This window comes from Oreochromis aureus, linkage group 17, assembly GCF_013358895.1.
Source record: "Oreochromis aureus strain Israel breed Guangdong linkage group 17, ZZ_aureus, whole genome shotgun sequence".
Taxonomy (NCBI): Eukaryota; Metazoa; Chordata; class Actinopteri; order Cichliformes; family Cichlidae; genus Oreochromis; species Oreochromis aureus.
Window position 1 is genome coordinate 38,646,425 of NC_052958.1, and position 69,524 is coordinate 38,715,948.

General features: G+C 42.3%; 5 protein-coding genes, 1 long non-coding RNA gene and 1 other non-coding gene across 12 annotated transcripts; 2 read left to right on the top strand and 5 right to left on the bottom strand.

Annotated features, from left to right (window-relative positions):
• Positions 1–10,472: 10,472 nt before the first annotated feature.
• Positions 10,473–18,781, bottom strand: LOC116334892 (ankyrin repeat and SOCS box protein 13-like). The gene is made up of 6 exons (XM_031758432.2): positions 18,630–18,781; positions 15,775–15,962; positions 15,523–15,679; positions 15,311–15,445; positions 14,368–14,559; positions 10,473–14,103 (listed from the first exon to the last, which is right to left on the bottom strand). The coding sequence occupies exons 1-6, from the start codon at positions 18,670–18,672 to the stop codon at positions 13,976–13,978; spliced, it is 843 nt and encodes a 280-aa protein (XP_031614292.1). The 5' UTR covers positions 18,673–18,781; the 3' UTR covers positions 10,473–13,975.
• Positions 18,782–20,548: 1,767 nt separating this feature from the next.
• On the bottom strand, positions 20,549–22,869 carry asb13a.1 (ankyrin repeat and SOCS box containing 13a, tandem duplicate 1). Of its 3 annotated transcripts, none has more exons than XM_031758428.2 (6): positions 22,760–22,869; positions 22,033–22,220; positions 21,611–21,767; positions 21,401–21,523; positions 20,964–21,155; positions 20,549–20,850 (listed from the first exon to the last, which is right to left on the bottom strand). In XM_031758428.2, exons 1-6 carry the CDS (start codon positions 22,800–22,802, stop codon positions 20,705–20,707), a joined length of 849 nt encoding a protein of 282 aa, XP_031614288.1. In that variant the 5' UTR covers positions 22,803–22,869; the 3' UTR covers positions 20,549–20,704. The 3 variants fall into 3 exon arrangements, with proteins under 3 accessions (XP_031614288.1, XP_031614287.1, XP_031614289.1); XM_031758427.2 differs by having other exon boundaries at positions 21,401–21,535; XM_031758429.2 differs by having other exon boundaries at positions 20,710–20,850; positions 20,975–21,155; positions 21,401–21,535.
• A 591-nt stretch (positions 22,870–23,460) lies between these two features.
• gdi2 (GDP dissociation inhibitor 2) lies at positions 23,461–35,248 on the bottom strand. Its single transcript, XM_031758423.2, has 10 exons — positions 35,090–35,248; positions 29,015–29,122; positions 28,633–28,732; positions 28,374–28,508; positions 28,070–28,268; positions 27,822–27,953; positions 26,833–26,932; positions 26,387–26,558; positions 25,835–26,034; positions 23,461–24,599 (listed from the first exon to the last, which is right to left on the bottom strand). Exons 1-10 carry the CDS (start codon positions 35,132–35,134, stop codon positions 24,447–24,449), a joined length of 1,344 nt encoding a protein of 447 aa, XP_031614283.1. The 5' UTR covers positions 35,135–35,248; the 3' UTR covers positions 23,461–24,446.
• A 1,012-nt stretch (positions 35,249–36,260) lies between these two features.
• On the bottom strand, positions 36,261–41,605 carry ankrd16 (ankyrin repeat domain 16). The gene is made up of 7 exons (XM_031758435.2): positions 41,022–41,605; positions 39,951–40,171; positions 39,835–39,877; positions 39,396–39,504; positions 39,119–39,280; positions 37,712–37,790; positions 36,261–36,482 (listed from the first exon to the last, which is right to left on the bottom strand). Exons 1-7 carry the CDS (start codon positions 41,357–41,359, stop codon positions 36,319–36,321), a joined length of 1,116 nt encoding a protein of 371 aa, XP_031614295.1. The 5' UTR covers positions 41,360–41,605; the 3' UTR covers positions 36,261–36,318.
• On the bottom strand, positions 40,806–40,893 carry trnay-gua. The gene is given in 2 exon segments: positions 40,806–40,841; positions 40,857–40,893. It is a non-coding gene; the product is annotated as a tRNA-Tyr (tRNA).
• A 128-nt stretch (positions 41,606–41,733) lies between the features above and the next one.
• glt8d2 (glycosyltransferase 8 domain containing 2) lies at positions 41,734–55,942 on the top strand. Of its 4 annotated transcripts, none has more exons than XR_005608890.1 (11): positions 41,734–42,220; positions 44,473–44,516; positions 46,048–46,140; positions 46,281–46,482; positions 46,620–46,737; positions 46,824–46,908; positions 47,320–47,432; positions 47,570–47,736; positions 48,870–48,982; positions 49,064–49,395; positions 54,909–55,942. XR_005608890.1 is itself a non-coding variant. In XM_039601383.1 (11 exons), the coding sequence occupies exons 3-11, from the start codon at positions 44,498–44,500 to the stop codon at positions 49,240–49,242; spliced, it is 1,089 nt and encodes a 362-aa protein (XP_039457317.1). In that variant the 5' UTR covers positions 41,734–41,970; positions 42,053–42,220; positions 44,473–44,497; the 3' UTR covers positions 49,243–49,583. The 4 variants fall into 4 exon arrangements, 3 of the variants coding, with proteins under 3 accessions (XP_039457317.1, XP_031614297.1, XP_039457318.1); XM_039601383.1 differs by lacking the exon at positions 54,909–55,942 and having other exon boundaries at positions 41,734–41,970; positions 42,053–42,220; positions 49,064–49,583; XM_031758437.2 differs by lacking the exon at positions 54,909–55,942 and having other exon boundaries at positions 49,064–49,583.
• Positions 55,943–62,865: 6,923 nt separating this feature from the next.
• On the top strand, positions 62,866–68,729 carry LOC120433815. The gene is made up of 3 exons (XR_005608783.1): positions 62,866–62,980; positions 64,768–64,800; positions 68,704–68,729. It is a non-coding gene; the product is annotated as an uncharacterized LOC120433815 (long non-coding RNA).
• Positions 68,730–69,524: the final 795 nt, after the last annotated feature.

Genomic DNA, 69,524 nt, shown 5'->3' on the forward strand with positions numbered 1-69,524 from the left:
ATCAGGCTTTGGACCCATGAGAAAGTGTAGAAGAGTGGAAATGTGAAGAGAAAAGAAAAATGCTGCATGAGAGGTGACAGATCCACATCAGTGTTCACAGATAAGGGAGGGATGGAGGGGCAGTGGCAGGTCAGAGGTCAGAGACACTGCACAAGGCCTGCTCTATGAAGGAGATATTCACCTGAGAACTACAGAAATACACCAGTAAAAATGTGAAAACAACCAATATGCTTCCCAGATGTGCACATCTGGATATCAGACATACCTGAAACTCCAGATCAATCATTGTGGAGAAATAATTCTCCTTTTCATTTCGACGTGGGCTGCATAATAACTGCCTGCTTCACCACGGCTGCTGAGCTGTGACATGTTCCTACACCTTTGTGTTTGTATGACAGTGGAGCGCACACACCTCCACAGCACTGCGCTCTGCGGCTACGTCCACACTAATCCGGAGAAATTTGAAAATGGAGTTTTCGTCTGAAAAAGCTCCGCGTCCACTCTATCGTTTTCAGTCGTTCCCGAACAGTTGTTCATCCACACTGAAACGACTGAAACGCTTACGTTCCAGTCCTGCGCACGCGTGAAACGCAAGAAGATTCGACCTGCCTCATTTCTGTCTGTCGTTTATTTACTTTCCGGCTCGTTGAAACGTTGCAGCAAAATGTTGAGGAAAAGCACCGAGTTTTTGAAATGGACTAACAATGAGGTGGAGTTGTTGCTGCGAGTAACACAAAAGTACAAAGTTGCAAAAGCGAGTGAGAATTAAAGAATTTGAGGAAAAGCTATCTGGAGCATGTACAGACTGATATTAATCTTTAATAGGGCTGTTAAATCAACTGCTGTATAATGTACTCCACTATCTTAGTTTGTCATATGACTAACATGTGTCATCGTTTTCAAAAAGGCTCCGGGTTCGCTGTTCACACTGCGATGCGAACGCACCGTTTTCAAGTGTATTTGTTTTCGAGAGCGTTTTCAAAACGCTGCGTTTGGCGTGTCAGTGTGGACGGGAGGCCAAAACGGAGAGAAAACGATGCGTTTTCAGTGTGGAAATGGCCGCAGGCTGTGCCGTGTTGACTCTCGCTGTGGAGTTCTGTATTGTGTGAATCCAGTGAAGTTAAAGTCATGATCGCTGATCTTTCTTTGCCAAGTCTCTGTAAAAGAAATAATCCCTCCACCCGACACATCAACAGCTATTCACCTTTCTAAAAACTGTTTTGCTTTAGTCCAAACTGTTGGGTTAGAGCGGCTCTGGTGTTATCAACTGACAGCAAAGTGTGAGAAAGCAATAAAAAAGGAATCTACTTGCTGGCATCATGGACACAAACATGTTTTTCCACTGATTCCTCACAGGAAGAATGTCCTGGGTTCAAATCCATCGGAGCCTTTATGTGTAGAGTTTGCATCTGACTAACTGGCAGGAACAAATGAGCTACAGGTATGAATGTGAGTGTCGATGCTCCGCTGTGACGGACAGCTGATCCGTCCACCATCTCTCACAGCCAGGGGGGATCGCAGCAGTCTGAACAGGACAAGCAGAAGAAAACAGATACTGGTATTTCTACAGGAAGCACTTAGTTTCCTTACAAAGTATTTTATAATACTAATGTGTTAAAAAAAGAAGTGAAAACTTTGTAGAGTGAAGTTTGGAGGTCTGATGTGAGTGTCGAGTCTGTGTCTGCTTGGACACAGGAAACCAGAAAAGCATGAAGAATGCAGCTCATGTCCAGAAACAGGAATCAGTAGATTACAGGTTGTGAGGATTGCACAAACTGCCGTGAGGCTGCATTGGATGAATGTCACTGAGCTGTGAGAGTTTAGCTTCAATACTTTGGCTTCTCTTTCACATCAGCAGGAGATAAACACTCGAGACAATGACAGAAGCCATCAGTCTCACCAGCTAGCACCAAAGAAGCATGTGAGCTTTGAAAGCAGGGCAGGTTCAAACTGTTCTCCTCTCAGGCGCCAGGCTGATTTGTTCAGACTAATCTGATCTTTCAATAAACTATTATTAGAGTTTAGAGAGAAGCAGCGATTTGATGCTGCAGGGGAATGTTTTGTTGAGTCAAGTTTAAGTCTTTGTTTTATTGCTGAAGGCACACAGTGTCTGCAGACACACAGACGCACCTACAGCAAACACAGCGAGGGTTAGGCAAAGATTCATGCACATACTTACCTGCCATTAAACTGACTGTCATGTATGCAACGCATGTTCACTCAGACTCAGATACTCTAACTACTCTGCTGTTGTTCACATGCAGCTTTGGAGCAGGCTGCAAAACAAAACTGAATCACAGCAGTGCAGCGGTAATCATTTAGGCTTTATCAAAGTTGATCATTTCAGCCAAAGTTCATGAGCTTTGGAGTCTGACGTTCCTCACAGACGTGCACACTCTGCTGTAAAGAGGCCCAAATGTTTGTTCCTGTTTTAAACAGTCAACAGGCTGGGCAGCAACATGCTACACAAAGTGTGTGTGCAGTTATTCATCTACATGCGTTCTTTGACCCTGATGTTAGAAACATCACTAAACTGAAGGGCAGAACATTTTACTCTGTTTCCTGCAGATCACACTGGTAACGACACACATTTGACTCGATCATAATTCGTTCTGTGTTTAAAACAAAAAGAGTCTTTTTTAAATCTGTGTGTTTGTTGGCAGAGATGAATTTTAACGGTGGTGACACAGCTGTGTCTGCAGCAGTGATGACAGCTGCAGAACTGCGTCCATCGCTCAGTCACCTACCACCATGTCTCTGACCGACCTGTGCTTTTAGTTTTCTGCCCTTGCAGTCTTTCCTGCATTTTTACCACGACTGACCTTTAACATTTGGTTTGTCCTTGTTCAGTTAAACACGGGGATTAGGGATTACAGGACTTTGCTGATAATTTTATTCAGATTTATATTTAATAGTTTCATGTCATCTTAATCATCAAGTGTATGAACTGAGCATATAATACTGGTCCAGCATGGTGGGGTGGGCCCAGTCTGTATGTAGTTCACTATGTGGGGAAGGTTTCCCACCACACTCACAGGGTCAGAGTGAGACTCGTGTTGGAACTTCACACGCATCACATTCTCACACACTTCATGACATTTCGGTGATTTGCTTCGGGAGCCAACGAGTTAGGTAACTTGACTTGTACCTGCCAAAATTGCTTCACCGCTGTGTTATTACAGAAGAATGGGGTGACGTTCATCATATATTTAGCATATTTATGTGGCATTCAGTACATAACAAGCACAGGTTTCAAGAATCTCAGCATACAAAGCAACGGCACAACACACACATTGTGCCAAGGTATTTACAACCTGACGGCTCCTCCTTCACCCCCAGCACTGACATCTTCTCTGCTGGTATGTAGAGCAGTGTGAGCTCTGCTGCGCTCTCAGCGTGCACACACTGAGGTGACAACCATCTAATTAGCAGCTGTCAGGGAGAGAAACACAATCTGAAAACCAAACAGCAGCTTCAGCACATTCTGTACTCCACATTTGTTTTTCAGGCGACATAATGACCTTACATCACCGCGCTCACAGACAGGACAAAGCCACTCTTATGTGAACATTTATCACTCGTCAGACGACAATTAGGGCAAAATCATTTCAGTCCGACTTTAATTCAGTTGTTTATGAAAAATGTCGAAACCTCCACAGTGTGAACTCGATCGGGCTCAAATCCAGCTGCAAATAGTATAGTGGTGTAATATTGATGAATAAGATGTCCAAATAGTTGTTATGATAATGATTTTAATTGCTAAACACAACAGAAACATGCTTTAATTCACAGTATTAACAATAACGGGACCGTTGCTAAAACAATGAGTAAAGGCTTCAGTGTAAGTTTAAAGTAGCAATTAAAATTGCTTCCATCTTTAGCTAATTAATAAACTGCTTGAAACAGCTGGGTAACATTCTTTAAAGAAATGTTCACATACGTAAAGTCGTTACCCAAAATAATGGAAATGTGCATGAAACAGAAATGTGCTCATGTGTCGCTTCAAAGTGAACAAAAAAAGAATAACCTCTGAACAGAAAAGTAAAAGTGATAAATGAGCATTTGCTTATATGAAAACATCTGTGTTTAATGTGCAACACTGTATCTGTGCGGCAGAAAGAACAGCCTCAAGCTTTCATCCACAGGTAAAAAAACTGCTTCATACAAGCATTTTTTCTTTACTCTTTCGATGTGTTTTCTCTCTAGGAGTCACACACGTCCACAGTGGATGCATCAGAGAGCAACTCGTGGTTAGCATCCTGCATGCCAAGCAGGGGAGCAGACGGGGATCGAACAGCAGAAACCCGCCTGCACACAGCTCACGCTGAGCTCTAAGCTCATATAAGAAACAATAAAACTGAAACTTTGCATTTGTGAAGTTTCGACTGGCAGCCATGTGTCTCAGCATTCTTCAAATGATTTAACAGTTTTTCAGGTTACAACCTCACCTTGAGCTGGTATGTGAATATTTGCTTTTGATGGGAGCTGCCCAGTTGAACATGAAGCGTAAGTAGGCAGGTGTTACGTAGTCTGATCAGACGCCCTGCCTGTGGCTTCCCAGGGAAGGCAGCTATGTTCTTTCTCTGTGTGTGACGCTGTAAGACTGGCAGTAAACTCACCCACACCTGTTTAGTATTGAAAGATGTTTTGGATTGGTCTCCAGCTTAGTCAGCCTTTGGTCAGGACACACATGAAGAATCTGTTCAGCAGCAGCTCTGTGGTCATAACTCAGTTTAAATCTGGGGTGAGAATGAACAGTCAGTGAGAAACGACTGTGTCCCATTACTGGACCTGTCATGTGTTATGATGCTGAATGGTAATGGTAAGGCCGACTATTCAACCAGCCATATTTTTGTTATCCTTCACTTACTGGCTCAGAATTGGTTGGTGTTGTTTCTCACCATGAGGTGACATTTTTAGAAACATAATATCAGTGTTTCTTCACTCTGTCTGTGCTGCATCCATCTGGAGTAAGAAAACATTTTCCACAGAACATTTGACCCTCTGAGGCCAAACTGATTGGTGACAGTCCCAGACTCTTCTGTCAAACAGCTGGTTAGGGTTACCACCTACTGTATGATGACTAGACCTCTGCTGTGTTTGGGCCGGTGGATCTTTTATACGTCCGGGGCATCAGCAGCTAAGGAAGGCAAGTCATTCAGCTTTCCCATGAAGACTACCTGTGAAGAAAAGGAACTCTTCCCAGAACAGCAGGTCAGCCAGTCATCGTGGCGGTCCAAGGCCTCTCACACTTCACTGGATCTGCATCAGCCGCTGAAAAACAAAGACTGAGAGGGAAAGCGTCTGGGAAGGAAATTCTGTTGACTTCATTCGCACCAAGGCAGCTTTATTTGAGATTGGAAAACTCTGTGACGGGGGACTCCCTTCAGAAACTACTACCAGATGTCTCCACCATCGCGTTGCTTTTGAAGTGTCCCTGTGAGCTCGCGTGAGCGAGAGTGCATATAACCCCGGGCGCTGTGATCCAGACACACGTGAATATGATTTTCTCAGACCAAAGCAGACTGTAAGTGTGGGAGCAGACGTGAGGGTGGAGGCCAGACTGTGGAGCTGAAAACAATTAAGCAGTCTTTAATCTACTGTTGTAATCAATAAATGATTATAATTAAAGCGTAAATCTTCTATATCTGTTTCCAGCATCGCTGCTGGTTTTATCTCATGTTATAATTTAGAAGATGTATGTTTGCTTGATTTATGTCATTGTTATGTTTTTCTTGTTGCTTGCTGGGTGGTGTCTGTGGAATTTCTCAGTGTCCACCCTCAGACCGAGACTCGGTGTGCTCCTGATAGAGGACAGGAAGTATCTGATTGCCTCACAGAGTGAGTCAGCTGTAGTTCCCTTTAGCAACACTTCAGTGTACAGAATGCTGAAAGCAGACTGGATGTCTCTGACATTTGAACTTTTTTAAAAGTAGATGTTTGCCCTTTAGAAGATTCATGTTGATGAGAACTGGAAATAAAACCCCATCATGTAGGTTTACTGACACACTGCTGGTGATACTTAGTGCACCAGTGATGATGCTGGATACGTTTGCCTGAAATACACCAGCTCTTTTTCTCTGTGAAAACTAAAACACTGCTATGTACTCTATAGTGCTTGGATCATGCTTACACACACACACACGTATATATATATACATATATATATATATATATGTGTGTATATATATATATATATATATATATATATATATATATATATATATATATATATATATATATATATATATATATATATATATATATATATATATATATATATATATATATATATATATATATATATATATATATATATATATATATATATATATATATATAGATATAGATATATATATATGCCACTTCAATGAAAAACAAGGACATGAACGTTCCCAGTATTTAACAATTTATACACCCAGTCTATGCCTGTTTATAAAAGGGGGCATTTTGTGTTTTGGCAGGATGATCTGATATCTCTGTGTTGGTGTCACATCATCGTAACAGTGCAGATAATGTGATTAGGCAGTATTGATCCAGGACTAACATCATTATGATATATCAGCTCCTTTTAGCATCTTTTCCCCGACTCTGTGGGTTAAAGCCTCAGTGAGAGGCATCATTAGTCAGTGAGCCAAGCTGCTGTTACGAAGTGTGTTTTAACCCAAACCACAACATCCTAACACTAACCGAGTGGTTTTCAGTGACTAAACTTTACCAGCACGTGATGAAAAAAAGAAAAGTCAAAAAGCAAAACACCAAAATCCAAAGAGACACAAACCAGAGTGTGTTGTCTAACAAGCCTAAGATGTATGCCAGGCCACCCCTCCGGTCTGTGCAGATACTGTGCTGCATCAGAGTGGGCCTCAGCACTCAAAGAGGATTTGAATCATGTAAGTAGTTACAGTGTTTCAGCTTCGTGTGACTGAGTAGAAACAACATATTTAGAAATTACAGTCTGGGCTCTCTGAGCAACACACATGTTAGTGTCCCAGCATGCTGTGTGTGCCTGTACAATGGAAAATGGAAACATGAATATCAGTCACATCATGTATGTCATATTACAGAAACAGCCGTGTTTAGTTCAACACAGAGAACACAGGGTTTTAGACTACAGTGCATATATATCCTCATTTTTTAGGAACACACTGTTCATTACTGCAGTTGTGAAAGCACCATCGTTATACATGCACGTGTATGAGTGTGTTAATCATTCGACTCTCAGCCACAATACTGACGTTCCTGTGAAATAGCTATAAATCTTTTAAAAGGTGGATGTTGCACCTTCATTATAAAAGCACTGAAGGACAAGGCAGCAGCTGCCAGTAAGACCGTTGTTGACTCTTCTTTTAAATGTATTTATGTGTGAATCTGTAACAACATAACAACAACGTTACACCACACAATAAGAGTATAATTTTCTTTCGTTCTATGAAGCTTTTATTCTCACATGAATGCATGAAAGAACTCCAACAGCTGCTCCGTCACCGACATGGCCTTTCTGCAAAAAAACAAAAAAACTCTGATCCCGCAGCACAGTCGTCCATCTCAGCCCAGGCACAAAACATCAATACGGGAGAAAGAAAAGTGAGCGTGAGGCCACGGACGGTGCAACAAAAGAAGAGAAACAAGCTGCACATTCAGGCATGCTGCATGTCTGATACAGAAACATCCAGAGGAAGCTCGGGGATAAGTTTGTATTTCACACCAGTGTTCCTGCTCTCATTCTAAGGGAATCTCAAGTACATCAATGTTACACATCCAAGAGTTCAGCCCTGCTTGGTAAAAACCAAATGTCCAATATTGCTCGATAACAAAAGGCCTCATCTGACCCCCGACTCTGCAGCCCAGCTCAGAGTGTTGAAACAGTTAGTTGGAGATCCAAACCTGTGACAGTCTACCTGACATCCTGCTCTACAGCTGGATTCATCATGTCCCCTGTCGGTCACTCCAAGTCCTGAACTCGAGCTTCCAGTTGCCCAGCTCGTTCTAGACATTACCCACCTTAATGAACATCTGGATATAAACTTTTTGTGCACAAATCTTACGCTAGCCTTCAGCGCAGTGACCACATCTGCTGCTCATTTGAGGGTGGTGATTTCCAGGCTGCAGTGTCTGTTGAAGGAGCGAAGCACTGGACCATCACAGCATCCAGCTCTGTGTTTATCTCTGACTCTCAAACAAAACCTCCCAGTTCCTGTCTGCTTAGCAGCTCAGATCCACAATCTACTCTCCCAATCTGCTTGGCTCCATTTTATTTTCCCCTGCTCCTCTTTTACCGCCAAGATGCTTTCCCCCATCTGTTTATGGCCTAATGACAGATCTGCTCCTCAGGAGGCAGAGAGAGGGAGGGACGAAATCAGCTGGGCCAAATTATTTAGCCACAAGCTGGAGAGTGGCCACAGTTACAGAAGCTCATCTTCTCTTTTCCCTCAGGGTCTGAACACATGCTGACACAGCCTGTTTCATGCTCACCAACATTATACAGTATCCGTTTGCATGACAAAGGATTTCTTTGTCCATGGCGCGACCTAGCGGCAAATTAGGGGAACTGAGTTGACTGCTGCATGAGCTAAAATCACGTTGGCAGCAACCAGAGCTTATAAACAGCGTTCATTCTGACAGCAAATTTAGATTTATCACAAGATTACAGTCGATTACATCTAAAGCTGACTGAAATATAAAGTGTAAAAGTTACAAAGCGTCTTATTTTCCTTGACTTTGAACAGGAAATGCATGTCCTGTTCTCTTCCTCCCAAGCATCCACATTTTGTGCATCACTCCAGTCATATCCGCTCACCTGCTGCTGCCATAGATACCCCGCTAGGTTGTTCCTTAATACAAGTATCTAATAAGCCAATCACATGGCAGGATTAAGATATACTGACTTAACATGAAGAGATGCTAAAGTTCAAACTAGGAGAGAGTGATTAAGGTGGCTTTGAACATGACGTGGTTATCGTTGGTACATGGGCTGGTTCAGTAACTGGTGATCTACTGGGATCTTTCCATCCCAAAGTCATGTTGGTTTACAGAGAATGGTTTGAACATGAGGAGATATCCAGTAAGTAGCAGCTCTCTGATGCCAGAGGGTAGAGAAGGATGGCCAGACTCCTTTGAGCTGACAGGAAGGCAGCAGTAGCTCGCGTACTGTAAACTACTTACAGCCAAGGTATGCACAAGAACACACATCATAGCCTGAATACAGCCGAGACCAGAGGAGGAGCTACTGTGGCAGCTAAGGACAGGAAAACTGAGTTAATAACATTGTTAGTATCTGTGAATGGCAGCTGCTTAAAATCAACACATTAGATAACCATGAGCTTTCCTCTGACCCACACGGCTTCATGTAAACCTGAGTTTGAGCTTTGTATTTGTGCACACACAACCCTGAACCAATCATTTTATATATATAGAAATATATCTCCAAGTTGGGGTGGTGTGGTGGTTAGCACTGTTGTCTCACAGCAGCAAGGTGCTGTGTTTGACTCCTCCACCTGCCTGTCTGTGGAGTTTGCATGTTTGCCCGTGTCTGGTACTCTGGCTTCCTCCCACAGTCTTAGGACATGCAGGGTTAGGTTTGTTGGGAACGCCTGTAGGTTTAAATCCAAGTGGTGTTTCTCTCTGTGTTAGTCCTGTGGTAGCTGGGATAGTTTCATATTGTAAAGACTCTAGAATAATACAGAGGAATCCCCAATAATCAAACAGCCTCCTGTGAGCAAGCACTTGGCGACAGTGGGAAGGAAAACCTCCCTTTTAACCAGGCTCAGGGAGAAGCAGCCAGTGTGCTTTATTATATGTGATACATTTACCATCAGCTTGTCGTGTGTATTCGATCATAATGAGCTGCTCTGTAGAAAATCAACTGTTTGTTATGTCAAGACAGGCAACATATTTGTATATACAGGCATTTTCATGTTTCATCTTTAAACAGCTTTTTGTGGTTTAGTGCATCATGTTTGGTTGTTTGGGACTTTTGGACTCAATTATTGGTTACCGTGGGGCGGCTGTAGAGCAGGTCACCTACTAATTGGAAGGTTGGTGGTTCGATCCCTGCCAAGCATCCTTGGGCAAGATACTAACACCAAGTTGCTCTCTGATCCATCCTTGGGAGTGTGAATGTGTGTGAATGCTTAAATAAGAAGAAAGTGCTTGTGTGAATGCGGCATGTTGTACACAGCACGATACAAGAATCGGTGCATCGACCATCTTTAAGAGTCGTCAATGATGGAACGACACTGGAGAAATCAAAAGCCATGCTACAGTGCTGTCATCAGCCATATACTGCTCATCAATGGTGTTTTCTAGAATAAGCTGACACGTTCAGCACCCGTTGTTGTGATCTGACACAGACCGAGGCCTCCATGATGGCCCAGGCCAGCACGCAGGTCCTGTTGTCAGGACAAACTGTCCTAAATGTTTCTCAGAATTCTCAGTTCATGGGAAAACAAAAAAAGGTCAGCAAACACATCATTAGTGCACTTTATTAAGTTTATTCATCATATGCAGAGCAGTTTAATAACATCGACACTGAGGACACATTGTGTGTTATTGATCAGGCTCCAAACTTGGCACATGAGAGAGAACTGCAATCTGTGCAATCCAAGAAATACAGTCTGAAAAACTGTTGCACAGATAGGAAGCTTTGATTTCAAAGCTCTGTTATGGACTGAGAGCCACTTCTTATCTTCAATAACTGGACGCTGCCCTCGTGTCAGGTCTTCTCAGCCCCTGCTGCAGCCCAGTGCTTTGAAACCAGGTGCATATCATAGTAGTAACTTTCAGCCTTAAGCAGAGGATTTGATTTGTTCTTAAAGGCAGCGCTCCACAACAGCTGTGCTTCCAAACCATTTACAGGCTAACATTATAATGACCCCGGCAACATTTGTTTCAAATGAATAACAGCCTAACATGGAAGGTAAGTTTTTAGGAATCTAGATTTTGATTAACTTTTTACAGCTTGGCGTATTTATGACAACAGGCCAGCATCGTGAAGCCCGCTCACGTTTGGGGTGAGAGCCAAACGAGGGAGTGAACTGAGAGATTTGGATGAAGGCATGAACTATGAAATATTGGTTCTGAATTCTTGCTGAAGATCTGTCAGACCAACAGTCAACACAGCAGGTGCTGACCTCCATGAGTGCTGACAGACGGCCCCGTGCTCTTTAAAGCTATGCAAGGTAACTGTGCCCGCTGGCAGCTGAAGATGGAAGCGAGGAGAAGTTAAAACACTGAAGGGTGATGTCAGCAGGCTGCACGTGCACAGAGTTTATCCTTCATATCATCAGACGTGAGAGAAAAAAAGCAGGAGAGTTCTTGTGGTTCACTTTCAGGCTATAACATGAAGCACTGTGACATGGAAATGTATTACTACAATAATTCTGCTTATTTTGTGTCTAATAAATTCTTAATGTTAGTGAAAGGGGGCTTTACAGGAGCCAATCTGATGTATATGGTGGAGTTGCTCCTTACACACAGCATAAACTAAAGTGGCCTCAGTATGAAAGCTCTGATCACAATCACATCCAGAGAATTTGCCACATAAGGACAGCTTCAGTACCTGTGGGCAGTCATTAGGTCATCTGGTCAGAGACTGTCTGGTTATTTCTGCTCAATAAAAGATGTGAATTCTCCAACCAGCTCACGGGTGGTTGTTGGGTTTGTGATGGAGGCTCCACCAAGAACCTCCTTGTAGTTTGGGTGGAAAATACCAACATTTGCTAACTAACACTAGCGACTACTCGCCAGCTGGGTGTGATCCACATTTTCCTGGTAAACGGGAGTTTGCAGAGCGACCTGTGTGACTCAGGCTTACTGCTGCTGTTATTTTCAAATGGAACAGTTGCAAGTGTAGAAGATATAAAGGATGAAGCCACCATTGTTACCCAGTCATGAAGGCGCCGTTTGCTAGTGAATGTGACAGAGAGGAGTGTAGCTGCCTGTGAAACTGAGAGACGTCCCTGAGCCCATACAGTCATCATGACAGGTTTTACTAAGATCAGAGAGCAAAGAGTGTGAGACGACACTCGTCACCACCCAGTGGTCATTCAATAGAATCCAGCTTTAAAGCACTTCTGCAGCAGTTTGAGTTCACAGATGTGCGTCTACTCTCTGTGTAAGTGATGTCACCTGAACACAAGTCAGTAAAAGTTGTGTTTGTGAATATAATTTCTTTCTCAGATACTTCAAATCATTTTTCATCAGTGGTGTTAAAAACAACAAGGACAACTTCATCATAAACCACATGTCTGCACTGTTTAATAACTACACTCTGCTATAAACAGCTATTAGATCCATCTCAAACAAAGCCAGAAGTATTGTTAAACAAGGTTCCTGAGACCTTTGCCTGATTATTAAGACAAATGTGGGCCAATTTGGGAAAAATACATTAAAATGAATAAAAATGGGAGATGCTGTAAAACAGGTCAGATGCTGGTGTTGTTATATAAAGAATGTGCTGCAGGTATTTACAGACCATAATCCAGTAACACTGATAAAGAGAGGAGTCTGTACGTGGACGAGTTTCCCCCGCCTGTGGCCTGACTCCCTTTCCACGGATAAATCACAGTTATTAACCGCCAAAAATAGAAGACAGGGGGAAAAGAAACAATATAAAGGACTTTAAGGAATTCATAACACCATACCAACATAAGACCTGACAGGGCTCCCTGCATCGCCTCTTGAAGCAGATTTAATGGAATAAATGCCACAAGGCTATAAATAGGTGACTAGGATCAGCGTCTCCTTAAAACTGCACCAACAGGGAGCATCTGCAGAGTTTCAGGCTGCAGCTCTGACAGCAGACTTGTTTGGTATTCCTCTTATAAGAAACTTTCTTTCATTTGCACACCATGCCCCACTTCATCATTTCATACTCTGACAGCGAGAGTTTAAGTCTGCGCTGCGCTGTCCCATCAAATCCAGCGTTTGATCCAGAAACCATTAGCTGCTGACGATGCCTCTGCTTCCAAAAGCAACATCTCGTCCTCGTCTTCCTGAGCTTCGTTTCCAGTTAAAAACAAACAGCCTTACACAGTCATGCCCAGGATTAGAAGCACACTCTTCTCTGGTGGTAGACAGTCTGTTTAGGACTAGTCGCTGGCAAACAAGTCACCCACACATAATCTAACTAACAAAGTCAAACAGAGTCTAAAGGGAAGCAAAGGTGTGAGAGCCGCTGTCTCTAATAACAGAACCTACTGCAGAGGAGACGAGCCTGTCAACGGTTATGTTAACATGAGCAGATATAAAAGTTGCTGTCATGTTTCCACTCGCTGTTCAGACTCCCCGTTATCACTGCGAGTTCTTTAAGTCGACTAAACGTATCAAATGCAGAGAGTGAAGCGCTGAGCTTATTTTAAAGTTGCCTTTGTCACTTTCTCCTGCGCTCGTCCTCAGAGTAGCTGCAGGATCAACATCACCCTCGTTCCTCCTGACTCGAGGTCATACCCAAAGATGTGCAGTGCAGCAGTGTCTTCATGCTTTGTGCTTCCTCTCAGAGAGCCTCACACTCACCAGAGTCAACATCCACATATTTTGTCCACATTCAACACACATCTTAGTCTTTAAACTAGCAAACGAGACAGAAACAAAGAACATGTGTTCAGTGTGTGTGTGTGTGTGTGTGTGTGTGTGTGTGTGTGTTACAGAGCATGCCAAGTGAAAATCAGTGTTACTCTGCTTTCTTTAAAAAGTTAAAAACTGTGCATCTTATCTTACAGCAGCACTAATGCAATCACACAGACTGACAAGGGTCCAAGCCTGAAAACGCTGACTGCAATAGCTGCTGCAGTGTTTGCATGGCGGCGTTCTTAAACTAAATGCGTCTCAGGCAGCAGCTCCAGTCTCCACTCTGCACTCGTTACTTTCAAGCTGATTTAAATAAGAAAAGACGACATTGTGCTCGTGCCAGCTGTTCTCATATTTAACACAGTCCGTCTTCGAGCACTGGTCGGGCTCCTCCTCCAGGTGGCACTCACTGATAGCAGAGGTAGCTGATGATGAGTTTAGGGATTTCCAGCTGGCCTATGACATTTAGAGCCCTGGTGCCGAGCTTCCTCCTCACTGCCAACCTGCTGAGCTGCTGCAGACTCAGAGGAGAAGCTGAACACGGGGAAAACATGTCAAATCTCTGTTCATAACACATGCAAACGATAACATGACATTTCTCACATGAACAAAATGACATGTGTTAGCCTCTAGAATACTGATTCACTGTCAGAGTAAAGCTCGAGAAGTGAAAGACAGCTGAGCAGCTGTGCATCAGAATATTATGGCACATGTCAGGTGTCGTCTTTCTGACGCTTCCTGGAAGTGAAAATGATCCTCTCTCGCCTCCTGCTGGTGCTGCGCACTCATTAAACTTACTCTCATAAGACTGTAGGCAGGCTGCAGAGGGAGAGCCCGGCGTGGTGTAGTCCACGGGTCTCCTCTCGTGTTGATCTCTAGCGTAGATGTTGGCTCCAAACTCCACCAGCATCTCGATCGTCTCCACCCGCATGCTTTTAGCAGCGTGGTGCAGCGGAGTCTCGTGCAGCCTGGTGGCGTTCACTTTAGCGCCTACGCAGAACAGAAACATTGAAGGCTGAAGGAAGACGTCGGTGTGGTTATTTAACACATCACCGCAGCGGTTTGTGCTGCGCCTCAATACAAAGCTCAGTTTCTCAGGGGGGCAACAATACTGACAGTGAGGCTTTTTGTTCTTTCTGAGGCATTTCTGTTATTGTGTGCCAATAATGTCTGAAGAACACTCGTGTTTGTACAAACGGAGTGTTGGAAACCTCTCTCTGTGCCACCCCTCAGACACCTGTGGCATCAATATGAAGATCCTCTGTTGCCTCATTCTCAGTTTATCATGTTCCCAAAGTTCACACTCCCAGCGTGACCAACAACAGTACCCATCATCCTTTTACGGCTCAGGGGTAAAAAGCACAAAATTGAAATTCCATAAAGGGGCTAAAAATGTGTTCTCATCTGCTCCTTATACACCGACCGTCTACAGTTAGCACGCTGACTGTAAATGGTAAATGGCCTGTATTTGTATAGCGCTTTACACATCCAGTCATCCACCCATTCACACACTGCTGACGGCAAGCTACATTGTAGCCACAGCCGCCCTGGGGCGCACTGACAGAGGCGGGGCTGCCGGACACTGGCGCCATCGGGCCCTCTGACCACCACCAGTAGGCAACGGGTCTTGCCCAAGGACACAACGACCGAGACTGTCAGAGCCGGGGCTCGAACCGGCAAGGTAAGGTAGCTTATATAACGTTGTACTCTGTTTTATTCATTCTCCTGTACAGACCCTCACCTGCATTGAGCAGCTCTTTAACACAGTGCGTGTGCTCATTAGCACAGGCCACGTGCAGCGGGGTGCCGTAGTAAAGGTCATACGCCTCGAGACAAGCTCCCATGGAAATCAGCAGCTTCACACACTCAGAGTTTCCTGAAATACAAACATATATGAAAGAAACTTTTATTTTCCAAAAACACAGACAAAAGAACAACATGTGAGACTCTCACCTCCCATGCAGGCCTCGTGCAGGGGTGAGGCTGTGCGGGAGGTGAGGGCAGGGTTCGCCTTGGCACCGTACTGCAGCAAAAGCCTCACACACTCCAAACTACCAGCTGAACAGGCATCGCACAGCGGGGTACTTCCATCCACATTCCTTGCATCCACCTGACAGCATGATGGGGAACAGAGTGTTGCTCATCAAGCAAGCTTGTTTGCAAGAAATGTGATCTCCAGTTTGACAGACTGTGTCTGTGATTCACCTGAGCTCCAGCCTCAAGCAGCAGCTGCACGCACTTGGCCTGTCCGTGGAGGCACGCCTCGTGCAGCGGTGTGATGGAATCCACGGCCACCATGTTGACCGAGGCTCCGCCCTGAATGAGCTCCTCCAGTTGGGAGGCCTGACCGAGCGACGCTGCCTTGTGCACCTCTGTTCGCTCCGCCCAGCAGCCTGCAGAGGAGCAGGTTCAATCATGAACTGAAACCTCATCACATTTCCACCATTTCATTTATAGTAGTTGTTCTGCTGGGGTTTCTCAGTTTGCATGTTACCTGTGGAACACCTACACACTCGCAGCGTCGGGCTGAATGCAGACGAGCCGAGAGACGATGGAAAAAAGACAAACCGCGTGTGTCCTTAGGAATCTTGAAGGACTGTTTACATGAATATCAAAATGCTGTAAAAGTTGCTAAATCTCTTCTAACAGTCATTTCAAATCCTTCCAACTCATTCGCCTCTACAGCTTCCAATAAACTTTGTGAAAAATTTTAATAGTTTTTCATGGCAAAAATATCAGATTTGAGTTTTTCAGAAGTATTTGTAGTACTGATCCCTACTGGGAGTGTCTTACTTATCCATCGTGCCCTGCTGCTTTAAACCAGTGTGATCCTGTGTGTTTATCAGCTTTAAATGAAGCGTACGCGCAGGTTTAATAAGGAAGCTCACATCTGTCTGCTCCCAGGTGTCTCCGGCTAAATCTAAACTTCACATCACTTCCACTTTCCCACGCTCTCAAGCTGTTTGTGACATCACTATTCTAGTCCAATCATCTTTCTCTCGGCCTTCTTCAGCTGAGAGAAAGATGATCTCACTGCGCATCTATGGGAACCCCTGCTTTTCTAATGCTCGTAGATCCCAGCCGACACTGTAGATCACAGTATCCTGTTATGAGGCTCGAGCATTGTGGGCATTAAGGGAACTGCTGTACAGTGGTTCACTTTATGAATAGGAGCTTCTCAGTCCAGACAGATGCTTATTCCTCAGCTGCAGCACCTCTTACTTGTGGAGTTCCTCAAGGATCCATCCTAGGGGAACCCTATCTTCTTATTTTCCTTATGTATGTTGGCTCTAGGGTCTATTTTTATTTTAAATATAATATCTCTTTCCACTGCTTTGCTGATGACATTCAACTCTATCTGCCATTTCATAAAAAAACTAACAAGCCTTGGACGTAGTGTTTTCAGTGAGAGAAACTTTTTGGATCCCAAAAAGTCGAACAGAATCAACTTTTTGGGATTTACTTACCTGGATGACTGAGCATGCATGAAGACAACTCTGTGAAACTGTTATTGGACTGTTTGGCTGATATAAAAGTCTGGATGGACTCAAACTTCCTCCTCCTCAACAATAACAAAATGGAGGTTACAGTATTTAGGAGATCAGATCTTTCCAAAACCATTCTTGAGCGTTTTCTGTCGTTCAATCGCTCCTCTGTCAGGCATCTTGGCGTATTTTTTGACAGCTCCTTTAAATTCACAAAGCAAATAAGCTTCATAAGCTTTATTCAGCTACGACTTCTTGCTAAGGTAAAACTTTATTTCCTAAGGATTTTGAAAGATTGAGCCATGTTTCATATCAACGTGCCCAGATTACTGCAGTTCCCTTTATGTTGGTGCAGGTCAGTCATCTCTTCACCACTTGCATAAATAAAGTGGACATTGACATTTGCACAGATATACAAATAAATATATACGGAATTAGTACTTTTCTAGCTTTTCTACCACTCGGTGACCAATGTGTGATGGTCAGTGTGTGTAATTCTAAGAGACGCATTCACCTTTTCTTCTGTTTTTACTTAGCTTGCATCCACACCTGGGGCCAAGTCCAACCACCCATTAAAGGGGACCTGTGTGGTGATAGTGTGGTACAGTGCTTAGCACGGTCACCACACTCCAAGAGAACCAGGTTCAAGTTTCTTGGGACCCTTTGTTCCAGCTTTATTTGCTCTTTGTGGGGTTGCATGAACTTCCTCCCACAATCCATTTCATATACACTCATACTGTGTGCCAGTGGCTTTCCATCAGTGCAAGCTGCCTAGTCAAATCTAAAAATGGACATAAATGAAAACATGCCAAAGTAAAAGAATCTCTCTCCCTTCATCTCAGACCGCACTGTCGTAAAGCTTCTTGGATCTTTGTATAGTTCATTTTGCATCCTTAATATCACATCCTCTACAGAGACAAAGTCAAGTGTATGTCTCAATCATCCAGGTAAGGAAAAAATGTTGATTCTGTTCATCTGGACGTAGCGAGAAACGTTTCATCATCATCCAGTGACTTCTTCAGTCCCAGCTGACTGCAGGTTTCCCCAACCTTATAAACAGGACATTTACACGATGACTCAAACTAGCACCACTGACCAACAATATGCTAATTGTCAAGACCATTGATCAACAACCACCGATCAATGATCTTTGATCAGTGGTTGTGATTGATTGTAATAGTTTATGGTTCACAGCTCAGTGCGTGTTTGGGTTTTGTATGGCGACATGTGGCGATCGTTGTTCTGTAAGTTACCGCCTGCCACTGCACAGTGTGTGTGTGTGTGTGTGGGGGGGCTATATACATACATATATATATATATATATATATATATATATATATATATATATATATATACACACACACACACACACACACACACACACACACACACACGCCCATGTGGGCAGCAGTGAAGGTGTCTCTTGTCATCTTTTTCGTCACGTTTTCCAGGTGAATAAATTCTCTCTATGCCAGCTGTTATTACCTGCTAGCTACAGCCAAGCTGACGTCAAACTCGGCCACGGCTCGATTAAACGACAGTCTCGCCGGCCATGTTGTCTGCGCTCATACTCACCGATGTCGCCAAAGAAATAGGGCCGAGACTTTTCAGTGTCCATCCTCCGAATACTTCCCCCGCAGAACAAGCTCGGCTGACATGAAACGCCGGGACAAACGAGCTGTTTGTAAACAGTCGCGTCCTCGCTCTCTACATGCGGCAGGAGTCACGTGACAAAACCCGACCTCCGCGGGCATGTTGGACTTTGTAGTTTTTACCCCAAATAAAACTGTTTCACGCGTGGAGAGTACAACAAATACTTATTCTACCTCAGATTAAATAATAATCTATGAAAATCTGTGCAGTAAAAAGCCCTTAGCAACATATGACGCCGTGATGTCACATATTAAACGCAATTCATAAATAAATAATATGGATAACATACAATATCAAAAATACATTGACAAATACTTGACTTTCTAAACATTCATGACCCCCGTGGCTCAGGATTTAATGGGATATTAGATAATTGATTAATAACAGAATTTAAATTTAGATCTATTTGATTATCAATAAGAAAGAGTTGAAAACTGGTGCGATTTTCAGGCCCATGTAAAATCCTTAGATTATATAGAAATAACTGTTATTGAATCCATGGCAAACACAGAGATCCAAACAAATCCTCACCAGGTGAGCAACTCAGCCTCGGTATAAGGAACCTGTCCTGAACAATACGCCTGGTCACGATCAAAGATGAAACTATAATCTGGTGTATTTAACAGCTGTTTCACACAACAGCTCGTGTTGGAACCACAGAGTAAGCTGCCCTGCAGGTAGAGGTGGTAAAAGTACAGGAAGATTTACCACTCACAATATTTCTGTTGAGAGCTCCTGTAGATTGTCTCTGAACAGGCTTTGATCAGCTGACCTGTGTAACTGCTGCTGCTCTGAGGTTTACTGCTCTTTGACCATTTACATAACTGAATTGAACAGTATGTAACCCAATATCTGAAAAGCTTGCTTGGCTGATTTCCAGTCCCTACACTGACAGTACACTGTTTATGCTGTCTTCATACTAGATGGTATAAATTTGGCATTTAGGTGGAATTCAGTGAATTAATCTAAGTGTCATCAGCTACACTTGATGTAATCTAATTCTGATTACGAGTCACACACTGTTCTTTACTCTAAATCCATCACCGTCACCTAACTAATCTGTTTGTCCTGTACCAAACAACTGTTTCATCTCTTTTCATGTAGCATCTCCTGGTGAGCAGTACCCAAACAGGACAGCCATTCATCGATTGTCTCAGGGGCATCTTTACACAGCCTGGGGTCTTCCCTGGTGTGATAGACCCCAGCCTCTATGGAGCGTGTGCTCAGAGCTTGTTCCTGCGCTGCCGTGATTAGTGCCTCTGTGCTGTCTTTCAGTCCAGCTTTGTCCAGCCACTGGTAGGATTTCTTTATGTCAGCCACTTCCTCTGTCTGGGGATGCAGGGCCTGTCCTTCCATGATGGTTCCTCCTCTTCCTCGGGTTTCTGCTGCCTGAGGTATTCACCTAGCATGCATTTGGTTGGGGCCATCTTCCTGATGTATTTGTGGATGTTTGTTGTCTCATCCTGGACTGTGGTGCTGATGCTCACCAGTCCCCGGCCTCCTTCCTTCTGCTTAGCATACAGCCTCAGGGTGCTGGACTTGGGGTGAAACCATCCGTGCATGGTCAGGAGCTTCCTGGTCTTGATGTCACTGACTTCTGTCTCCTCCTTTGGCCAGCTTATATCCCAGCAGGGTAAAATAACTTGACCTGAGTCACTGATGTGCTCTTGGAGTAATTTTGGTAGTCTGGCCGGTGTCGCGTAATGTGGAGTAGAGAGAGATGACAGTCCCCCTGTCCATCACAGCTGAGGCGATAAAAGGACTTGACACCCAGCCTTATGTGTTATAAATGTGTTGGAAATTGTCAGAGTGCTGAAACAGAGATTTATATAAGGAAATGCTTTTTCTCATTCAGCAATGAATTGGTTTAATTTGACATACAGTGTTGAACTGACTGCGTACAGATATTTTCATCCTGGTTACATGTGTTTCATCTGAATGGCAAACATTTTGTGGGGACATTTTAAACCTTTTATACTAAATGTTCATGTGTAGGTCTATAGGGATATGGGATGATCACAGTACTGGAGGTAGCTGTTGATGCGGTGGGATATATTCAGCTGACTCAGGACCTCTGATGCTCTGGTACCCAGCATCCTCCTCACAGCAATCCTGCAAAGCTGCTGCAGGCTCAAAGGATTACCTGTCAACAACAAATGTTTTAATAAGACGATCAGGCCTCAAAAGCAAAAAAAGAGCAAGAACATAAGAACTTGAACTTTTTTGCTGTAACTCAGACAGAACGCAGAACTTTACTTTCATAAAACCTGAGGCAGGTGTACGAGGGAGATGCAGGTGTTGTGTAGTCTATAGGCTTTCTTCCCAGGTTGTCGCTGGCGTACACATTGGCTCCAAACTCCACCAGCAGCTCAATCATTTCCACCATACTGACCCGAGCTGCGTGATGCAACGCTATTTCATGGAACTTCACTGCATTCACATTAGCACCTGCATAATTCACAATGATTTAAAGGTCTTAGTCCAAAGACATGCACAGGTTAAATGGTATAGCTGTTAGTATGAGTGAACAGCTGTCTGTCTCAGCCCTGTGACAAACTGGACACTTATCCAGAATGAACCCCGCCTCTCGCCCTCTGACAGCTTTGATTAGCTGCAGCACTCTCTGTAGGAAACTGGCTATCACCAACTGAACTTTCAAAATAAAACAACCATACATTGCACCTTTAACACACCTGCAGTTAGCAGCTCCTTGACACAATTCAGATGTCCTTTAGCACATGCTATGTGAAGGGGAGGACCAAAGTGGACGTCAAATGCCTCCAGCTTGGCACCACTGGCTATCAGCAGTCTCACAACTTGGGGATTACCTGAGAGGAATGTGAAGTGTCGTTCATAGGGAGACGTGATAGCATGACAGGGTGTTGTTCCTGCTGAAGGTTTACCTTGTATGCAGGCCTCATGGAGCGGTGAGGCAGTGAGAGCCGTGAGGGACGGGTTCACTTTGGCTCCATAGTCCAACAACAGCTTGGCACATTCCAGGCTGCCAGCCGCACAAGCATTACAAAGAGGCGTGCTACCATGGATGGTGCGTACATCCACCTGGAGCAAACAGATGAACATTATCTGTCTATTCTTTAGGTAATCTACCAAATTGTAGGGCCATGTTAAGACCTGAACAACAGAAACAGTAGTTATCGTTTGTGAGACTGTCACAGAGGGAGAGACTCTTGCTGATGCTTCACAGATCTCACGTACCAGCAGTGGGATTCTGCACCAGATAGCATCATTTTGTACCTGCTGTGTTAAGGTGTGCGACCCCAAGACTCTACACGAGTCAGGCTTGTAGAGTGAAGCTGTGCCTCACCTGGGCTCCTGCCTCCAGCAGCAGGCGAGCACAGTTTGGATGAGCCTGGATGCAGGCTTCATGTAGAGGCGTGATGTTATCCACAGTCACCATGTTGACAGACGCTCCGTTTTCTATCAGCTGCTTCAACTGCAAAGCCCTGCCGTGGGATGCTGCTTCGTGCAGAGCCGTGCGGTCTGCCCAGAAGCCTCACACACACACATTAGCACAACAGCAAAGAGACAGCTGAAACAGCTTCCATTAACCAGTGCATGTGTAAACCCAGTAAACATGGCAGCAGTACTGGGTGGAATACGTCTATTCTGTCAATATCCGTCAATGTCATGGCAAAGTGTCTATTACAAATATATGAACAAGGGCAATATTTAGACTGATTACAGAAATAACTATAAGTCTTTTCCCCCTCATTCATCATGTTTAGTGCATACGTCCATTAGTTATAGTGTACTCCTCAAATGTCGCATTTTTCTTCATTTACAGAGAAAAACCGAGCATGTTACCCAGCTATAAGCCAGTTAGCTACCAAACAAATGACTTGGTCTGTGTAGCGGCTGAACTTTCTCGACACAGCACTGACGGGACTCTCAGTTGTTACTCTCCGCCTACATTTCCCGGTTAAAACCCGCTTTTGGCAGTGAACATACGGTTTTATAATCAGCCGCCAGCCGTTCCCGTAGATGTGAGCTGGGGTGTAAATTATTAACTGCTGACGATGCTTCATGCTTACCGATGTCGCACAGAAACGAGCGGCGGGCTGCTGTCACCTCCATGATTACCGGTTACCACACACGGTGCTCTACAGACACACACTAGTAAACGCTGAAAGGGTCGAACGTAAAGCCAGCGCGGCATTATGGGAATTGTAGTAGCGATCTGAAAACCAGACGAGGACTCTGCAGAGCTCAGAGATGAAGCGAACGCGGAAGTGTCAAAATCCATTTCCTAGATTGGTTACTCGGAACGATTTTTTTTTTTATTTTTAAGCGAGTCAGTAACCATAGACCAGCTACCTTTAAAGCATTAAAGGCTCGTTTATACAGTGATGCAAACAACGTATGATAACTCTGCCGTGCGTGATTCAAGGCTACAGTAGTGCTTCGACAGCTGCAGCTCCTGAGCTTCATCTTTTCTTCTGCTCACCATGTTTGTCCCACGGATGCCTTTGATAAGAAAACTGACTTGCTGTGTGTCCAAGAAGCTCGTGTTTTAGTTTCTTTAGCTTGGCACTAACCATCAGCATGTGTTTGTGTGTTAGATCCATGGAACTGATGAAGTCAGTGTTTTTACCTGGTGACCCAGTATTACAAGTTCCAGCTTTCATCCATTATGACGCACTACCAAATGTTGTCTGGATAAAGATGTGTAGAAGCAGACATTACAAACCCTGCTGCATACTTGAAACTATTAAATAAATAAATCTCACACAGCTTTGGATTTTGACAAAGTTTTTCTTTTTTTACTTTGCAGTACAGAAATCATTTGAGCCCCAAGATAGTTTTTTTTCTTCCTTTTTTAACAACAGTTGTTCAAAACCAGATATCACAAGGCTCCCATCAGTTCAATACTGCTGCAGTACACATTTGGTCCTTCTTAAGCAATTACATGTGTCATCAATCTGCTGTTAATGCTCGGGTCTTTGATTATTTTGGGTAATACAGGAACTAATACATTTTTCTCAGATGCATTATAGTAACTCAGAGTGTTGAAAACCGGTTCAGGAGGTTTATGTTGAGCTACAGTCGTGCCTGTGACATAACTTACAGTATGCTGTCTGGTTGCAGAATCAGGGGATAAAACAAAAAGAAGAGAAGAGAGCCTAGCCCATACACCACTAAAGCACTTTTACAAAACCGGACCATATGATGTGGATGCTGAGGTGCTGCCTCGCACGGCTCTCTGCTGTTACCGGCCTGAAAGTGCAGGAATTGCCACATCCTGTGAGGAACACTCAGCTCAACACACCACAACTGAATACAGACACAGGATGCCAAGCCACAACTCACAGAACCTGACACGAAAAGAATACCTGCATATACAAAATATCAGCCGAGTATATAGTGTCCATCTTTTCCAGATACTATTGATTATGAATCATTTCATTTGGCATCTTTGGACTATGCATCGTCTTAGCATGATGAATTAGAAAAATGTAGGGTATTAACTGTCTATTAGATATAACCAGTATTTAGTGCAACACCCACCTGAATGATGTGAAGAAGCATAGCTCCCTCACTGAACCCTATCCAACAAAACTATACCGCCTCTCTCTATGCATCATGAACTTCTTCAGTGGGCAAACTGTGTACTCGAGTAATCAGTCAGCCCACTGGTCTTTACTTTTTTGTGTAAGTTTTCTATTTTTTATAAGATTTCCGTTGTCTTTGATTATCAGAGTGTTGCAGGACTGGCTGCCTCTACGAATCGTCGTCACCAAAGGTGTCTTTCTTCTTGCGCTCCATCTCAGCAAAGTCAAACTCTGAGCCTGTCATCCTCTTGTAGATGTCCTTGATGTCATCACAGGTGGTCTCAAAGTGAGTTGTTGCATCGTAGGACCGAGAGATGAAGATCTAGAGGGAAACAAAAGTCCAAGTGTTCCTTAATGTCACAGAGCAAACATAGTGAAATAACCTAAACAATCATCCATACAAAGTAGAAGGAACAACAGAACAAAGTCTCCAAGAACTAAAAGAAAGTCCAACCAAAGCGCCCGAGATGTTCAACTGTAAGTGTTCACCAGGTGGCAGTAAGAGCTCGCAGGCAGTGTGTTCTTTCATCTGAACTACGCACACTACAAATCATTAGTTACAAAATATACAAAAAGTGTCCTCTTATTTCTGTGGTCACAGAGGAGCGCTCAATGGCTTTGTAAACCTTTGTGGGCGGAGCTGATGGAGCAGATTTTGTGTACACTGTGTAAAAACCCAACATTAAAGTAACACAGATATATGTCAGAACTTTGCAGTCATGTCCAGGACATTTAATAACAATATCTGCTGACTGATTTTTAGCCTTATAGGCAGATTTACAACCTGAAGCTAACGACAGAAGGACAACATGCAGTTGTTGAAGATGTGCACTGACAAATCAGCTAAACTGCACAGAGATTACACCAAGTCTGCCTTTATCATGTGATAAATACGGCCTGTAAGACAGCACGTGTGTTAGTCACCAAATCCATCTATAAAACACCAACACTGTGTGCTTCATTAACTACATCGCTGACTTTAGCCAGGTTAAAAATGCCATTCAGATCAAAGCTGGAAACCTGCCCGACATAAACAGACTTCAGCCCAGCCTGGATCTGACTTCAGTGCTGGAAATTCTATAAAACTAAAAGACACCATTTTTTAAAATACTTCTAGTCAGGTTTGACTGTGACTTCAACTCCCACTGTGTCAGCACTGAGAGATTAAAACATTCACAAAAACCCCCCCAAAAAACCAGATCTCCACAAATTCAGAGACTGATATACTTGGTGGGAAATACAGATGAAGATGTGGGATAGGGACACATGCAGGAAAAATCCTGAAATTACATGTTTTTCCCTGTGGGTATTTGGCAATAGTAGCAATACTGGGAAGTGTACGGTCAACATGGAGGTCAAGTGCAATGAAACTGAAGAAAACACCAGCACATAGAAAAATGCTGTGAAAGCACACAAAACACCGTGGAAATAGGAAAAAGGCAAAAACAAATGTAACAAACTAAACCGAAATGTTTCTGGTAGGTCACCGTGTCATGTTGAAGATGTCACTGTCAAGAACACAAACTGTGTAACAGTATAAATATTTCATCTTCATACCTGACTTTCAGTGCCAATGTCAGTGGGTGCATACTGGTCGCTAATGCTGACAAACTTCTGCTCGATGGGCTCCAGCAAGTCCAGGGCTGGCTTGATCTCCTTCTCTGGCTCACCCGTCTCCACTGTGGTGCTAACGATGGCGATGTATTTACCCTGCGCAGCCACATTGTGTGCAAAGGAGATCATACAAACATAGATGTCTGCAAAAGAAAAACTCAAGTTAGTGTCACATTCAATGTTGTCATTTAGTGCCAGTGCTCAACTTGTGGATGTTAGACATTTCAAACCCCGCATCAGATGTACGCCTTAACTAAAACCTGACGTGCACCTCGAGAACATAACTACACATCGGCTGGATGCTTGGTGTGGAAGGTTGGGGTGTGGGGATGAAAGGATTTTCACTTACTACACAAGTTATGACGTTAAGGTCTGACTATACAGCTCAGTCACACAGGATTTGAAAGAGATTTATGGTTTCAGAAAGTGTTGATTGACATCTTGCTGAACAGAAAATTTGATCTTAGAGGCCTAAACATTAGACAGACTGCTCACCGTGTTTCCTGTTGACCTGATTCTGGGGGATGATGATCTGGCACGAGTTTACGTCACCAGTGTTGGCTATAGGATGACTCAAGATGCAGATGGCTCTGATCACCTGACCCACTTTGGTGACACGATCCATAATGTAGCTGGGGTCGCAGATCAGCTGCTTGCACCTTGCAATCTGTGATTTGCAAACATGTTCAAAAAGTTAAAGTAGTGAACAACACCAAAGAGCAACTGCATGAACATTAAGATTGCAAAACGTCATTACATTGTTCAAGTGGCCACCATAACTATAGACACTGTCACTGTGACTTCTCCATCAAAGCAACACATCACAGTGCACATGCTGGTTCTTATACAGCGCTTTTCTACTCTTAAGGACAGGTGAACATAATAAAAAGAGGAACCAGTCTGGCAGTGCCTTCAGCACTACTGGGACCTGCGTTACTCACCTCCCCCTCAGACTTGACTCCCACCACCTTCCCATTCTCCATCACAATCTCTTCTATTGGCTTGTTCAACATGTACGTCCCACCGTAGATGGCACTAAGTCTGGAAATTGAGTCACAATTCAAGAGTTAAAACCACACCCAACCTAAAAATGTAACAAAGTCCAGTTAAAGAAAACGTCCTCAAACAAAAAGTCCAACATATCAAGTTCCATGTGGATTATTAGTCATCGTAATATAATCTGAAGCAGCCTAACAGTCATGCATTCAAAAAAAAAAAAGTATTGAAAAAATACAAAAAGTTGTCTTCAAATAAAAATGCTTACTTAAAAAATAATAATAATGAAAATGTGTAGTTTGAGTTCCCTCCTTAACTAAAGCTCACATGTAAACCAGCATCTCAGCTTTAACTCTACTTTTCTCCTGAATTCTTTAGACTTTCTCATTTCGTCTCCTCACAGAGTTTTGTTTGCACACGTGCTCTGAATGAAGGATTTAACTGAGTGTCGTCACATTGGATGAGTTACAGAGTATGTGACCGGGCTGCGTCTCCTGCGTGCATACAATAACTACTGCAAAGACAAAGGAAAAGGCTGCATATATTACAATAACCTCACCGTAAAGATGAGAAAAGTTAGAGTAAAAACACGTCCTCTGTTTAAATCTAGGACCGGTGAACTACGATCTAATGGTTTGCCAAACTGCCAAATTAAAAACGTGGTGCCACCTGCTGTGCCAACCCCCCTGTGAATAAGGGAGCAACTTATACAGTAGCTTATTAAACTTTCAGAACTCACTGTAGGAAGGTAAATGAAACCAAAACCTAAAAACAGCGTGACAACTTTGTTAGGGTAGATAGGGGACAATCAGACTACAAAGCAGAATATCCAACCCTGAGATTATGAACCACAGTTAACATCTTTTATGATGATTATTTTTGGTACAAACAAAATATTCATCACACGTGTCTAACAATGGAAAGTGTCCCCTACCTGGCAAAGCCTTGTGGCAGTTCTCCCAGGCCGTACAGTGGGTACAGATATGGGCTCTTGCCATATCGGGCCAGAGACTCACTGTAAAGCTTTATCCTGTTGATTGCTTCCATGCAGGGTTGATCCAGGTAACTAAGGGCAGAACAATTAGAACAATCTAAATGCTACAAGTTGCACCATTTCACAGCAGAGGCCATCATAATCATGTTCAATTAGAGAAACTGTTAAGACAAAAGAAGGCTACTAACTCATCTGTACGGTAGAGGGCAAGGGAGTGACCGGTGAAGTCCATGACTTCCTGGCCCAGGTCAAACTTCTTGTATATTTCCCTCATCGTTGTCTTCTTTGGGTCGACACCCTCCATAGTCTTGGGGTCATTCTCATCAAAGTTGGCAACAAAGACCAGGAACTTTCTGAAGCGCCGCTTCTCAAACAGCCCCATCAGACCTTTGAGTGAGAACGAGTTTAGAAAAGGAGGAAATCCATAACTAGAGCGGGGGGCAAAAACAAAACAACCTTCCACCAAACTGTTCAGTATTTAACTAGACTTACTGGATGCCAGGGCCTCAGTCTCCGTAGAGGGAACTTTATGGATTTTGGGCTTCTTGTACACAAAACTGCCTTCAACCACTTTGAAATCCAGGTAGCGAGTCACCTGTGTGATCAGCAGCATGCGGACCAGCTGACCTGCAACAAAGGAATACTTTCATTCATGGAAACAGTCATCGTTATCACTTCTAAGGATCCTTTTAATCGTTGCCCAGTTAATATTATATCGTTTCTTGTCTACCAAAGGTCAGGGAAACTATACCATTGGCCATGAGGAATTTAGGGACAAGGTCCACGTTCCAATCCCGGCCTTTTCCCATTGACTCAGGAGGGCTGCCGGGAAGGTTGAAGCGCTTGTAGACCTGTAATGAGACACATAACATCTGACTCACAGGCAACAGCTTCCACTTTCACAGAGGCATCTTTATTTCCTATTTTCACAAAATGAAATATGCTAATTCTATCATCAACAGCTCTGCTGGACAGAAGAGGAAAGTGTGGTGTTTCAGAACAGAATGTATCTATGTTAAAAGAAGCCGTTATCAGCCTTAAAATACAAATGTTCATCCTAACTCCACATCATTGTGGTGAAACAATCCAACTCAATCCAAAAGATAAATCAGAGACGTAACAGGTCAACTTACGTCTTCAAGAGGTGTGATGGAGGCGCTATCACCTCCGTAGTAGGAGTTGCGATCCATGTGCAGAACCTTTTTCCCATTCACTGACATAATGCCTGATAAAATACATTCCTGTTGGGAGAGGCAAGAAGTACAGAAGATGAGTTAGACTCAAATCAACCACAGAGTTCTTCGTCTTTCTTTCCTCACAAACGAGTTACAGGATATAACAATATAATAATTACAAAAAACACTTATAATAAAAATGATTCACTTAACAGGAATAGCTGTATTTACCAGGGTCAGCTCAACTGCATGCAGAGGGTTAACCAATGGTTCCAGTGAAACATTACTTCACAGGCGGTTTAGATGATGTACAGGTTCAAAACTCGATTACTGCAGTCCAGCATGTGCTGTTAGGTTTTTACACATCTGTACAGTTACACCAACAAATCTGTTTTTTAAAACTGCAGCCAACTCTGTATATCAAGGAAACTGCCTTTTGTCAGACATTAGATTTACGCCTTCATCCTGAAGGTAACACATACCGTGCAAGTGTAACCTCCCTGATTCTGCAGCTAACCTTCTGCGTGTCAGTTTTGCCTCCCATCACTTCCTGTCAGTCTCAATACTTTTAGCAACAGTCTGTAATGTGTGAAGTGACTCAGTAGGTCAGTTCGTCTACCATCACGCTCGTCGGGTTAAACAGCAGCTTTTTTATTTAAAAACAAAACAAAAGCAGTGTTTCTGTTACGGTTATTCACTACATGACTCGGCCATTTGTACTTTACAATGTCCCACATGTTACTGTTTCCATGACTTTTAATTTGCCACGCTACTGACTTTGACAGAACAGTAAACATGCATGTCTGACATGTTTCTGCAGAGCTGAGAGGATGAGTGCTGCTTCCACTGGGCTTCAGAGGGTTGGACATGATAAGAATTGCCACAGTGGAATTCCCATCCAAACCTCAATAAGATTAGAGCTAAGGGTTTGTAGAAGTTAGCCAACAGTGTGAGCATCATGTGACTAAAACAAGTTGTACTACTGAATGAAAGCTTATGCTCAGAAGTATGTTTCTTACATAACAATCAAACTAAGGCAGCACTGACTGATGCCACCTGACGCTTACTGTCAACTCGTAGAGCACCTGTGCCAGTACACACAATACTACAGCTTACTGGTAAACCACCTTTCTCATGAAAATAATCCATTACACAAAAACTAGCTGTTAAAAAACAAAACAAAAAAAAACTGTTAAAAATACAAATAAACCGAAATAATATAAAAACTACAATCTAAGAAAAAAGAAAAAAATGGAAACAATGTTGTGCTTTAATTAAAAAAAATAGATACAAAAACTGGATAAACAAAATGAAAATGTAAAACATAAGTGGGGGGTTACATCTCTGCATCGTTACTACACTGTCCACGTCTGTCCAAAGAAACTGTAAGTTTCATTTGCATAGCCACTCCTCTGAGGAGACGTGACTGAAGCCAACTTGTTGCTGCCTATAAAAACGGCGACTTTGAGAGAGGCCCGGAGGACCGTCAGCAGCAGGATTCATGCTGACAGAGGGGAAAATCATGCCAGTTCACTGTACCATCAGGCAGAACATTACACCAACACAAAACAACACAAGCAGTGACAAAGTCCCAGTTCAATATTTAACACATGAAACCCACAAATATCAGCAGTCGGGGGCAACAAAGACTCCATCTGGATGGCTTTCTCGAACATCATAGTCAAATGTCTCAAATATAACCTGACTTTCAATTTACTAATAATGTAAAGAAGTTAACTGAAGATCTACAAATGTACAAAGTTGGTATCAGTTGTGGATATACAGGACTGATTTATGTCATGTGCTTTTCTTCATTTCATGTGACCGTTAATGAGCCTGCCAGCTGGATAAAACAAGACATCAGTTTGAATATTTGTTTCAGGGATTTTTACTATCAGAATGTAAAACCAATCTGATTACCTAAAAATGCAGATTAAGACAAAAATATGCTATACTCTATAGTAATAAAGTGCACTGTGTGGTTGACTTCAGCACAGTCATGGGCAGATTAAAGGTCTACATGCAAACATGTGATGGGCTTATAAAATTAGAATGGAATGTGCCACATCCACAGGATCTCTCCTTTATGACAGCATTTTACAGCAGTACATCCAGAGTGTAAGGCATCTTTACATTCTCTATGCTTTTTGTATTATTTAATAATCATTTCATCAAACATCTACACACACCACTGACACCTACAACCTCACAAAACACTGGCCTGTTAGAGGAAGTGTAAGGTCAGCAGTTTGTGACCCTCAGCTTTTCAACCACAACCCACTTTATACTTCACTGTTTTTACATCACCACACAAGACTTTTAGCAGAGGGCCTTGAATCTGGATTATATTTAAGGCTTTTCTTTTCTCCCATCAAGTCATCTGCTTTAAGTTTGTTTAGCCACAAACTAACTGGTGCCTTTGTCCCTTTGTTGCTTCCTTTTTTGTTGAATCGGTTTCCTGGTTTTGTATTCAGCAATTCTGTCTCGTCTACAGCGGTGTACTCCTCGCAGGAGAAGAGAATTCCTCCTCCTTTCCTAGCCTGAATTTCATCTTCTTGAGGGTCTTAGCCCAAACATTTCATCCCGAGTATCCTGTATCAATTCCATAACTTCTTCTGTATCATTTGACTCATTAAGATTATCTGCAGTGCTTCAAATTCTCCTATTTTAACTTCTAAGCTACTTTTCATAAGTGGAGTCTTGTGTCCCATCATGCCTCTGCACTAAAGTTACCTGTAGTCATTATTGTGACTGAGTACTTTTACTGCTTCTTTTTTTTAAAGGATCAATCTTCCAAAAAAAGTAAAGCACTTCTGCAAACACTGCAGATCCCTCCTACACATCAACTCAGATAGTTAATAGTGGGTTATTTAAAATGCAGAAATGGTTTACCTGACAATGGGAATAAAAACATTTTGCTGACCTCAAATTACAGAAACAAAAGAGTAGATAGTGACTATAAAAACGACTGAGCAAGAGCAGTCACAGGTGTCACAGCTGGTTTATTTAACGTGTTCTTTGGTGTGTGGGGAGACGCTGACGTGCCTCAAGTTTAAAACGGCCTTCATTTTGCAGCAGACGACTTTTAAGCTGGTGGAATAATTTCGTGGTACTGCTACCTTTAGCAGCAATAGTTTTATGGCATCTTTTGCAAATGACCGCACTGTGTTCTGCACCCTCCTCGTGAAAGCCAAACGGCAGTGAGTCTTATTCCCTCGCTCGTCTGAAGCTCCCGCCATACGTTTCCCTATCTGGTGGTCTATAAACACGCGTGCTCAGTGCAGCGGGCCACGCAGGGGATTAATATTGCCATGGCAATTTATACTTGACAGTTACATCGAGTATACTCGATATATAGCCAACCCCTAGTTTTAACTCTTGGTTTTGTCCTCTGGGCTCTGCACTGGTCACGTAACTGAAAAGAATGAATAGTGTCACTGAGTTTGTAACAGACTTCCTCGTATGGTACGAGTTTACTGTGCAGTTAATGGGATTTCCCATCTCTTCTTCAGCTCCCAAATGTTACTACACCTGAGACGTGAAGAGCATCTTTGCTACCACGTCACTTTTGTTCTTCTTTAGTTATTCACTCATTGGGAAGAAAAATAAAAACACACGCACACACATTTTAGTCTCAGGTAACACATGGTTTGCTTTGTGTGGAGGAGATGCCTGAGACCCACCCACTGACCCAGAGAGCAGCCAGGGACAGAAGCAGCTCGAGTGAACGGACTGCAAAACATGCCTAACTTTTTATGCCTCTCTGTTCAAATCTGCATATTCACTGTAAACTAATTGTTTATTTTATTTTGTGCTTTTTGTTTTGACTGTTCTTGGTTGTCATTGTTCTATTATGTGTTTTATTCCATTGTTAAGTGTCCTTGGGTGTCCTGAAAGGCGCTTTTAAATAAAATGTATTATTATCATCATCATCATCATTATTATGCCTCAGTCTTTTCAACAAAACACCTTTTAGTCATCCTTAGTCTATATTCTCCATCCTTTATCACCATCTCAGATGATAACACACTGTTATGTTTAAACTATCAGGCCTGCTGGTTTGATGAAAGATTTTAATGTCAAACTATAAACTGTAAGGAAACACAAATTGGTGAGCATCAATTTGCTTCATCCATTGATAGAAACACTGTCACTGGCTTAATTGGGCCAATCAACTTGTTCACCTGTTACAACAATCTTATACTTCTCAATAACTAAATGCTGTCCTGACTGGAGTCTAAAAGCTGCTTACTCCAACTACCAGCATCATAATGAGAACCAGGCCACACTTAGAGTTTGGCATCTTGTGCCAAGCCACTAATGTGTCGTCAGTAGTGGACAGATGGGGAACCCCATCCCCCTGCCCCCAGCATAATAAACCTCCCAAAATCCAAGAAGGCCTGCCTAACAATTTCCATTTAAGACCTAGAGCACAGAGTACACTTCACAGTGACAGCTGTTACCGTGCGCTTGGAAATGTTTTAAGACTAATTGTTGCCATGTACGACACAACTATCCCTTTCTGATTAAGTATCTGCCCCAGAGACAGGAAATAAAATCAGATAAAGTTTCCTGGTGGCAATGTCTAACGTGAGTAAAATTATGTATGAAGCAGGGCTTGCACGGATTCCTGCATAACCTGCTCAGTTAGTAAACATAGCAACGCCTTTGTCTGTGTTGTAGCAGAAAAGGAGAAGGGGAAGGTGGCAGAATACAGAAGTGAAGTCATTTATTTGCAGACTGAACTACTTCCATGTGAAACTACACTATGCCACCTCAGTCTTTAAGTCTGCAGGTCTGTTCTGACTGGCTGGCCACCAGCTCTAACTAAACTGGCTCGCAGACTTCTCGCAGTGTACTTTCAGTTCCTCAGCCTTGTTGGAACCACACCCAGAATTAGTCCGTCAAAGTTAACCCTCTGTGCGCCTGCTCTGCTGCCCAGCATGAAGTCCCGGACTGAAGCAACTCAATGCTTGCTGTCAAAAACACGTCACTGTACAGAGAGTCAACAAGGTGGAGACGACAATGGTACATGCAGCCGTTGGCTTGCAATTAAGCCCCAACCTAACCACTGGTTTTCCGACATGTTTAAGCAACATAAAGTCAGGAAGTCTGTCCGAGGGAATCGTTTTATTTAAAAACACGGCCAGCAAAGAGTTTCAGTTGAAACAAAGCCTACACATCCCCAATCCCACACACTCCACTCGATATGTTACTTTTTGGGGGGCGACGGGTGTAAAAGTGAACTGAAAGTCGGACAGGATATATAACTTCAACCTGCTGGTGAAGTTTGCGATCGCAGTTACATTAACGTGTCCCAATGCGCATCTATGCCAAATAGCTTCTCTTTTTATTAAACACGAGAACCTGCTGAGATTTCTTCACAGTGCTGTTCAGTTTGTAGTAGTTTAGTTGTACTGCCGCACAGAACAGCGCTGAAAGGAAACTTCAACGAGCTCAGCATAGCTACACTGCCATAGAACTACTTTCAGCAGGCGAGCGGCGGTGGGAACAGATTCGACCCCAAGAATAAATTCGATGACACCGCTACAACACGACTGTACTCCGTCGTTAGCAGGCTAATAAATTAGCTTAATGTAGGTCAGCTAACGTTAACAGACTACTCATCCGTAGTCTAATCTTATCTTGACTGAGAAAAGCTGCCTTAATTAGCGCTCAGTTTCTGTATATCCAGACAATGAACTGCGCTAATTAAACTCAAGCGGCACTACAATACCTATTAAGGATGCAAAACAGTTTGAGCGTTTCAACTTATCTCGAGCGAGTTAACAGTTGCTATCGTTAATCTTTTTCAGACACCGATAGCAGCTGCCGAGAGCATAGAGCTAGTAGTTGGGGTTAGCGCCTTCATTTAGTTTCCATTGCTTAACACGTAAACGCTCACGCTCGGTTAGCGGCTAAGCTAGCTACTTAGCATTAACCCTGCTGATTAGGCCCCGTCTTCTCCAGCGTTAACCGCGCTGTTAACAGGTTGCAAATCACGCCCACGCGTTGTATGTTTTTCTCTCTCACCGTAAGCCCGGTGCCCAGAACGATAACATCGTATTCTTCATCCATTTTTTCCAAAAGTCTTTGCTCTTCCGCTCCGGAATATGAGGAAAGAAGAAAATGGAGATCTGCGGGGCTACAAGTGAGAGGGGCTGCGGCTCAGCGTCAGGCGCCTTCGGGGCGGGGCTTCTCAGCCTGTCAGTCACTCCAGGAAGAGGCGTGAAGAAGCGGCTATAACCGGGTACCTGTGTGGGCCAATGGTGTGGACGCACTGCTTCACAAAGCACAGTGTTGCACCTGTGCTTTACAGCCGACAGGGATCAGGTAGGGTGACCAGGTCCCAACAAAGTAGATATGGGCCAAACACTGTGTTGATGTGGGAAACCTTACCAGTGCCGGAAGGTAGTGTGGCATACCCATAGCTAAATAACAATATCATAAACTGTTTTAACGCAATACGGCCAAATATATTTAAATGTGACTCACTCATTAAGCATAAAGTACAATAAGGATAAAATATGTTTCTATGCCAGTAGTTAATAGTAGCTGTTAGTTGAGCCGGTGTTTTGTCTTGTAATCATAGGGTTCTAGCAGGAGTCCATCCATTGGTTTTATGCCTTACGTGTCAATTATAGCAATTGATTGCCAATTATTGCACACATTTGACACACGCACTGTGTGAAACTGAACAAGAAAACTACAGCAAACAAACGCTGTGGCTTCATTTTCTTTGTGATAGTTTCCATCATAGTCACAAAAATTTACATTACTTTTTAGTGAATTGCAACTTTGCCTGTTGAGCATAGCGTGGGCAACATGCTCAACTGCTGCAACAAGATATATGCCTGACACACCTGTTTGGCAAACCCACTGACAAACAGAAAAGTCCCAAGTCCTACATCGGAGTGTGGACTGCTTTGAGCTCATATAGACAGTAACCAAGACAAACATATTTTTAAGTAGAAACTTTGTACAACACAGCAGGCAGCCAAGCAGATTATCAAACAGTACCAAATGTCGTGGCTGACAATGAAAGCTCCATTTTTGTTTTGGCAGGATGCAGAGTTTATCAGATAAAGCGAGATTAGCATTAGCGTGACCAATCATGTCTAAACCTGCGTCTTTTAGCAAACACAAGGGTGACAGTTTTTACTGTAATCCACACAATCTGTGCAAAATGACTTGAATCACACTATTAGGCTTCAGCTTTTCTTTATTTCAATAAATTAAGAATTCAGTGTTTCAAGGATTGATTAGGGTCTGTGTGCCAGGTCACATTCAAACACTTGCACTACGTCGGGTTTCCTGGCCAGCTGCCTGGCGGTTGTGCCGGACGCATCCTCAGAATCTTTGAGGCCGAGCTGCAGGAGCATCCTGGCTGCGTCTGCGTGCTGCCCAATGCACGCCATGTGAAGAGCTGAGAGAAGAGAAAGAGCTGAGCAGTAACAATGAAACAGCAGTAAAAAACTGCTTCCCTTAACAACTGAGTTTTGGTGGTGATATTACCACCATATGAAAATAAAAAGGCAAACTAAGAGAGCCAACAGATGACTCTCCCATTTCAGAAGCTTGGTGCCGTTTCTGTAACACTGAAAATGTTACAGGTCACTATAGAGCACTGCGCTGATGAGCTGGAGTCTGCAGGTTCATTTTTCAGACTGAATGAATGCAAACGAGGGACGTACACAGGTGTATGCAAAACACAGGAATAGCTCTTTCTTTGTTTGATGTCAGTGACAAAAAACAGAAGTAAACCCGTCACAGACATTCACTCAATATTAACTGTGCAGCTTTCAAGTTATTTTAAGAGAGTCCAACCAAAGGTTAATGGGCAGAAGCCTGTAAACTAAAAATGGTGGATTTTTCATGTTGGTTCACTTGCTGCGGCGGTGCATGGCGTGGAAATTGATGCTGCATCACTATAACCTGCTCCAGTGCAAGATGTGTATGAGATAAGAGATCAGTAGGTACGAGATTACTGCCTACTGACCAATCAGGTCTCTGGAATATAGCACCACCATTCCTGGAAGATCCCACAGAACTCCATGCATGGACAGTAGGAAGGTCTAAGGTTTCTTAAAGTCTTCCCTGATGAGCATCGATAAGAATCGTGAAATTCTCTGAACTCTGCCTTTATTCCTTCATGACATCAAACAGGCTAAACTTTATTAATAAAGTGGTGCAACATGTCAAAGCTCACACACTCACACTGCTGCTTTCAGCTTGTATTATGTGTTTAAACTGTTCATATTTGTCTATTATTATCATTTAATATCAGTTGCTCTGCTGCCTGTAGACCTGTCTCTGTTTGTCATATGCTGCAAACATGAAAACTTCCCTCATCACCAGACTGATAAACGCAGTGTTCACGTAACCAGCTGATGTCCATCACTGTGTACCAAGTATCCTGACTGTTAGTGTACGTGAAGCCAGAAAAGATCATCTGTGATCGTTTGGTGAAATTTCCCCTCGTCACATGATCCGTATTTTCAACTGGCTGAACAGAAACAGAGTATTTCAGCTGCAGAACACACGGGCACACTGAACAGTTTATGGATGTCATTGTTTGTTAAATAACTGTCTCTGATTAAGGTGCATGGTCAGAGAAAATAACTTTACATAAAGGCACTGAGAAGGTCATCCTACCAGTCCTTCCCTTTTTGTCCCGGGCATGAGGATCCGCTCCCAGCTCCACCAGTGTGTTTATAGTGGACGTGTGGCCCTCCTGAAAGAGATGCACGTCAGTGTCACTGTGACTCGGAGAAGGATCTGTAGCCCGTGCTTTGCCTCGAGGCTTTTGGTTTTATTCTCTTGTTATGTTCGGTACGCATGTCTTGTATTAGCAGTCTGAGAAAACTGTTCATTCACTCTTCATGGCTACAATCAGAGATGACAAAAAACAGCTTCCAGTAATTCTTGTAATCAAGAGCACAGATATAAAACAAGCACATGTACAGTGAATATGTCCTTGTTGTAACAGCTAGTGACAGCTAAAAAAAAATGAAGCTACAAGCATCAGCCTAGCATCAGGTGTACAGAGAGGTGAGAATGAGGTGGATGCTTTTACGTTCCTGAAAGCTACATGACTGTTTTAAATAAAGCAATGTTTGATTTCCACTCATCTTCAAGAATGGTCACTGCCTCTGGCAACTGCTATAGGAACCTCGTCTTAGTGCAAAAAGAAAACAGAAACTGGTGAGATATACCCACATTACAGACATGTTTATTTTCTTATCTTTCCCAATCCACGTGCATAATTCCAGATATGATGGCTGCTGTAGGACAAACAAGCCACCGTTTGACTGCAGTGAATGCTGTCAGTCCACTATTTACCTCCACTGTCAATATCTATGTCAGTGCTCTCTTTTCACAGTGATACTGAAGTGAGTTGTTGAGGATATCTTCAGCTTTTCTATCAGTAAGCACCGTTTTTGCTGCTGTTAGCTCATGTTAGCTAACATTAAATATTAGTGAATCAAACATTGTTGGACACTTAGCAAATAAACTCTCATACAATGTGTAAATGTAATCAAACCGTTTATAAGAGAGAAAGTGTGATTTTTTTAGACACCTGTGTCTAACACTAGCTGACATAACATTAGCTTGTAACCAGCTGTTGTTGTTCTTTAGCCAGCTCATCCGGACTGGATGAGTGAAACTACGCCATACAGGGTAAAACTACAGGAAAAGTGCTGTTAGTTCATTGTGAAGACTGTCCTGTAATTATAAAATATGAAAGGTTTGGAAAGATAAATGTAATATTCCTTAAGGATGAAACTGTGACTCCTTCAAACCAGCAGCCCATGAATTTCAGCGTCAGGCCTCTACATCCTCCGCTCCACCAGCTGAGCCATGGCGAGGGTCTGCTGCTAGTAAATATTAACCACAGCATGCAACAACAAAGCAAAATATCTGCAAACTTCTCAAGTCATCCCATCTTGGTCCCTTTCCTTACATTCCTACGCTGCTCATTTACTTATTTATCTTTCCCAACCATTCCGAAACTTCCCACCGGACTGCTGAAGTAGACCAGACGGAAATCCCTGCTCTGACCTTGGCAGCGTAATGCAGGGCGGTGAGCTGGATGCTGGTCGCCCTCTGGTTCACCTCTACATTCAAGTCCTTGACCAGAAACCGCAGAGCTTCATCCTGGCCAGTGACGGCTACCTGGTGCACTGGCTGAGCCCCGAGTATGTCAGCAGCTGCTGCAGATGCCTGCGGCACATACACACACACAGACACACACACACACAGAGTCAGGTCAGGTGGAGACACTACATATAACTACGTCAGTGCAGAAACATTACTGCAGGGGAATGCTTTGCTCCACCTGGTGCTCATCTAAAAGAAGCCTGGCCACAGAGATGTGTCCATTCCTGATGGCGTCCATGAAAGGCGTGACTCCACAGCTGTCAGTGCTGTCAGGCGTGTAGCCACATCTGGAAAAACACCAGTAAATGTGAGGATCAGTCAGACAAAGTTATCTGTGAGCTGCAAATCAGCATCAAGCAGGTGGAGCTGCATTTGTGCCAAAAGAAGTCACATAAATTTACGAGAGCAGAAATTTTCAGTGTCATAAAAATGACTTTAATTTTTAAAACATCTATTTATTAAATACATTTTTATACTGTGAATTTGTCATTTTCAGTTGACATTGGCTGTATGTAAAAAAAAACTGCTGATAACTACAGTCAAACAACATCCAGAATTGACTGGATTTGGCATTAAATATGCAGCAGAATTAGGCTCCATGTAAAATTTCAACATACCTGTCCAGCAAGATCTTAACCACCTCCTCACATCCATGCATTGCTGGATGAACAGAGAGAATGTAAGTTATAATTTCCCCTCACGTCACATCTCCATATACTGTAAGTACAGACACCTGCAGTGTGTAGTGGCGTCCTGCGTGTCCTGCTCTCCGTCCTCCAGACGTCGGGTGCAACAAGGAGCAGGTGCTGTATGACCACAGGGTCTCCCTCTCTGCAGGCGATGTGGAAGGAGTTCCAGCCGTCCTTGTTTCTCAGTGCGGGGTCGGCACCGTGGCAAAGCAGCTCCTGGATCACGTCCAGGTTCCTCCGAGTGCACGCCATCATCAGCGGAGTCCTGAGAGCAGAGACACAAATCTCCTCTGACAAACAAACTTACTGCAATTGGCGGATATATTCATACATTCTATGTAGAAGATCTGTCACGCACTTACTAATACAGCCACTAGGGGGCGTGGATAACCGGGGAAATATGGAGTGAAGTTGGAAGGATAACAAATGTGCTGATGCTGTCCTACTGACCTGTTTTTATTTGTTTCCTGCGCTACAATCATGGAACATATACAACTTGTAATATTTTCACATTTTAAAAGTAGCTTATGAAAAAAATATTACAATTTCTTTCATGTTAATTTTAAACGACCCTATTGAATGCACTCCAAACGGGGCTCACATATACAGTGAGCACCACTGTAGAACAGTCAGTGTTTAACAGGGTTGGACTGTATCGTGACTTTCACGTGTCAAACCTCAAGTAAAGTCTGAATTTGAAATAATGTATATTTAATTTGTAATAACTTATTGTATTGTTGGCTATCTTTACTAATAAGTCCCTTCGATTTTCAACTAGAAACACAAATTTATTGAAGTATATTAAAGAAAAGTAAAGCAGCTTATTTTATGCATATATGACAACATTCGTTTACGTATATTAATCGGTTGTACTGTTCTGTCGAGTTAAAAAGTGTCACTCCTTCGAGCCGGATTCGAACCAGCGACCTAAGGATGCCAGCATTCAGCCTCTACAGTCCTCCGCTCTACCAACTGAGCTATCGAAGGGCGGTGACTCCTCCCACAGCGCAGCCAGGTTCAAAGTAAACCCGGGGAAGACGGCGCTGATTTCTTCCTCCTTCCTTTTACAATAGGGTTACAATAATGTAGTAGCACTTTAACAGGTTCTTTCTCACCAGTCAGCCTTCTTCAGACTGTCCACTTTGGCGCCTTCTTGGAGCATGTAGCTAACGCAGTCCTTGTGGCTCATGGAGGCAGCTTCGTGCAGCGGCCTCTTGTAGTCGTTGTTGTACACCTCTACATCCAAGCCAACCCCCTTTATCAGGTACTTTACAATGTCCAGGTGTCCATGCCTTGCGGCGTAGTGCAGCAAGGTGTCTCCCGACTTGCCGAAGTGTTTGGTGCTGACAGTTTGCGCCGCAGTCGAGCCGCCTAATGTTATGTGTTTCTCCAGCGCGGCTAACTGTCCGTCCTGAGTGAGCTTCACTAGCAGCTTCAAAGTGTTTTCATCCATGCTGGGTGGAAGTTAAATGCTGGAGCAGAAACTGGCCTACGGGCCAAAATGAGAACAGTTACTCTGAAGTGTAGAAGAACACACGCTGGCCTGTTTACCAGCGCGATTCCTGGTTGAGCTGCTTAAAATCACGTGGCCAACCATGACCTAACCCTGTAGCTCTGAAACCGACATAAAGCACGCAAGTGTTGGGTTTTTTACGTACTTATATTTTGATCAAAATTCTAAATATTATTATAAGCACTAATAGATTTTTTTTTTTTTAGATTTTAGATTAAAATGATCAGAATTATACAGTGTGCATATACTGATACAATTTGATGAGAAACCTTTTATATAATAGTCAAAGCAAGGTTAGAATGCCGTTACCTGGATTAGCAAAGAAAGAACATTCATGGCCAAACTTTCGTTGCCCTTATAGGAGGGCGTGGCCATGTGGATTGTGGGAGATGTAGTTGTTGTAGCAACGTGATCACGTTGCTCTTTACATTAAAGACAGTTTTGGTCGTTTAGAGTCTAAAGGACCAAAATTGTCTTTAATGTAATTAAATAATAAAGACACTTTAAGTTAATAAATGCTTACTGGCATAATGTTAACACATCCCACGAGGGTAATTATCACAGACTTCTTTTTCTTTCTCACAAAATACCAAAAGTGGATCAGATATTGCCGTCACTGGTCTTTTAAATAAGATAATCCAGCATCTGGCTAACAAGAAGAAGACCAACAAGACGAGTCACATCTGGAGGAAAAGGTGGGGGGAGAGAAAAGCGGGTGAGTCTCGGTCCTCAGAGGTTTTACAACACGGACCATCAGCTCCACGAATGGGACTAGCTGTAACCTCCACGCTGTTCTTGCTGGTGAGTGTGTTTCACTGACTTTGTACTGCACTTAAAAACAAATGATGGCTCTCGTACCAAACCAGCACTGACACACCTTCATGCTTCGCCATCTAAAAGACCTTTTTTTCTTCTTTTTTGTTCTACAGATAGTTTTGTGTGTGTTATGGTTGCATGATGTTGTAATGTTTAAGGGTTTTATGAAACAATAGAACTTTTTGTCATTTTACACTAACATGCTCTGCTTAAAGATTTCCATCTAAGCTTTTGACTTCAGTTCTTAGTCAGTGCTCGGTGAAAGCGTCTGTTTCAGTGGGATCTGTTACTTCTCTACATTAATGGGTCTTTTTGGACAGAGGACAAACACGCCCCCTCCCTGCCTCCATACTGAGAATGTTACAGACCTTTTCACATATGGAAGAGTGAACTGTTTTCAGTGTGATGGTTTCACCATCACACTCACATATTCACAGACCATGAGGACCTTGTGCTGATGATGAAAATGTGGTTTTCTAAGTCTAAATATAATACCACTCACTTGTTAAACTATTTTGTGGCACTGGTATAAACTGACACTGACAATGTGAAACTGCACTGAGATGCATTAAGAGGACATATTACATACAAGAGTACTAAAGTGTAACTTCTGTAAATGATGAGTTGTTCAAATGCAGCCCAGCAGTGTTGGGCAGCTCTGCTCTTTCCAGCTAAAGCTAAGCAGTTCCAGATGTTTCTGAATTCTCTGAAGAGCAGCAAATAAACCAGAAACAAATGCAGGACACAAACTGCAAGTCCTGTTGTATTTCAGCTGACAGCAGTTCTGGTGAAAGCCTGCAGAGTCAGCATCATTATGAGCTAATCAAGCTGCCATCCTCTCTGGGCAGATTTTATATTTTAAACTCCAAGCATAATTAATGGGGTGTTAATAAGAATCCCTTATATGTCTTATGAAAGGGGAGATTTCACCCCCTCCATTCACTGTGTGAGCATTTGTTGTATTTTATAAAGGTTTGAAAGGCTGGTAGGCAAACAGATGCCCTGATGGAGCCCGTCGGGCACCAGACAGGAAGGAAATACTTTGGACAAGACTCAGCCACGTGTCAGCCATTGTCTTCTAGCGTCGGACTCACTGAATCTGTGTCTGGTCACATCACTCTGCTTTCATGTAAAGTTCTTTTTGTGTTACTTTTCACTGTAGCGTTTGTTTGAGCGTAGAAACAAACTTATTGGCTTAGGAATGATCGTCTACGTCACGCTCTTCAGAGATGTGAGCTTCCTTCCTGCTAGTGTTACGATTCCACTGTTATCATTCCTAATCCCACCAGTTTGATAAGATCTCTGACACCACACCGTGACAGAGCCTCCCCCGTGTTTACAGATGCCTCTGGACAATCATTGCTGTACCCCTCCTCTAACCTCTTCCATACATATGCACAACAATTTGAATTGTGGCCGTTTCTAATGAGACTTTGACAAATGGCAGATGGATCGGCCGAAGCCCCAGATCCATCCCTCAGGTCCGGTTTCAGGCGTTTGCTGGATTTTCCCCATTCTCTTCATTTGCTTCAAGTAGTTTTTTAGGCCTGCCATTCATTTGTCGTCCACGTGTACACAGGATGTGTCAGCTCTTTGGGAATCACCTTGTTTATGTAAAATACTGCTTTATGTCTTTGGCCATTTTTTTCCCATTTCTTATGACGGGATGCCTTTTTTACACTTTAATAGTAAGTGTTGAGTGACTGGTCAAACAAAAGAAATATTCCTCCCAGTATAGCCAGGTTCAAGGACTGTCCTCAAAATGACTAAAAAGCAGCCAAAGACTGATGAGGTCAGGCAGGAGTGTGAGTGATGTTTAGAGGGTGAGATGGAATCAGATGCTGCGCTGCAGTGACCCCTAAAGCGAGCAGCTGAAAGAGGAACACGTCCGTTTATTTGTAAGGATTGATTGTTCCTGCACAGACGGCCTCTGTGCTTTGTGTTTGTAGGGTTAAAGCTGTATTCTGTCAGACTACCTCAGATTATTCACAGTTGTAGAACACACTGCTTCTAAACAGCAGTCATCAGGTTATTTGACAGTAACAATCCCCTGCACTCCAAACCTATCAGAGCTGTCATCTTTAGAAATAAAAAACACATTTCAGGGCTTTTAGCTGTGTTGGCAGGTTTCAGGGTTCCCCTCCCTGAGGCACCAGCCAAATTACAAAATATTTCATCTTTTGCTTCTCAGAAGTGGCTTCATAGCTCTCTCTTTCTCTGTCTTGGTGTGTGTGCAGATGTCCCTGGAAGCAAATATAAAACATGGCTCTCCTGAGAAAAAGTAAGTGTAACTAAAGTGTGATGCAAATGGATAAACTGATTCATGTTGTCCAGCAGTATAAACTGACATGTTCTTGTAGCTGAGAAGTAACGTTAGCACATTGTGTTGTCTGCATGTGCTTTCCATTCTGGTCCACTGTGCATGCACTGGGCAGCTGTTGCCAGTAAAGGTCCCTTCATTTTTCCTCAGGAAGAGGAAGCAGCCATGCACATGCACCAAATATCTATGGAATGGGATAGGCAGCGGGCTGTAACGAGTTATTCCTGAACTGCATGCAGTTGTTAAAAAGTAAAAGTTGCATGTGTACATAATTCAGTCACTCCAGTTTTTTTCACGCTGTTTTTTTTCTACAGAAAAGGCACATTTTTCACTTTACTCGCCTCCAGGAAATCCACCATCTACTAGCCAAATCTTTAACATTTAAATCGACTGGTAACTGGATTCTCTCATACTGTGAGAGCAATCCTTAAGTGCTTTCAATAATCCGTGGACAATTCCAGGGAAAAGGCATAGAGAGAGTTAGTAAGCTGTGCAGACTCCAGTTAGCATCAGCTACAGTACCCGGACGGCTGCACAAAAATCAAAGTAAGCTTTGTAAGTGTTTGCAGACGGGGACGGGGCCCTCCTTCCTCTCTGGTGTGTCTCACAGCTGGAGGAAACTCTGAAAAATACACAAAGCATTTTGAAAATTGACGTTTTACACAGCTTTTTATAGTAACAGCTGATAATCACTTGATTATTTATGGGATGATTTATTCTCTTTCTTTGCTGTGCGACTGAGAATCACTTTACCATTGCTAGCATAAAGGTAGCAGTTACCTGCCTATTGTTGCAGTCGGTGTCTCTGTGAAGTCTTTTTTCTTTCTTTGGTTTAAAGCTTTCAGTCTCTTTAAGCCAAACTGAGCTAATGAACATCAGACTGTTGTTAACACTTCTGGCTCAGCTATTGGCCACAAAGTAAATCGCCTCATAGCACCTCGGGCTTTGTGAGCTCACAGTTTTCATTATTCTTACTTGTACTTTGCTTTGACTGCGTTGGTGGAGGCTCAATCTGATGTCGTCGTGCTGATGTTCCTGATGTTGGTCCTGGTTCAACACTGGAAGTGACCAATCACACTGTAGTGATGGAAACACCATCACATCACACAGCCCTAACCACAGTCACATCCTAACCCTGACCTTAACACCCACTTTTAAAAAATGTTTCCCTGAGTGGACAGCTATGATGTCATAACAGTGTGATTGGTCAGATCCAATGTTGATCCTGGACATGATGGAGAGGTATAGAGAAGGTCAGAGGGAGTTTCTGCCTCTGTAGTGAAAGCATGTGATAGGGTGTCAAAGGAGGACGTGTGAGGATGGTGCAGGACGAGACATAGTGATGATGGACAAGCTGACAGATGAGGTCGGGCACAAGTCTGTGGTTTATGATGTTCTATCTAAACGTAGTTTATGTTGTTTTATGACATCAATCTGCTTTGAGACAAACTTCCTTAGTTTTGCACACAAACACTGAGTGATCGTGTTTCAGTCAATCGGATCCTGCTGGTGCTGCTGGTGCTGATGGTGTGCCTCCTCCTGCGCAGTACACTGCTCAGAGCCTCCACTCGGCCAAGACTCTCAGGTGCGTCAGCGTTGGTCTTCACTACTTGGTCTGAGAAATACTCACTAATGTTCCAAATGTAAACTATGTTACTTTCCTTAAGTGAAAATGATCCCACTGAAATTGAGCATAAACCAGTCTAAACTCCTGATTCCTGACAGAGAACAGGAAAAGCCCCAAGAATTCAGGACAAGTTTCTCCGGAACACGCTGCAGAAGCGCATGATGTCGTGCCTGTTGTCATCTGTGCATCTGAGGAGCGCATGGGTGCATCCATGGCAACCATCAACAGCATCATCAGCAACACAGACGCCAGTGTTTTCTTCTACGTTGTTACTCTTCGTGATGCTGTCAAACTCACGAGGTGCATCTTTGAACAACAAAAATATGAACCGCACTTTGTTCCAAATATGGAGATCAGTGGTTTTCTCCGGAGTCCCAGTATTGTTGCCCAAAGTGAGTATTTCTCACCTAATCTTCCTTTTCTTTTTCACGTGTCAGGAGGTACATAGAGAAGACAAAACTCAAAGGCATCCGCTACAAGATAGTGGAATTTAATCCGATGGTCCTTGTTGGAAAAGTGAAGCCAGATTCATCTCGACCTGATCTCTTACATCCTGTGAGTGCTGCATCTGCATCTGTGCTATCAGCCAAACCAAGCACAGAGTTTCTGTCTCAAAGAAAAAAAAAACTTTGTTTTTGCAGCTCAACTTTGTGCGGTTTTACCTGCCTCTGCTCGACATCCTCCACAAGAGGGTTATATACTTAGATGATGACATCATCGTGCAGGGTATGCATGTCTACAATCAGTCTAATAAAATGATTCCATATTAAACTCAATGATTAAATAAGTGTTTAAATGATCTTTACACACATGTGTAATCTTCTACATTAGACACAACTGTGCTAACAAGAAGCGTCGCACAGTCCTCTGAGTTACAGGGTTATTAAACTGCTGAATTCAGAGGTAGACCCTGATATGAGACCCAGTGAAGTCAAAGGAGCCCTTTATTGGCTCCTGGAAAAGTAACTAAACCCAGAAGATCTCTAAATAAATACAGCATTATTTAAAAACTGCATTTTGCCTTTCCTCGGGTTCTGTTTGTTAATTAATAAAATCAGTTTTAGGATCTGAAACATGAAAGTGTGACAAGTATCAGGATGGGTGCAAATACAGCACTGCAGTCTGGTTGTGTTTCAGGTGACATCAGGGATCTGTTTGATATCAAACTGAAGCCAGGACACGCGGCTGCTTTCGCCACAGACTGCGACCTTCCCTCCACACACGAGATGGTGCGCAGCATCGGCATGCAGGTGGATTTTTACAGCTTCTGTTATGATTTTAGACTTTTATGCCTCGTGTAAATCTCATAATAAAGAGGTTTTATTTGACACGTGGGAGGGATTCGGTCATTATATTTGGTATTCTCTCCTCTGAGCTCGTCCCCTAGACAACCTACATGGGCTTCCTGGACTACAGGAAACAGGAAGTGAAAGACCTGGGCATCAACCCCAGTGACTGCTCTTTCAACCCTGGAGTGTTTGTGGCAGATTTGAACGAGTGGAAGAAGCAGAAGATCACCAAAGAGCTGGAGAAGTGGATGGAGGAGAATTTCAGGTATACTCCTTAAACTAGTGTCATTTCCTAAATGTTACCAATATGAACAAAGGCAGTAGATTTGTTTTATGAAAGTTTGATCTTATTTTACCTTGAAAGAGAGGTCAAAGGTCAAATGCTACATATTTTAGATCTCTATACGGTACTGTCTATGCATCGACAATGCTCAGCAAACCTGTAAGGATCATAGTTGTAAGTTATAAAGACTTTGTGTCAGTTTTCAACCAATAAAACTTTATTAAGTTGACCATGAAGAGCCACACTTTATTCCCTACATGACTTACCTGTGGTTACATCTGTCAGCTTATTGAATGTGTGTTTGTGGATTTAAACTTTGTATTGCAGATGTTTCTACACTTTTGCATATGATGGTCAGTGTCTGGCATTTAGAGGGAAGCAGCTGTGATGGTGAGAGATATCCCACAGATATTCTGTAAAAAGCCATTGAACCACTGATAACTGTAATTAGCTAGCTAGCCTCTGTATGTTGCAGCAGTGCTGTGGCTTGGTTAGGCAGGAACACAACACGGTCAGATTCAGGGAATGACTGTGGTTTGGGGTGAGATCAGTGCACAGAGCTTCTGACAGTCTGTGGACCGTTTGCATGAACGAGCATGCAGCTTGTGTAGTGGCCACACTGAGTGGAACTGAACTTTACTCAGCTCTACTGTCCCAAAATTCTTTCCTACTTCATCCCAAATACAGAAGTTCTTTCGGATGCTGTTGGCATGTCTAAATTCTGCACAGTGTCCTTTTGTATGCGTGCTGTGACACACCGGCCAAAGCAACACTATAAGAGTCGTCTCCTGAAGAGCCGGGGTTTGTCAGGAAACCGTAATTATCGTTTAGAGCTTTATCTTTTTATTCGGTTTCATGTGGTTTTCATTTGTTCATTTATTGTTTGTCTTCAGTCACTTGTTCTTTTTCATTGATTAGGTTTAAAGACACTAAAAAGTACTTTTCCCCCACGAGCGTATTGATCCCATTAGCAGATGGGTTATGTGATGTAAACTGTTTTGTTTGGAGCCTTGCAGAGGTAACTGATGCTGGCTCACCGGTGTATAACAAAAACAAATCTCTTTATTTTCACTGGCCACTTGAAGCATCTGATTTTTAAACCCTCTCACCAACAGACAAAACATATACAGCAGTGCCATGGCAGGGGGCGTGGCAACTCCACCCATGCTAATCGTGTTTCATGACAAATACACGATACTGGACTCTGTGTGGCACGTCAGGCACCTGGGTAAGATCGCTCTTCACACACAGCTGGAATATTAGCACCACCCTCAGCTCAGTTTCCAAAAAAGCTTCGCTGTATGTTCAGGGTGGAGTCCGGATGTCCATTACCCTGAGAACTTCCTCCAGGAGGCGCACCTCCTGCACTGGAACGGCCCGTTCAAACCCTGGAACTACCCTGCTGTGCATTTAGATCGCTGGGAGAAGTGGTTCATCCCAGACCCCTCTGGAAGGTTCTCTTTGGAACGTCCTGACCACGACAGCTGAGGTCTGCGGCACCAAGGACCGGTCAGAGGGTCACGTGACACACGCTTACAGTGACGGGGTGAAAGAATAAATCCATGAATGTAACACTGAAGAACAGCCAGACGCCAAACTGTGACCAGTCTAAAGAATGTCTGTAACTGGTAACACTCACAGGTACAAATATTACTCATTACTTTCAGCAGTGACTTCAAAGAGAAAATAAGAGACTGAACACAAGTGTTGTTGTGTGTTTGTGAAACGTGTCGCATTATAAAAACTGTATTTCAAACCTTTCATATTGTTTCTTATCTTTATTGATATGTTTTCATACCTTTCTGCTTCATATATCTGTCATTGCTATCCTTAAGCTAACAATACATAACTGAATAGTTTTTTCTACTAAGGATATATTACTGATACATTAATATAACGTTTCATTTAGTATACAACTCCAGACAGTGATGGGCTAAGATAACCCAGGAGACCTGATGACTGTGAAAAAGTGGTTCAAATATAACTCCCTCTCGTGTGGCAGAGTCAGTGTCCACTCTGTAACGACAGGCTGCTGTTGTCTCTTTTGTCTGTGAAGGTTCTCAGTCATCCAGGTCATCGTAGTCAAAGGAGTTTGCAAAGAAAAGCGTCTGGACTTCTTTGAGTTGCTTGAAGACGTTTCACCTCTCATCCGAGAAGCTTCTTCAGTTCTAAGGTCAAATGGCCGAGAGTCCCAGATTTAAACCCAGTGGGAGTATCCCCCCAAGGAGGGACAAAGGACCCCCTGGTGATCCTCTAATCACTTGAGCCAAGGTGTGAAAGCGGGTGTGGGTCCTAATCAGCCAGGGTTTCGGGTGAGCTCATTGTGAAACCTGGCCCCACCTTGTCATGTGATTTCCTGAGGTCAGATGGCCCAGGATGTGAGTGGGCGTTAAGGCGTCTGGGGAGGGAACTCAAAACTGGATTATAGATGGCAGACAGTTGGTGTCGTAAACCACCGCCTCTGTTCAAAGATGGTCGCTCACAGTGGACATAGATGGCCTCTTTCACTCCTCTTTCAAACCATCTGTCCTCTCTGTCCAATATGTGAACATTGGCATCCTCGAAAGAGTGACCTTTGACCTTTAGATGCAGATGGACTGCTGAGTCTTGTCCTGTGGAGGTGGCTCTTCTATGTTGTGCCATGTGCTTGTGGAGTGGCTGTTTGGTCTCTCCGATGTAGAGGTCTGGGCATTCCTCGCTGCACTGTACAGCAAACACCACGTTGTTCAGTCTGTGTTTTGGAGTTTTGTCTTTCGGGTGAACCAGTTTGTGTCTGAGTGTGTTGCTGGGTCTGAAGTACACTGGGATGTCGTGCTTGGAGAAAACTCTCCTGAGTTTCTCTAATACACCGGCTACATAGGGGATGACAATGTTGTTGCGTCTGTCTTTCTTATCCTCCCTCGCTGGTGTCTGATCTTCTTTTCTGTGCCTCTTTGCTGACTTTATGAATGCCCAGTTAGGATAACCGCATGTTTTCAGTGCTTCCTTTACATGTGTGTGTGTTCCTTCTTTTTTCCCTCAGGCTTAGAGGGAACAAGTTCTGCCCGGTGGTGTAGGGTCCTAATTACTCCAAGTTTGTGTTCCAGAGGGTGATGGGAGTCAAAGAGGAGGTACTGGTCTGTGTGTGTGGGCTTCCGGTAAACTTCAATGTTGAGGTTGCCATTCTCTTCAATGTGCACGGCGCAGTCCAGGAAAGGCAAGCAGTTATCCTTTGTGTCTTCCCTGGTGAACTTGATGTTTTTATCCACAGCGTTAATGTGCGCAGTGAAGGATTCCACTTCTTGTGTCTTGATTTTGACCCAGGTGTCATCTACATATCTGTACCAGTGGCTGGGTGCTCTTCCTTTGAAAGAGCCAAGAGCCTTCCTTTCCACTTCCTCCATGTAAAGGTTGGCTACAATAGGTGACACGGGGAGCCCATGGCACAGCCATGTTTTTGTCTGTAGAAGCCTTCGTTGTATTTGAAGTATGTTGTGGTGAGGCAGAGGTCTAACAGTGTGCAGATCTGATCGGGTGTGAAGTTGGTCCTGTCTTCCAAGGAGCTGTCTTCTTGTAGTCGTTTTCTGACAGTCTCCACTGCTTCCGTGGTGGGTATGCAAGTGAAGAGAGAGACTACATCAAAGGACACCATGGTTTCATCTGGATCCAGGGTAAGTTTCTGGACCTTGTCGGTGAAGTCGGTGGAGTTCTTGATGTGGTGTGGGTGTTCCCACGAGAGGTGCCAGGATGGTAGCAAGGTGTTTCGCAATGTTATAAGTGGCTGAGTTTATGCTACTGACTATGGGTCTGAGTGGGACCCCTTCCTTGTGGATTTTAGGAAGTCCATAAATGCAGGGTATGGCATCCCCTGGATAAAGGCGGTGATATGTAATGCGGTCAATGGTTTTGTCCTTTTCAAGGTTTTGAAGGCAAGCTATAAATTTCTTCTTGTAGCTGCTTGTGGGGTCTCGTTTTAAAGCTTCGTAGGTGTTGTTGTCACTGAGGAGAGTAGTGATCTTTGTGTGGTAATCTGTTGTGTTTAGGACCACGGTGCACCTTCCCTTATCCGCTGGTAATATAGTGATGTTGTGGTCTTTGCTCAGGGAAGCGACGGCCTTCTTTTCTTGTATTGTGAGGTTAGACGGAGGGACTTTGGCACTGGAGAGGGTGGCTGAGACTTTCATCCTGATTTGCTCTGCTTCTGTCTGTGATAATTTATTAATCCGTATGGTGGTTTCTGTGGCTGTGATGAGGTCCACTATGGGCAACTGTTGCAGAGAAATGGCGAAATTGAGTCCTTTGGCTAAAACCCTCTTTTCAGGTTCAGTGAGATTCCGGTCTGAAAAGTTCTTTACCCATTTCTCCCGACTGTCTTCAGGTGTGTTTTCTTCTCTGAGTTGTGTGGGTTCAGACTGAGGGGTGTGGGTTTTTGAAAGCAAGGTGTGAAATTTTCTGCGTTGTCTTTCTTTTCCTTGAGAGTGTTGGGCCCGCTGAGCCTTGTCCACAAACTTGTGAACCTCTTCTAGGATTGGAGAGGGTAGAAGGGTTTCCATGCCTGCAGAGTCTGGCTGATCTTGATCTGGAGGGCATCTATAGTGAAATGGACCTGTCTTATCCTTTCACTTAAAAGGTGATTTTGAGCTCTCTGTAGAATCAAGTCTGCTCTGTGTCCCCTGACTGGATCCAAGGCGCAAGCTCTTAGGAACAACTCTGCTTTGTCTGCATCTTAGGTTGAAACGAAGGTGGAAGGTGAAACGAAGGTGGTTCCCAGCAACACACTCAGACAGAAACTGGTTCACCCGAAAGACAAAATTCCAAAACACAGACTTAACAACGTGGTGTATGCTGTACAGTGCAGTGAGGAATGCCCAGACCTCTACATTGGAGAGACCAAACAGCCACTTCACAAGCGCATGGCACAACATAGAAGAGCCACCTCCACAGGACAAGACTCAGCAGTCCATCTGCATCTAAAGGTCAAAGGTCACTCTTTCGAGGATGCCAATGTTCACATATTGGACAGAGAGGACAGATGGTTTGAAAGAGGAGTGAAAGAGGCCATCTATGTCCACTGTGAGCGACCATCTTTGAACAGAGGTGGCGGTTTACGACACCAACTGTCTGCCATCTATAATCCAGTTTTGAGTCCCCTCCCCAGACGCCTTAACGCCCACTCACATCCTGGGCCATCTGACCTCAGGAATTCACATGACAAGGTGGGGCCAGGTTTCACAATGAGCTCACCCGAAACCCTGGCTGATTAGGTACCACACCCGCTTTCACACCTTGGCTCAAGTGATTAGAGGATCACCAGGGGGTCCTTTGTCCCTCATTGGGGGGATACTCCCACTGGGTTTAAATCTGGGACTCTCGGCCATTTGACCTTAGAACTGAAGAAGCTTCTCGGATGAGAGGTGAAACGTCTTCAAGCAACTCAAAGAAGTCCAGACGCTTTTCTTTGCAAACTCCTTTGACATTGTCTCTTTTGCGCCCCCAGCAGGTCAGACAGTGCACATTTCATGTGAACTTGAACAGGCGCACCCATTCATCGTTCCCAAACATGAATCCAGTGATTCTGTTCATGCCTCTTTTCTCTGTCTCGTCTGTGAGGCTGACCTTTCTGAGCCAACAGTCGTTAAATTCATGCTTCCTCAGACTCTAAGAAATATGGCGGTCCTTTAACTTGTGCAGTCAGATTTTCAATCGAACCAAACGTCTGCTAAGTTAATCACCATTCGGGTTTCCTTTTCTTAATTTGCCTTTTATAAAAGTGGCTCTGTGCAGATATAGATATAACCTGCAATTTGTTAAAACCACTCTTGCCAGGCACACTGGGTAAAGCCTCCATGTGGCCTGTAGTTCATATGATGACAATGGTAAATGGTAAAATCACTTCATGAGGATTTGAAACAGTGACAAAGTTCACAGCAAGAAGTAGCTGTAAGTAGAAGTCACAGTGGATTTGTTTCTGGGATGAGCACTTTCTATTATTACTCACTGCTTGGCTGGTTCAGCCCCACAAACTTCACGTGTGAGCCGGGAGAAGGCAGCCGAAGTTTTCAGATTTGTGCCTTTCACAACACGAGCTACAGTTACTGGTTACAGCCACCAGAGGGCGTGATGGTCCTGGTAGTCTGTACTTGATGTGAGGCAGCGACTGTCACTGCTGCAGTTTACTGTGTTAGAACCAGTTCAGCAACTTATTTAACTTTGGTAAGAGCATTTGATTGGTCAGAGATCACAGACACACCGTCATGATTCCTCCTGAGACCTCCAAGAAAATAAAAAACAAACACCCACCTGACCATAGCACCTAATTCTGTTTAAATCAGTTCAGTTCAGTTTTATTTATACAGCGCCAAATCACAACATCAGTCGCCTCAAGGTGCTTTATATTGTAAGGTAGACACTTTGGTGACAGTGGGAAGGAAAAACTCCCTTTTAACAGGAAGAAACCTCCGGCAGAACCAGGCTCAGGGAGGGGCGGGGCCATCTGCTGTGATTGGTTGGGGTGAGAGAAGGAAGACAGGATAAAGACATGCTGAGAAATTCACTGTTATGTTCTCTGTCCTTGAGCTGTCTGCCCTCACACATGTGGTCACTTTACCCTAAAAAGAGGAGCAACTAAAATATTTTTATTTCATTGTTTAATCTGGTTCTCTTTATCTACTTTTAGGATCTGTGTAGAATCCACTGATGTGTAAGTTTCCAACTTTTCCTTCCATGTTAAGCTTTGTCTGGTTTGTGTGTCCATTCATTTTTGTGTCCTCGCTGCAGCTCTGGCTCTGTCCGACTGCATCTTATAAGAAAAGCAGCGGACGTGGACGCTTAGGTGAGTGCAGGCTTCACTTTGTGAAAGCGTGAAAATAGAAGAGGTGGATCACCTCTGAGGAGTCACAGGATTCTCTGTAAAGTGCAAAGAGACTTTGAGTACAACCAGTGAGCAAAGTGAAGTTGAGTGTATCTGAAACAGGAATAAAAGAGAAATCAAGAACAGGGAGTACACTCTCACAAGGACGGGGTAGGAAAAACGCCTAATGTGTCCTTCTTCTGCCCACGTCTCCTCTCATCCATGTGTTGCAGTTTCCAGGCTTTTATTTCACTTTCCATTTTCCTACTTTAAATGTCTGTTTGTTTATTGCTGATATTGTAATAACATACGCTTTTGTTCATAGCTTCCTGTCTGCAGATCTTCATCTGTCTGGATCCAGTGCAGGCACAGCTTCTGAACAACTACCACACTCTACACCGCGACACTCGTGTCCCTGTGTGTAAAGATGTTTTTTACATTAAACCTGCACTTTACTTTAGTGATTGCTGCTCACGTTATGCAAAAGCAAACAGCTGCAGGAGGAATAGACTGACAGCTTCATCTAAGATCTGGAAAAAGTCCAGTTCCTCCAAAGTTTCTCATTCCTGAAGTCTGTTCCATCCACCGAAAACTGGACCAGGGCCAAAGTTGAGCCGTTATATGGAGGCAGAAAGAGAACTGTTGATAAGCTGGAGGAGTCGCTCAGAATCGAGATGTACGAGCTGTGCAGTGAAGAGGGCCAAGAAGTATGCAGTGGATGTGACTCTTGGTCCTGACACAGCAAATATCTATCTCATCCTTTCTGATAATGGGATGCAAGTCAGCCCTGGAACAGTCAAACAGAATGTTCCAGGCACCCTAAGAAATTTTCTGTTATTCTGTTTGAGGAAAGCAGCAAGATTTTAGTTTGAGGTTCAGGGCAGAAAGACTGGATTTTAGCCCAAAGACTGTGAACAGATAACAGGCAGTGAATAGCTGCTGTGCTGCACATTTGGCCTCACGCGGTGGGTGTTTGTGGATCCTGAATTGGAGCCGGTCACTTTTATAATATAGATGGGCCGTATGATAAAGTGTTACACAGAACAAATAAAGTATGAACTGAATCAGCTTCCTGTTTTCCTTTGGAAATAAGTCTGTGAAACTCTTTTAGTAGTGCAACTAAACCACAGAGTAACATCCCAAAACTGCCAATAATCACCAATGTCATGCAGAACAAGCTATAAAATAGGATCAGATGTACAGTGTGGTCACATTGATCTTTATTTTCAACTGTATAGCTACATATTCTTTTCTTCAGGTATTCACACACGTGTGATTATATTGTGAATCATGTGTTTGCAGACGGAGGTTGTTTAATAACTTCATAGCTGATTGTCTTATTTTTTCACTTGTGTTTGAATTGATGTCTAACGTTACTTTAAAAGTTTAAATAGTTGTTTGTTACATTTTTCTCCTCATGATTAAAATGAAGTGAACTCGAGAGCTGAACTGTAATCTTTATTTTTAAAAACAGACTGATTTATTGGAAATTCAGAAATCACTCACATCATATTGACTCTTTCCTTTTGCTAAAGCATATAGCTAGGGCTGGATAGTTACACTGCAGTAGGTGTAGGCTGCTGGGGGATTCCCATGATGCACTGGGTCTTCCTTCTCTCACCCCAACCAATCACAGCAGATGGCCCCGCCCCTCCCTGAGCGTGGTTCTGCCGGAGGTCTCTTCCTGTTAAAAGGGAGTTTTTCCTTCCCACTGTCGCCAAAGTGCTTGCTCATAGGGGGTCATATGATTGTTGGGTTTTTCTCAGTATGTATTATTGTAGAGTCTACCTTACAATATAAAGCACGTTGAGGTGACTGTTGTTGTGATTTGGTGCTGCATAAATAAAATTAAACTAAACTGAAGTTTATTACAGATAACTGTGGAATAGAGGGGAGATAATCCGGGAATGTATCTTGCTTTTGATGAAAGAAAAGTATCTTTCAAACTTATGCAAACACAGTGGGAGTCAGCCTCGTCTGCTTCTTAGTTTTTGTGAGTTTAAGAAATTCTTTCTCTCTGACATCAGAGATTATGGTCTTAACTACCAGTCCAGGACTTATGATAGTGTTTGCTCTTTCTAAACGACTGGCATGAGAACTAAATCTGACAATCAAAGATGCTAAATTGTGCGTGGCTGATGTTATGACTACAGTAGGTTGTGCATTTTGGGATACTCCTAGTTCATGCTTATTAGCTGTAGGAGTGGATGTTCGCTGTTATTATGTTTATAATTTCAGGAATGACGTTATTCAAGTGTTCCTTCAAACAGGTTTGAACAATATAACAACGTCGTGTTAAGGTCACAGATACTGTTTGTGTGCGTCTGTAGGCTGGGTGTATGTGCTGGAAAGAAGACAGGGACTTTGAAGTATCCCTCCCCTTCACACCTCCTGCAGTCTGCTGAATGATTTTTCTGGACGTTGGGAGCTTGCACCTAATACGTCAGAGGTGGGGGTGTGTGCTGTTTACGTCATCGGGCCATCAGAGTTCAAGTTCAGGTTGTTGTGGAGTTGTTTTTATCACATGTGTGCGTAGCATCCCAAGGACATCTGAACTGGAGCTGTCTAATGAAAACATGCTAAAAAGATATGATGCAAAACATGTTACAGAACCACTTTCTTCAGGTTTATGAACTGATTCCTTACTTTTCCAGGCTCAACACACTTACCCCTTTATCACAGAGATATTTCTAAAGCCTGTTCAGTGCCAGACCCTTATCTCAGACCAGTGCTGCACATTTCAACAACCAAAAAATTGTTCTTGATATGGGTGTGAAACTGAAAACCACTGCTGCCATTGTGTAATAGTGCAGACCTATTCAAAGTCATAACCTGACATAACGATGTGGCTGTCAGAGCCAAAGTGTCACTCTCACCAGCACCCAGCTCAAACAGCTGATAACTGGCCAATGATGTGAGGCCTGTTGGTCCTAATACACACTGAGAGAGCGATTCTGTCATTAGGGGTGTCACGATCCCTCTGTCCTCACCAGCTGACTCGTCGTTCTGCATCTCTCTGTGCTCTGACGTGTGTGTGTGTGTTCTGGTTTTGGTGCAGAAGCAGGACTCTGGGATTTCCCACCTTCTGCCTCCACATTTCTGTAATTAAGCACCTGTTCCTGACGTCCTTGTTGTGGCCTCTTCTTCAGGGAGTGGCAGATCTTCAGGCCTCACTGGATTGCTTTTGGGCCACAGTTAGTGCTCCTTGCCTTGAGTAAATGTTTCCATTTAGAGAGAGATACTTACCTGTGTTTTCCTTGTGCTCAGGTTTGCCTGGAGAATTCCCTGTCATGAGCAGTCTTTGTTTGGATTGAGAGAGTCTGGAAACTGTCTGGAAAATGTGCAAAATTTCCAGACAGTCTGGGACCGTCACAACTGTTCTGGTCTTTTTGAAACTGTATGCACTGTACTTTGACTTGGAGCCCTGTGTGTGAGTCCTACCTGTGTTTAGACAGAACGATGCATCCAAGAAGCTGGACTCGGCTCGGGTCCTGTTAGTCCCGCCCTCACTAGGCAAGAGGAAGAGGCATGTTGCGACACGTCTGAGGAGAATTGAGCGCAATCACCCAGCATTTAGCCGAAATAAAAGGTGTGATGTGTAAGGACTAGAAAAGTTTGGTTTACAAAACCTGTGCTGGTACACCAGTAACTGATCTTTTGGAAAGGCAACTCTCTTTATGAGTGAGTTAGAGAAAAGTGGAGGTATTCTAGTACAGTGCTCGTTGGCATTAGTCAGACATATTCAGACTGTCAGCAGAAAACTGTTGCAAGGAACATCATTAATGTGGGGAGAAGCAGTTTTGAAGTCTAACCCAAATCTTTCCTTTGAGGAGTTTAAAAACAAATCCAGATGCAGCAGCTCACTGGTTGCTCTCCCTTAAACAAGGTAAGTGGAATATGTCAGATTTCTCTAGAATTATGGACAATGAGCAAAGACACAGGGTTACTTTTCTGCTTTTTTATGTCCAAAGTTATAGCTTTGTCATAGATTTTAGCTTTTCACTCATCTTTAGGTGACATCTTTAGGTGTTAGCTAGCATGCTAAGGCTACTTCCAGACTAATGCATTTTCGTTTGAAAACGCATCGTTTTCTCTCCGTTTTGGCCTATCGTCCACACTGAGACGGCGTTTTCCTCAAGAAAAAACGCAGCGTTTTGGAAACGCTCTCGAAAACGCATACATTTCAAAACGGAGCTGTCCCATCGCAGTGTGGATGCTTGAAAACATAGACTTTCTAAAACTATGACGCATTTTAGTCATGTGATGCAGTCATGTGACCAATTAAACAAAGACAGTGGAGTGCATTATACAGCAGTTGTTTTGATTGCTCTCAATTTTGACTGCCCTAAAAAAGATCAATTAGCATGTACAAACTGATATTAATCAGTTTGTACATGCTCCAGATAGCTTTTCTTCAAATTCTTTAATTCTCACTTGCTTTTGCACATGCGCAGGACTGGAACGTAAGCGTTTTCGGCCGTTTCAGTGTGGACGCACAACTCTGTGAAAACAACTGAAAATGCTAGTGTGGATGCGGAGCATTTTCAGACAAAAACGCCGTTTTCAAATCTATCCGGGCTAGTGTGGACATAGCCTAAGTTAGTGCTAACCTCTAACTTTGTAACCTCGAACACTCAACCTTGTGAAATTTTCGTGGATGCTACACTGTGTTGTAATACCTGTGAAAATAGCTACATTAATTTTATTGGAGCAGAAATAATGTAATGTAAATAATCTTCTTTTGGCTGCTCCATCTCAGGGCCTCCATCTCAATCTGTCTCCAGCATCCTTCTCCTCCACACCAACCTATCCATTTATTTTCTGTCTGGTCTTCCTCTTTTCCTCTTGACTGGAAGTCACGTTTAAAATCCTTTGTCCAGTAAATCCACTGTCCCTCCTCTGCACATGTTTAAACCATCTCAGCTTGCCTCTCTAACGTTGTCTCCAAACCACTCAAACTGAGCCATCTCTCTGATGTACTCATTTCTAATCTGGTCCATTCTGATCACTCTCATTGAAAATCTTAGCTACTTCAGTTCTGCTCTGTGTCTTTTTGTTAGTGGCACAGTGGGCCATCTTGTAAATCTTCCCTTTTCACTCTCTTGTGTTATCAATCATGCCTGACATTTTTTTCCACCCACTCCATCCTGCCTGCACCTCTTCTTCACCTCCCTTGTGCACTGCCCATTGCTTTGGATGCTTGAACCCAGATATTTACAATCACCAACTTCATTGCCTCTGCGTAAATAATATGAAACATTATTAACTCTCAGTCATGCTTCAGTGTTTCTTCTTTGAGAACTGAAAAAAGGATTTGGACGTCAGAGTGAGCCTAACCCAGGGGTGGGCAATCTCAGTCCACGAGGGCCGGTGTCCCTGCAGGTTTTAGATGTGTCCTAGAACCAACACAGCTGATTTAAATGGCCAAATTAGCTCCTCAACATGTCCTGAAGTTCTCCAGAGGCCTGGTAACGAACTAATCATGTGATTCAGGTGTGTTGACCCAGGGTGAGATCTAAAACCTGCAGGGACACCGGTGGACTGAGATTGCCCACCCCTGGCCAAACCCATAAAGTCATTAGGAAAGTGTTTCCTGAGGTCAAGGCAGGGGGAAGTTTTTCCGTAGACTTCTGTAACCCATGGTTATTTTATTGCCAGTTGTATTCTATTTTTATTCTAATTTTAAGTGTTACTGTTTGCTAAGTGTTGAGTTTTCCCATGTACCGTGAATGCACCATAGCGCTGTGCGTGGTGACTTTCTTCCACTGCATCCGCCTGCACGGAGCTAGATGCGCAAAGCTGTGTAGAAATTCAGTCCTGTAACTCGTTGCGCTACAGAATTAATGTTTTCTTTGAAGAATATCCTGAAATCTGCTGCAAGGACCGAGCGGTGCCATCTAAGGACTGGATGCCACTGGAGGTGCCTAGAAAGGACGTTCTCAATCTGAAGGCCACCTGTTTCCTTGGAGGGTGGTAGGATACAACGATTTGCAATTTTTTTTAAGGATTAACGTTTTTACTGAGATCTCAGGACGCTTTATGTTGTTACTTTTTTCCTTTTTGGGTCAGATCTGATTCCACTTAACACAAAAAACTAATGCATCAAAAAGCAAACCAGTGACTAAAGACAATTAACACTTACTAAGAACACTGAATACTGACCCAGCCAACATGTATATATGGGCCCCACCTGGTTTTTGCTCGGGCTGGATGGGTATCATGTGGGCATGGGCTCAAACTGGGCTTTTTGTATGGGGCCTACTTGGGTTTTTCACATTAAACCCATATGGGCAATCCCAAGTGGGCACTTTTAGTAGGTCCTAGCTGGGTCAAACATGGGAAACACTTAACTTGGTCCAAAATGGGAAACACACATAGGACCCACTTGGGTTTTCCACCTAGGATAGACATGGGCTAACACAGTCATTTAAGGATAGGCTGTTGTTGTGTGCCCCAGGTGGGGAAAAGTGAGGTAATCAATATATGTTTTAGTATCGATGACACAGGTGGGGCCCACATGGTCAAACTATATGTGTCACACATGGGCAAATGCAAGTCAGACCCTGAAAACATGTCTATGTGGGCCCCAGGTGGGGCAAAGGTGAGGTAGTCAATATATTTTTTAGCACTGATGACACACGTGGGGCCCACCTGGTCAAACTATATGGGTCGCACATGGGCAAATGCAAGTCAGACCCTGAAAACATGCCTATGTGGGCCCCAAATGGGTTATGTTAAGTTAATATGGGCATATATTTTACGTGGGCTCAAGATTGTTTAGTATATATGGGACCCACATGGGTTTCTAACATTAAATCCATATGGGTGGGCATCCAATGTAGGTCCTAGTTGGGTCAATGATGGTAAATGTGTACATTGGTTCAAAATGGTAGCACATGCTTATGTGACGATTCTTCTTCTGTGAAGAGCCTGAGAAAGTGTTATTTGAATAAAGGAGGATTTATTCCAAACAAGCCCATCACAGATTGCACACAACCCAGGGAGTTCTGAAAGTCAAATTGTAAAAAGAATCTCAAAATAAAGTATGAACATAACTCTCTTTTATAACCTGCAGACGGCACCCATGGGGTACCATTCTCTAACGAATCACCCTAACTTTAACATATTTGGCACAACCTCAGTCTATCACTTTTGCTATCCTTACGTACAGTCAGATGTTCTTTACCCTTCATTTTTGACCCTCTCAGTATTTAGCCTTGGCTAGCGAATGTACTTAAAGTCCACGTTGAGACCTCAAGATGTTATGTGTTATCAGACACTACAACCCAGCTGTCAAGTGAGACTATAGGAACTTTGATGTTTTTGAACATTCAATGTTACTCAAAACACTCTGCACACTATTCCAAATAACTGGTTTGAAACTGGTTACTTTTTAATTTTAGATTTCATTTTAAGTACTTAATTTGAACTTTCAGCGCTCTGCATGGTGAGGCTCAGATAAGATAAAATAAGGACTTCATGATTCTTCTTAGGTAAATTCACTTGTCACAGCAGCAATAATAAGTGATTAAAACTGACACAAGAGTAGAAAAAAAGAAAAGCAAAAAATACAAATAAAAAACCTAAGATAAAAGTGAATTACACAGACAAAATCCAGATTTGGCATTTGCAAATTAAGGATTACTGGTTGTTCAAACAATTAAGACTTTTTACTTGAGCAAACATGCAATTGAGGAGTTTTAGTAGATCAGAGACACTCTACTGTATTAGAGAAAAGACAGTTAGCTACATGGAAGTTGGAAGTTTTGGTTAATCAGATCCAGTAAAGCTCCTGAAGTATATTACCGATCTGTTAAAATGTTACTCTTCAAACTTGTGACCTCAAATTATATAACCAGAAATAATTTATATTTTCTTTGAACTAGTGGAAAGGAGAGGGAATGGGGTCTTTAAAGCAGTCACACTTCAACTGTGAAACTCCCTTGTCCTTATGGTGTATTGACACTATTGAAACTTTTCAAAAGCAGTCTAATGTTAGCTTTTAGGTAAACTGTTATTATTCTTCTTATCATTATTATATATTTTATTAATTATATTTTTATTATGATGTTGATTTGGGTGACAATTATTTGATAAATATTATGTATTAATTTTTAAACATATTAACCATCCCTATGCTTAAATAAATAAAATTGTTCTTTTAAACTTGTGCATTGTTTGACTTTAAAATTTTTGTATCAGGTGTAAAATGACTTTTTAAATAAAGTTGTTTTTAATGTGAGCAGCTCCTATTGGCTCGTTTAAAAGAGGGAGGAGCAGATTGCACCGCCTAGCGTCTAGTCTTCGCGGTCTTTCGTCAGTTGCGCCTTTTCTCTCCCTGGTGTTTGAGAACGTAGAGGACAAAAGGATACCAAAGAATGGAAAACTATGACAAAGGTAAATACTTAAAGTTTTCTAAGTTTTCATCAATGGTTATTTTAGTAACTTTCTATAGTCGTCCTAAACGGTAATAGGGGGAGAAGCATAACATCTTTAGCTAGCAGGTAGAACTGGGTTAATTTACTGCATTGTCTTTGGCAAACATAATTTAAAGTTAATTACAAAACTCTTACTGCCTATATTCTACTCGAAAAAATTCATCTTATCTTATTCTGTTTTCATTGCGCCATTCTCTCTATACAGTTTTTGAATTTACATATTATAACTACACGGCAGTTTTTTTTTTCTGTGCTTCTGCAACTGTTTCTTAGGTTTTCCTATAAGGTTTTTGTAATTAATTAAAAAATATATATTATTTTTTTTTTGGCTTTAGTGGATTCCTCGCTCAGCTAACTCGGCCATTATGCACTACCCAGTAAACAAAATGGCTGAACAGTATCTTAAATGTTTGAACATGAGCTAGTCATACCATGTCACGTAATATTCATGTGCAGTGTAGCAAGCCCACCTTATAGGGGTGTAAAACATGAGGTGTATGAGGTTATTGTTTAAATTACAGGAGTAGATGCCTGCAGCTGACACATTTTTCTGATCTGAACGTGAACCTACCTACTGGTCACGTTTACGGTAATGTTACCAGATATGCATTGTACTATAGGAAAACGTGGTGGATCAGTGTGCAAAAAGCCCCCAAAAGAAACACACAGCTTCTTTAGCTCAAACACTGTCTGATCTCTTAGATACTGTGCTGTTCCATCTAGTTATTGGTTACTGAGAAATGTTAGGTTATTAATTAATTAAGAGAGTGCAGCTGTTCAGATCAGATGGTGAAGTAGGAAAATGCAGAACATGTTACTATAGCTGAATGCTGTGTAAAAATACTAGTAATAAATCTAACTCCCATTTATGGCTTTTACTACTGTGGGGCTAAATAAAAAATTACAGACATAATGAAATCTGCTACACTTACAAAGCTTAAGTTTAAAACAATTATTATATATTAAGCATTTTTTTGCTCTTTTTTTTTATTCTTTTTGCTAATAATGGACTCAATTTTATTATCAAGTTCAAAGACCTATTAAACTTTTAAACCATTAAATCCAGGAAATTAGATGCCCGTAAATGTACGAGACCCTCTTTATGGTTAGTATCCCCAAATATTTAATAATTCTTTCTAAAAGTACACAAATTTTGTTCTTTTCAATTAAATAGTGCATGTTTAATGTATTCTTGAGCAGGTAAAATTCCACTAAATTAGTTTTGCATATTTTTAAGTATATTCAAATTTTTATAGTTTATGAGTACTTTTAATTTGGAGATTTTGCCACTTGTTTTGAAGTTTGGATAGTGCTTTATAGTAATTTGTAAATGTTTTGAAGTCATCTGGCTTCTTAATAATTTAATAAAAAATTAACAAGCCATGTAATAATTTGAAAACCACTAGGGACCACTTATTACTATGTCACCAATTTTTTACTTAAAGGAATTTAGGAATTATGTCTGTCAAGACATTTGTTCTGGCACAAGTCACCATTTTGATATATCTTCCTGTGACTTTAAAGTCTGTCAGCTAGTTAGATACATTTTTGCACTGCTAGTGTTTGCTGCTTGAATTAGTCAGTTTACCATATAAACACATGCAGTGCCTTTCAAACTTTTAATTACACTGTTCATTTTGTGCATTAGTAAGAGAATCTTTTATATTGAATTATCCTGGGAAAAAACGAAAATGTTTGTATTTTTTTTTTCTCATGCACTTTCTTTCATTTCCATATCACGTTTAGATTCTTCAAGATCACAAGCACCATCTTTAACATGTAAGTAACTTTCATATTATTTGTATTACTTATTATCATTATTATTATTATTATTATTTTTGAAAAGTGATGGTCTTTGGGGCATCCTTGAAAGGAGTGCATTACTTCATTTTTTTTTTTTTTTTACTGGTATTCAGTATATATAAATATATATATATATATATATATATATATATCTCTAGAGAGAGAGAGAGAGAGAGAGATATATATATATCTCTCTCTCTCTCTATATATATATATATATATATATATATATATATATATATATATATATATATATATATATATATATATAGATAGATAGATAGATAGATAGATAGATAGATAGATAGATAGATGTAGGCACAGGAGGCAATGATCAATTTTAAAATTTAACATTTATTTAAATTTCCATCTTTTATGCTAACAATAATGCCAACAGTGTTCTCTTCACTTGTCCCACAACTCTGACAGTTTTGGTCCTCTGCTCTCCTCACAATTGGCTGATTTCCATCTGAGCTGCTACTGCAAACTGCATTAAACTGATTTTACATTGCCTTGTTATTCTACAAACATTCACACCTGCTGCTAGTAACCAGAGCTCACAAGAGTGCAAGGCGTGTAGTTCAATAAAGTGATCGATGTGTTCACTAGCTGATTTCAATAAACCGGTAACTTATCAAATCTATATTTTATAGGAAGTACATTACTGATAAAAGTGGTAATAAACACGGTAACCAATAAAAATTTAAATTTCCTGTTATAAAAAAAAAATACTGCTGTGAGCTCGGTTTTCTAACACCAGGTGTGAACATCTACAGTCTTTAAGCTCTGGTAAAGATTTAAAAATAAAAGCATTAAATAACATAACATTAAACACTAAGTTAGTTTGATGGTGTTGACTGCAGCAGCTCAATGTTAATCAGCTGATCGTGATGGAAGCAGATGAGCGTTTTTCATCATAGTTGTTGGTGACGTGTTGGTCGAAACGAAACGGCTCTTAGAGCCAACTCTTTGAAGTGAACGACGTGAGCGTGTTTTTTTTTTTTTTTTTTTCTTTCTCTCACCCTCTCTCTCGCACTTTTTTCCACTTCACTCCGCACGAGCCTTGTGCTTTGCGCTGGGAAGAGGGGGGGAGGGGCGGTAGTTACACTCGCAGTAGCACAGTAACAGAGCAGGAGGGAGAGAGAAAGAGAGCCAGGGACAACAACGTCACATTAGAAAGGTATAGTAATCATCCACAACTACTTTCAATTGCGGATGATAAAGGATACAGAAAGTTTATTCATGCAGGCCCATACTCTGAGGCACTTACAAAACACAACAGAAGTGCTTCAGGATGCTAGGCACAGTGTTGAGCTTTTGTTACCTAGTGGCTACACAAGCCAGGAAGTACCAACGACCGGATTTGGTGTGTGGTAGTAACAGGTAAATGAACAGTCTTTGGAATTATTTGAATATATATGAGTGCTTGTGTATAAATACACAAACAATACACATATGCTTTCAATTGTGTAATTTAAGTGATCTAGGTAGCTCTGTTTTGGAAGTTCAGTTAACGCTAGAAATGTGTTTTAGGGTTTGTACGTGTTTTGTCTCTAGGGGCCACCGTGATATATTTATATATAAACATATATAAATACAACCACGTTTTTTTTTTTTACATTAGTAATTCCTTTTGTGCATAATTTTATATTGTTGTTAATAATAAATTAATTAAAGCAACAAAACAACCTGAAGAGCCGGTTGGGAGCCCAAAGAGCCGGCTCTTTTTAGTGAGCCGAGCCGAAAGAGCCGGTTCTCTAAAAGAGCCGGAAATCCCATCACTAGTTGTGTAATATGCTGGTATTGATATGATCAAAATGAACTGAGTTGTTTCGTATTCTATAGAAATTGTACATCTAATTAATAACAAGGCTTTCTGCTGATGTTATTAATTAAAAATTTATTGTTTTATTTTTAAGCAACAACTTTTTAGCATGCAATCAGTCCATGCTGTACAGGACAGATTTGTAAACTGTGCATACAAAAATAGACTATTTTACAAAATTGCTCATTCAACAAATGTAAATCACAGCAGATTTTTTTTGTTGTAGTGCACTGTCACAACTAGAAATGTGGGGGGAAGTCCTCAAAATTGAAGGCAAAACAGGAAAATACATGGAAATAACAATTTTCCTTTAAGCACATCAGTAAAGGTCGATCCGGATACTTGATAACTGTTGGTATAGGTATGACATGAATTTGAATCTCCATTATCACAGGTTTTAATTGGGAGGCAACATGCAGATATACAGGACTATAAACAGCAATTCCTATTGCATACAACTGTTTTAGAAAATACCAACAACACTGTTAATTTATCACTTGCTGGTCTATAGACTTTACAGTGTGGATGGATGGAAAATCCATCTGGCTCCACTCTGGCTGAATTGGTGCTACAAACAACTCTGCGCTCGGCTTTCCTGGCTGTGTGTGGATTTATACTTACACATCCAAATTTTGACCCTATTTTTCTTCCTTTCAGCTGATTGGTGAATTTCATGTCAATCACCAATTAAACAATCCAATCAGAGAACATCTCCAGAAGTTGATTCTGTTCATCGGGACGTAGCGTTTTCAGTGGGAGAAAATGCTGAAAGCGCTACGTCCAGATGAACAGAATCAACTTTTGGAGATTTACTTACCTGGATGATTGAGCATGCATCAAGACAATCAGACAACAGATAGGTTTGGCTGTTGGAGGGCTGCATTACGGAGCTTCAGGTCCTGGAAGAATAAATTCCCTTTTACATACCAGACCAGCATTTTTCTTCATTACCAAGAAGGAAAACAGTCTGTGCGTGTCAGAGTTCAGTGGTTTTTATGTCACAGGGCTTATAATATGTGTATAAATCTGGCCAGGGACCATCACATCACACTGCTATCATATTTTTCTGTTGCTATCATGTTTCTTTTCTGAGATGTTGTTACTTTTATGACAGATGTAACGAGAAATCTTCCAGAAAGTTAAATTTTTTATTCTAATCAAATATTTGATTCTGATAACAGATAAAGTTTTTTTTTACTTTTGTTCTGCTATGATAGTTTATACAAATTTTGGCCAATTCCTATTTATTTTAACCCTCAGCCCCCAAAAAGTGCCAGCGACAGGTTTTTCCAAACCTGTCTCACAAACCTGAGCTCTACCAGGGCCCAATACGCCTGGACTTTTAGAAGAAAAGAGATGTCCAAAAATAAACCACAGGGTCAAATACTTGATTTTGTTCAGTGTTTTAGAGTTATTAATTTGAATTGACTAATTTAAATATTTTATTCATGTACATTTTGATTGCCTTCAGTAAAAATGGCAAAATTTCAATTTCTTTTTTTTTCTGTTATTAATCCTTGATTACATTCATATAGTATACAGTAGAGGAAAAAACCTACCAGATGTGTAAAGTAGTAGTAATACTGAAAAAAGGACAAAAGCACACACAGTCACAGCTGATTTTATGACACTTTTACAGCTAAAACAATATATAATTCCGGTTATCCTGCGTAACATTATTGGGGATAAAGGGTTAAGGAACCGCAATTAATTTTTTAGTTTAGCTTGTGTTTACTACCATATTTTTTTATCACCACACAGTAAACATTAAGTAATATGTAAAGCGTCCATTTATCCTCCATTCTGGTCCATTATCTTAAGCTTAGGCTGCTGCCCTCAACCCAATCCGGTACTAAGTAGAGAGGCCCATACTTCGCTCTCTCCAGGGGCACTTGGCCCAAGGCAGTCCCAGGCCAGCCGAAAAGCATTGTCCCTCCAGCATGTCCTGGGTGTTCTGGGTCTCTTCCTGGTGGGACATGCCCAAAACACCTCACCAGGGAGGCATCCTAACCAGATGCCATTATCTAATCTGTCCTTTTGTATGTTCCCCTCAGGTTGCCATGGTAGCAGATACAGGGGAACAAGTGTAGACGATGCCACAAGAAGGATGATGAAATTCCTCATATGACCTGAGCTGGCTGTGGAGTACAACATGCTTGGCCGACATGGGAAAAAAAAAAAAAGTTCAGAGATTTACGTCTTTTTAATGTTGTGTATGGTAAGTTAGTTTCACTTGAGACATTTGAACTTTAGAAAACTAAACTTTTTAATAAAGTGTTTGAAAGTGTAACTGAGATTGGTTATCATGCAATTTATATATATTTTTTTGAGGCAATAAAGTGAAATAAACATTGTTCTTTGCAAATCATCACCAAATTAAGTAAGCTAAGATTAACTTTACTTTGGCTTGCCCATTTTTCTTCTTCATTTGCAGAGACACTGAAGAAGAATTATTTAACATCAAAAGTCAACTTGCAAGAAGCAGAGAAGGCTCTCTCCAAGTGCTTCACTGGAGCTAAAGACAGAGGAGGACCGAGGGCTGCAAGGGTACAAAATAGACTTACGGCTCTGTAAAAAAACAAAAAAAGAAACCCTGCTGATTCAAGATAAGCTTTTGAGTTTTCCATCTGACTTTTTCTCACTGTTGCAACAGTTCCGAATATCTAAGGAATTTTGATGTAGTTTGACATTTCTAGTTTTTAAAAGTTTACGCACTTTGAATACAGTTACGTAAAATCACAGTTGTTGGACAAAATAAATGTGAAAAATGTTGTTTTGTGTACCCTCGTGATTTTTGAAATGGTTTTATTTACAAACTAGTTTTTGTTTGTGGTCAGCTTTAATATATTTGGTGTCTTTGTGGCACAGAACCCGT

What these genes read in the sequence shown, in the direction of transcription:
- glt8d2 (XM_031758437.2), top strand. An exon ending in TGCGCAGCATCGGCATGCAG is followed by an intron (nt 47,433 to 47,569) that starts GTGGATTTTTAC and finishes CTCGTCCCCTAG; the next exon opens with ACAACCTACATGGGCTTCCT. An exon ending in TGGATGGAGGAGAATTTCAG is followed by an intron (nt 47,737 to 48,869) that starts GTATACTCCTTA and finishes TCTCACCAACAG; the next exon opens with ACAAAACATATACAGCAGTG.
- ankrd16 (XM_031758435.2), bottom strand. Translation starts at nt 41,359, where the DNA reads ATGGATGAAAACACTTTGAAGCTGCTAGTGAAGCTCACTCAGGACGGA. An exon ending in GACGCCACTACACACTGCAG is followed by an intron (nt 39,878 to 39,950) that starts GTGTCTGTACTT and finishes CTGTTCATCCAG; the next exon opens with CAATGCATGGATGTGAGGAG. An exon ending in GTTAAGATCTTGCTGGACAG is followed by an intron (nt 39,505 to 39,834) that starts GTATGTTGAAAT and finishes GTGTTTTTCCAG; the next exon opens with ATGTGGCTACACGCCTGACA.
- LOC116334892 (XM_031758432.2), bottom strand. Translation starts at nt 18,672, where the DNA reads ATGGACACTGAAAAGTCTCGGCCCTATTTCTTTGGCGACATCG. An exon ending in GCACGAGGCCTGCATGGGAG is followed by an intron (nt 15,446 to 15,522) that starts GTGAGAGTCTCA and finishes TTTGTATTTCAG; the next exon opens with GAAACTCTGAGTGTGTGAAG. An exon ending in TAAAGAGCTGCTCAATGCAG is followed by an intron (nt 14,560 to 15,310) that starts GTGAGGGTCTGT and finishes TGTTCTGCGTAG; the next exon opens with GCGCTAAAGTGAACGCCACC.
- asb13a.1 (XM_031758427.2), bottom strand. Translation starts at nt 22,802, where the DNA reads ATGGAGGTGACAGCAGCCCGCCGCTCGTTTCTGTGCGACATCG. An exon ending in TGCTGGAGGCAGGAGCCCAG is followed by an intron (nt 21,768 to 22,032) that starts GTGAGGCACAGC and finishes TGTTTGCTCCAG; the next exon opens with GTGGATGTACGCACCATCCA. An exon ending in CTGCCTCAGGTTTTATGAAA is followed by an intron (nt 20,851 to 20,963) that starts GTAAAGTTCTGC and finishes TGTTGTTGACAG; the next exon opens with GTAATCCTTTGAGCCTGCAG.
- gdi2 (XM_031758423.2), bottom strand. Translation starts at nt 35,134, where the DNA reads ATGGATGAAGAATACGATGTTATCGTTCTGGGCACCGGGCTTACG. An exon ending in TAAATTCCTCATGGCCAATG is followed by an intron (nt 28,509 to 28,632) that starts GTATAGTTTCCC and finishes CCTTTGTTGCAG; the next exon opens with GTCAGCTGGTCCGCATGCTG. An exon ending in GAGTCAAGTCTGAGGGGGAG is followed by an intron (nt 26,559 to 26,832) that starts GTGAGTAACGCA and finishes TGCAAATCACAG; the next exon opens with ATTGCAAGGTGCAAGCAGCT.